General features: G+C 35.9%; 11 protein-coding genes, 2 non-coding genes and 3 pseudogenes across 19 annotated transcripts; 10 read left to right on the top strand and 6 right to left on the bottom strand.

Annotated features, from left to right (window-relative positions):
• Positions 1–874: 874 nt before the first annotated feature.
• On the bottom strand, positions 875–946 carry TRNAP-AGG. The gene has a single exon. It is a non-coding gene; the product is annotated as a tRNA-Pro (tRNA).
• Positions 947–1,062: 116 nt separating this feature from the next.
• LOC106379851 (pectinesterase 31) lies at positions 1,063–3,148 on the bottom strand. The gene is made up of 6 exons (XM_013819711.3): positions 2,566–3,148; positions 2,391–2,495; positions 1,954–2,031; positions 1,655–1,842; positions 1,401–1,574; positions 1,063–1,308 (listed from the first exon to the last, which is right to left on the bottom strand). Exons 1-6 carry the CDS (start codon positions 2,818–2,820, stop codon positions 1,146–1,148), a joined length of 963 nt encoding a protein of 320 aa, XP_013675165.1. The 5' UTR covers positions 2,821–3,148; the 3' UTR covers positions 1,063–1,145.
• A 72-nt stretch (positions 3,149–3,220) lies between these two features.
• Positions 3,221–4,864, top strand: LOC106379852 (uncharacterized protein At5g39570-like). The gene is made up of 2 exons (XM_013819712.3): positions 3,221–3,882; positions 4,153–4,864. Exons 1-2 carry the CDS (start codon positions 3,469–3,471, stop codon positions 4,678–4,680), a joined length of 942 nt encoding a protein of 313 aa, XP_013675166.1. The 5' UTR covers positions 3,221–3,468; the 3' UTR covers positions 4,681–4,864.
• A 203-nt stretch (positions 4,865–5,067) lies between these two features.
• Positions 5,068–6,807, bottom strand: LOC106379853 (transmembrane emp24 domain-containing protein p24delta11-like). Its single transcript, XM_013819713.3, has 4 exons — positions 6,318–6,807; positions 5,953–6,162; positions 5,739–5,815; positions 5,068–5,307 (listed from the first exon to the last, which is right to left on the bottom strand). The coding sequence occupies exons 1-4, from the start codon at positions 6,555–6,557 to the stop codon at positions 5,163–5,165; spliced, it is 672 nt and encodes a 223-aa protein (XP_013675167.2). The 5' UTR covers positions 6,558–6,807; the 3' UTR covers positions 5,068–5,162.
• A 3-nt stretch (positions 6,808–6,810) lies between these two features.
• LOC106379960 (phosphate transporter PHO1 homolog 9) lies at positions 6,811–11,064 on the top strand. The gene is made up of 13 exons (XM_013819803.3): positions 6,811–7,608; positions 8,097–8,355; positions 8,435–8,483; positions 8,556–8,627; positions 8,695–8,824; positions 8,910–9,030; positions 9,109–9,367; positions 9,457–9,561; positions 9,646–9,690; positions 9,776–9,928; positions 10,220–10,498; positions 10,572–10,711; positions 10,788–11,064. The coding sequence occupies exons 1-13, from the start codon at positions 6,954–6,956 to the stop codon at positions 10,882–10,884; spliced, it is 2,364 nt and encodes a 787-aa protein (XP_013675257.2). The 5' UTR covers positions 6,811–6,953; the 3' UTR covers positions 10,885–11,064.
• An 8,528-nt stretch (positions 11,065–19,592) lies between these two features.
• Positions 19,593–20,447, bottom strand: LOC125582480. Its single transcript, XM_048749222.1, has one exon. The coding sequence runs from the start codon at positions 20,445–20,447 to the stop codon at positions 19,593–19,595; it is 855 nt and encodes a 284-aa protein (XP_048605179.1).
• A 4,217-nt stretch (positions 20,448–24,664) lies between these two features.
• LOC125581486 lies at positions 24,665–26,382 on the top strand (annotated as a pseudogene).
• A 157-nt stretch (positions 26,383–26,539) lies between these two features.
• Positions 26,540–26,612, top strand: TRNAK-UUU. Its single transcript has one exon. It is a non-coding gene; the product is annotated as a tRNA-Lys (tRNA).
• Positions 26,613–27,157: 545 nt separating this feature from the next.
• Positions 27,158–29,502, top strand: LOC125582479. The gene is made up of 2 exons (XM_048749221.1): positions 27,158–28,355; positions 28,766–29,502. The coding sequence occupies exons 1-2, from the start codon at positions 27,158–27,160 to the stop codon at positions 29,500–29,502; spliced, it is 1,935 nt and encodes a 644-aa protein (XP_048605178.1).
• Positions 29,503–32,188: 2,686 nt separating this feature from the next.
• Positions 32,189–36,427, bottom strand: LOC106378712 (annotated as a pseudogene).
• A 786-nt stretch (positions 36,428–37,213) lies between these two features.
• Positions 37,214–37,766, top strand: LOC125581487 (uncharacterized protein At1g43920, Chloroplastic-like). Its single transcript, XM_048747003.1, has 2 exons — positions 37,214–37,369; positions 37,479–37,766. The coding sequence occupies exons 1-2, from the start codon at positions 37,214–37,216 to the stop codon at positions 37,764–37,766; spliced, it is 444 nt and encodes a 147-aa protein (XP_048602960.1).
• On the bottom strand, positions 37,736–41,922 carry LOC106412094. Its single transcript, XM_013852987.3, has 3 exons — positions 39,388–41,922; positions 38,345–39,313; positions 37,736–38,269 (listed from the first exon to the last, which is right to left on the bottom strand). Exons 1-3 carry the CDS (start codon positions 41,041–41,043, stop codon positions 38,102–38,104), a joined length of 2,793 nt encoding a protein of 930 aa, XP_013708441.2. The 5' UTR covers positions 41,044–41,922; the 3' UTR covers positions 37,736–38,101.
• A 243-nt stretch (positions 41,923–42,165) lies between these two features.
• LOC106378713 lies at positions 42,166–49,462 on the top strand (annotated as a pseudogene).
• A 1,373-nt stretch (positions 49,463–50,835) lies between these two features.
• Positions 50,836–53,148, top strand: LOC106382157 (amino acid transporter AVT1I-like). Of its 5 annotated transcripts, none has more exons than XM_048747002.1 (5): positions 50,836–50,951; positions 51,460–51,563; positions 51,653–51,967; positions 52,070–52,260; positions 52,509–53,148. In XM_048747002.1, the coding sequence occupies exons 2-5, from the start codon at positions 51,473–51,475 to the stop codon at positions 53,025–53,027; spliced, it is 1,116 nt and encodes a 371-aa protein (XP_048602959.1). In that variant the 5' UTR covers positions 50,836–50,951; positions 51,460–51,472; the 3' UTR covers positions 53,028–53,148. The 5 variants fall into 5 exon arrangements, with proteins under 5 accessions (XP_048602959.1, XP_022552839.2, XP_013677576.2 ...); XM_013822122.3 differs by having other exon boundaries at positions 50,840–50,993; XM_022697118.2 differs by having other exon boundaries at positions 51,653–52,260.
• Positions 53,149–54,849: 1,701 nt separating this feature from the next.
• LOC106379858 (protein yippee-like At3g08990) lies at positions 54,850–56,442 on the top strand. Of its 2 annotated transcripts, none has more exons than XM_022695584.2 (6): positions 54,850–55,282; positions 55,583–55,697; positions 55,765–55,814; positions 55,893–55,983; positions 56,075–56,121; positions 56,198–56,442. In XM_022695584.2, the coding sequence occupies exons 2-6, from the start codon at positions 55,593–55,595 to the stop codon at positions 56,238–56,240; spliced, it is 336 nt and encodes a 111-aa protein (XP_022551305.2). In that variant the 5' UTR covers positions 54,850–55,282; positions 55,583–55,592; the 3' UTR covers positions 56,241–56,442. The 2 variants fall into 2 exon arrangements, with proteins under 2 accessions (XP_022551305.2, XP_022551304.2); XM_022695583.2 differs by having other exon boundaries at positions 55,574–55,697.
• Positions 56,443–61,280: 4,838 nt separating this feature from the next.
• Positions 61,281–62,951, top strand: LOC125581484 (protein AIG2 A-like). Of its 2 annotated transcripts, XM_048746999.1 has the most exons (5): positions 61,281–61,618; positions 61,697–61,769; positions 62,273–62,365; positions 62,446–62,529; positions 62,649–62,951. In XM_048746999.1, exons 1-5 carry the CDS (start codon positions 61,497–61,499, stop codon positions 62,778–62,780), a joined length of 504 nt encoding a protein of 167 aa, XP_048602956.1. In that variant the 5' UTR covers positions 61,281–61,496; the 3' UTR covers positions 62,781–62,951. The 2 variants fall into 2 exon arrangements, with proteins under 2 accessions (XP_048602956.1, XP_048602957.1); XM_048747000.1 differs by lacking the exon at positions 62,446–62,529 and having other exon boundaries at positions 61,286–61,618.
• Positions 62,952–67,923: the final 4,972 nt, after the last annotated feature.

The raw sequence follows: 67,923 nt of genomic DNA, 5'->3' as shown, positions 1-67,923 counted from the left end.
TCTTAGTTTCCATTATTAATTTTGATACTATTTTTTTAATTTCTTTTCTCTTATTAAAAAAACATTGAGACAGAATCCACAACATTATAAAATCTGACATGTGTTTTGTCAGTTACAAGTTCATATTTATATATAATAATGTTATCATCCCTAGTTAAACACAACTCAGAATCTCAAAGTGTATTCTTTACGATAGAGAAGAAAACAAATAAAAAGAGTAGCATCGGAAGTGGATAGAAAGTCACAAGACATGAAGAGTACAACACTAGTAGTATTCATAGCCTTTGTAGTAGTCCTCGTGTCATCTCCGCCTCAGATCGAATCAAGAGTGGTCGTAGAATCTACAAAACCACCATGCACTACGATTGATCTCACAGGATGCTGGCCAGAATTATTTGATAAAACTAAGCCATCTGCACAGTGTTGCGGAACACTGAAAGCACAACAACCATGTTATTGTGATTTCATAAACAATCCAGCTTTAAGAAAGTTCGCTACTTCCCCGGAAGCTCACTTGGCCTTAGGGTTTTGTGGTATTCCTTTTCCTACTTGTTGAAATAACCAATATAATTAATAAAGTAATACTTTGACAAAAAAAATTAATAAAGTAATATATATGTGATGATAAATATAAATGTTATGTAAGAACGATGATGATTAGAAGTTCATTATGTCATGGATCATGTTAATTTTGTACAATGTTTTAATAAATCAAGAAAAATCACTCGGTCCTTTTATATCGTCTGTGATACCTTTTTGCTTTGAATTCATTCACGAATTATAAAATGAATCTGAAACACACAATGAGAAAGAGGAAGATTTCTCCACTCTTCCAGTATAAATCGAGTAGTCAGTGGATAAAAAGAAAAAAGCAGGGGCGTTCCGAGAATTGAACTCGGGACCTCTCGCACCCTAAGCGAGAATCATACCACTAGACCAAACGCCCATTTTGACAAATATCATCGGTGTAGTTTTACTTATACCAAAAATAAACCGGAGACTACGTGTGAGACAATCACGAACTGTTACCAACGCTTAAACAAGAAGAATACAATCAAAAGATAATTTGCAACTTTTTGGTTTTGGTGTGTGCATTTATTCACTTTGACAAAGATAATATTCCAAGTTCAATTACAACAAGTATTCTACGCAGAATATGGTGTTTTCACTCCCATTCTCAGACACAACCAAGGCCGGTCCTGATCTGGATCCACAAAACTATGATGCAGAAAGTGTCCCGCTTCTTCATCCATCAGTTCTCTCGACCACGTAACACGTCCGGACGAACAGCTACCAGGACCAAAGCACCTGAGGTTTTTACATAAAAAAACAGTATTAAATAACCAACCTAATGTTTTTTACTGCAACTTGTTACAGTAAAGAGACCTCAGATGATGTACCTGTACTCATAAAAGCAAACACTTCTCTCATTCTCTGCGTTTCCCCAGTTATGCCAACCATCATTTCTGATACATGCATCCATGTAAGTGTACGCAAGCACCACCCTCCCAAATGGCCCCCATGGCCTTCCCAGATACATATACCCACTCTCACCATTCCCAGTGATCACACATCTACAACAAAGTATGTAGAAACTGAGCTCCCTTGGATGAATATTAGAACACATACCAAATAAACATAAACAAAAACAGACCTTAGGAACACGTAACCAGTAGATTCCTGACACGATTTTCGGCTTTGTGCTGTAATAAAACCCTGAGATTTGCAGTGGATATGGCAGTGTTCCAAGAGCGCGGTGCTATTCCCAAATATGAAATCCACGCTTCCCTCAACGTAGCAGTCTTTCAAATATTGTTTCCCATGATGCAAATATAACGTATCCTGCATTTCACCGTTTGCAATAAAGCACACATCTAAACTTAACAAGTACATAACGTTAAAGAGACCTAAAGAACAATAACATTTTGAAGTTGTCTGAATAAAGAAACGAACCTGCCAGCCAAGAAAGCGACAATTATAAAAGGCACAACGGTCTGCAGTGACTCTAATCGCCACAGCTTGGCCTGATCCCTATGCATAAGAAGTAAAAGCACCATACACAACTGATGAAACAAGTTGTAAACTTTTGTCGGAGTCTCTATGTATTAGCCTCTCTGACTTCATTTCATTTTTAACTCCAGAATGAATTTGTAGTAAAAATTGCTCTATTAATCCTACTCTACTTTTCACTTTATAATGAAATAAAAAGTGAATTTACTTCATTTGTTTATTTTCTGTTCATCATTATATTTTTCTGATTGGAATAAGACTACAACTCCATTACAATATTTTGGAATACATAATTACTCTATTTTAAAAGAAAAAAAAAAGTTTTTACATTACAGTACGGAATTTCACTTATTTTAAACGTACAGACTTTATACATTTACCTCAGGAGCAGCGTTCTCAAAAGTAACGTTCTCTGCAATAAAGTCTTCACCTTCGACAATAACACTCCCGCACCCAAACGTTCCCGTCCCTATGACTCTCGACGCCTGACAAACAAACCAATCAGAGTGATACACGTGCTGCTGCCAAGAATAGAAAGGTTTTCAGAAAAAAAACCTGGTGATGCTCGATCTTTGAAGCGGTGTTGTTCCAAGTGATGACGGTGATCTCCGGGGAGGTTCCGGCGAAAGTGATGAAGTTTTTTCTCTTGGGCACGTACACAGGCTGTCGGTAAACCCCCGGTGAGAGACGGATCACAGTACGACACGTGTTTCCGAGAGGAACCGAGTCGACTGCGTCTTGGACGGAGAGGTAGTCTCCGGAACCGTCCTGCGTAACCCTCACCATTCTAATCGTATCTATTCTCTCCATAACTGAAACTCTTATTCTCTCTTCTCTCTCTAGTGATAGTGTCCGAACAAAATTAGTTGCATTGTATTCGCGGCGGAGCCATGGTGGTGATTTACGATTGGTGAGAAAGGAGACAGCTTTAACTCGGTTTGTATGTGTCGTGTTGTTTGATCACCCATCTGTGTTCTGTTACTTCTTGTTATTTCTAAAAGCCTCTCTAAATTTTCACTTATTTGTAAAATTCACCCCTTAGTTCGTGAACGGTATTCTTTAACCCGGTCCGACGTACTCTACAAAATCAATGTCAGTATGTATGTTTATTTGTTAATTTAAAACTTCTCATCAGAGACCAAATCTATCGTTTTAGTTTAGATATATTTTAGAACTAATAAAATATTTTATACAAGCATTGAAATGTCAAAGTTTTTGTAAATAAAATTCAAGGTTGTTGGTAAGATCAGTACACAACTATACACTAAATAATATGGTTTACGGTCCGACCGGATTTGCCACTTGTTTTTAATTTCTGATACAATAAACGATACGTTGACTTAGTCAACCAAGTAGAAAGCCACGTGGCAGCATTGACTTTCCCGCATAATGGTGGCCAAGTAAACAGACGAAACACAAACTGAGCAACATTGTAATAGTCAGAGAGACGCCTAAACGATGCCGTACTACACCAAAGACGACGATGAAGTTGATGAATTCAACGATTACGATCCGACGCCGTATAGCGGAGGCTATGACATCACCGTGACGTACGGTTGCTCAGTCCCGCCGTCAGACGAGACTTGTTACCCTCTCTCGTCTCGCTCCGGTGACGCCTTCGAATATCAGCGACCCGTGTTTTCTTCCAGCCATGAGCCTGCTGCTTATGGCGACCAGGCTCTCAAAACCGAGTACAGTAGCTATGCCCGACCAAAAACCCGACCCGGAGGTCACGGAGGCGCTCACGTTGAAGGTGAGTACGGAGGATCTGGATCTGGTTTAGGCCGGAAACCTGATTCCGGCTATGGCGGAAGAACGGAGGTTGAGTATGGCCGTACTCCACCTGAGTTGGAGCACAGCCACACAAAATATGTAAGTTCATTTAGTAAAGTAATATAATCTTTTTGCATCTAGATTGTGTTAAAGTTTGAAAATTGGAATATGCATGGAATATAGAATCTCATGGTGAATTATTATTGTTTTATTTGTTGATATCTTGGTCTGAGAGAACATACTTTTGAAGGTTTCTTTAAGTTTCTTGTTTTGCTGAGTGATTGACTTTTTCTAGGAAATTGCAAGTAAAGGTTTTGGATGAATATTAATAGATCCTCTCTGGCTCTAATTGTTATTTAAATGTTGCAGAGTGGGAAGGACCCTGGTGATGAGAAGAACATGAAGAAGGATAAGAAAAAGGATGGTAATGTCTCTGACGATGATGAGAAGAAGAAAAAGAAGAAGGAGAAGGACCAATACAAGCACCACAACGACCATCATGATGATGGTTATGATGAGGAAAAGAAGAAGAAGAAAGAGAAGGACCATCATGCTGATGATGAAAAGAAGAAGAAAAAGGACCATCATGATGATGGTTATGATGAGAAAAAGAAGAAGGACAAGGACAAGGACCATCATCATGATGATGATGAGAAGAAAAAGAAGAAGAAGGACAAGGACCAACATGATGATTATGATGAGAAGAAGAAGAAGAAAAAGGACTATGATGATGATGATGAAAAGAAGAAGAAGAAGGACCATCATGATGATTATGATGAGAAGAAGAAGAAGAAGAAAGACGATCATGATGAGAAAAAGAAGAAGAAGGACCATCATGATAGTGACGATGAGAAGAAGAACAAGAAGAAGGATAAGCACCACAAGGGCCATGACTAAAACCCTTCTTTGTAAGGGATTGCATCTCTCAAGCTTCTATTCACTAATTAAGTAAGTAAACCCACTCACCCTTTTCTCTAGGTTTATGTTTTGTTGTTTTGTTTTGTTTTCTGGTTCCCATTTGTGCTATCTTCTGCGAGACTTAATCGAGTCATGAAATTATGCATTATAAGTTTCCTAGTGATGTGTTTTGGTTTAACCAATTCGGCTATTACTTCCCCCCCCCCCCCCCCCCCCCCCAGCTTAAAGGCCTGACTAGCCGGATCTTAGTTCCATTATGCGACCAGCAGAAGAAGAAAATATTCAATATGTGACACAACAAAACTTCTAATCAGTACGAAATGTGTGATCTTACTTTAGGATAACCAGAAAATGGAATGTTACATTCTGAAAATCCAAGATAAAGAAAGTGATTTATTTAGTAAAAAAGAAGCTAAAATGGATAACACCAAAATCTGATAAAAGAGTAACAACTTGTTTGATTAGAGAAGCTTCTTCCTCTCCAAGAATGACTTGAGATGCCATAGTTGTAAACCGGCTACAAACAACGTAACCACCAACGAGAATAAACTTAGACCCGCCATCCTCGAGTTTGTCGACCGGTTTAGCTCCTGCATTTCCCGCTCCCTGTCCAAAAAAAAAAAAAAACAATAATCAGCCCATTACAAACTCATCATACTGTCCTTTTTTCTCCTTACTAGACCGTGTAAATCCAACTGCTCAACAATCGATCATTGCCTATATAATTCAAAAATGGGCTGCAAGCTGACATTTGAATTTACAAAGGGTTTGAATATTATGTTTCATGCATAGTGGAATTGTAGAATAGCCAAATGTTAAAAAAAACGGTCTTAGAATAAATTTTGAAAAATGTTCATAAAACTTTACTTGACGTTTAAGATTAGTGTGTACTACTTCTTAGGCTTTTTACATTTCGAAAGTACTACCCATCACCAAAGTACACTCTTTTGTCAACCAACGTACACAGGAATCAATCAAATGAAATCATGACTATACCAAACCAGAGATATATTAGTGGGATTGCTTATTAATAGTACCTCTCCCGGAGTAGAAACATTTCGTCGTGTATAGACTCCGTCACGTCGAGTAGTTTCCTCACCTCCACCTCCAGCATCTAAGATTAACCATATCAGTTTACTAAAGTTAGGTTATACATAATACATATAAAGAATTATGGTTTAGATCAAAGAAGAAACTATATGGCTAGGTCTTAAAAAAATATGCTAGGATTAAATATATATAGTTTTGTACGTTGATCTGGCCTCTCTTGGCGATGGTGGCCCAATCTTTAGCCTCCACGCCACTTTTCCATTCGAAATCAACGGCGAATTTGGCCGGAGGTTTTAAAACAGGAGCAATAAAACACGTTGTGTAATCGCCGTCTTCCACCGCCGTGAACACAAATTTCCCAGACTCCACATTTTCTGCTTGGTGTTGAGTGTGCCCTTTAGGTGACGCCACCTATACGTAAACAACGAGTTTTCACTTTTAAAGGTTAAGGTTCATCATGGAGTCGTCTTAGCCGAGATTCACACGTAAAATGTGATTCTCTATCGCTAATGAATCATAGATTATTTCGATTATATACAACCATTAATTTATAATTTAAAACTTACAGTGACAAAGATTTTGTGGGAAGCAGGAAGATGGATAGCTTCGTTGGGATTGACGACGGAATAAGTACCCACAGTCAGATAATTCATTTTGATGTCGTCGGAGATACATTTGGTCGTGCCTGATTCCAGATCCAATCTCATCGAGTCTCCGGTTCTCATCATCAACATTGTCATCGTTATGATGAATATCAATCTTAACGTTGTCATCTGAATCTTGCATGTTGATAATCGCAAATCCATGTTTCAATTACACAGCAAAAATTAGAAAATATATAAAATAAAAATATTTGTTTTGGTTAAGAGATGTAACGAGGAACCGATGAGTTTAAGTATGGTTTGGGACTAACGCATGCACATGCACATGCACGTGTGGTTACAAACACACTAAAAAGACTTGAATTCCAAAAATAGAATAAACATGCATCTCCGAATCTCACCCACGAATTTTGGGTATTTTTGAGATGACTAGAGATTACCAAAAGGGGGGAAAAGATTAACAAATAAAAACAGTTTCTTCTTTTATTTTTCTTTTTGGTAGATTTTCCTCCGGAAAGATTTGTTTTTGGTGGATTTCTTCCCGGAAAAATCCAACATTTTCCGGGGGAAAATATACCAAATCAAGAAAAGAAGAAGATAATGAAGTTCGGAAGAGAATATGAAGTACAAATGATCCAAGAATGGAGAGAAGCCTACATGGATTATCGTTCTCTCAAATCCATCGTCAAACAGGTCCTTCGTTATCACCTACAAAAACAACAACATCCATATCATCCTCCTCCTCCTCCTCCCACCGGAGAGACCGCACCGCTCCACGCCGCCAGCACCGGAGGAACCGGCGCATCCGGTCTATCAAGAAGAGTCTCTCTCTACCGTGCATTCAGCGGCCTAACAAACCGAGCCAAAGGAGGCTCCCCGAAGAAGTCACACAAACACAACAATCCTCTAAGCAGCAAACGCCATTACCACTTATTCGACGATGACGAGGAGCAAGCCATTCTCATCAACGAGGACGAGACGGGTAGCTACAACACGACGTTTCTATGCTCCGCGGAGGAAGGAGGAGAGATGGAGGTTCAGTTTTTCCGGCGGCTTGATGGAGAGTTCAACAAGGTTTTGAGATTTTATAGGCAAAAAGTGGAGAGCGTGATGGAGGAAGCCGATGAGCTTAGTAGACAATTAAACGTTTTGATTGCTCTTAGAGTTAAGGTTGAGAATCCAAACGTTGACTTCCCTGACATTAATAGTCTCTCGAGTGCTCCTACTTCTCCACACACGACCAACAGAACTCCAGGTTTAGCTCCACAATTCCATCATAACTCCTAACGTTACATTTTTGTAGATATATCAAACAAGCCCGGTCCGAGCATAGTCAAAGGAACATGATGCTTAAGGCATCACAATTTTGTGCAATAATTTTAGCTGTATGTAGGACATTATAAAAAATTATGTCAAAAATAAGGACACAAACTTTCTTTAATTATTTTTTATAGATTCAATAGGAGAAGGAGAATATAGATCCGATTATAAGCCTACTCAAACAAAAATTGGGTGTTTTTGTTCAAGGGCTCAAACTTTTGTTTGAGCGTTGGACATTAAGAAATTTGTTAACATTTAATCTTGAAGTTATATTTTAAACACGTACAAATCAAATAATTTGAAGGGTTTCTAGATATTCCAGAACTCAACTTTACCCATTTAATTGATGTTTAATCTGTGGATTAAATGATTATCCTAATGTTAACCTCAGATTTAATTTATGCCAATGTTTTATATTTGTAGCCATTTCACCAATGGAAGTGATCAAGGAAATGGAACAGACAGAAGATAAGAAAGTCTTTAAACCTGCTCCAGTAGAAATGCTGGATCATATAAAGCTGAAGATCGAACCCGAAACTCCGTTGTCAATGCTTAAGTGCATGATCATGGGTCTCTCAAGTGAGCAAACCTTCAGCAAACCTGAGCTTAAGAGAGCCGAGGAGCTTATGGACCGCGCTTTTGTTGAGTTCTACCAGAAACTTAGGTTCCTAAAAAGTTATTGGTAAGAATTGTGTAATTATTTACATCTTTAGTTTCTCTATAAACCTGTTTCTCATAATCTATTTTCACTCTGTTTGCAGCTTCTTGAACCAGTTGGCTTTTTCAAAGATACTAAAGAAGTATGACAAGGTTTGTAATCTTCTCATTAAGCATATGCTTCTTGCTGTGATTTGATACTGATATTTTTGTAATGTTTCACAGACTACTTCGAGGAATGCATCTAAGCCTTATCTACATACAGTGGATCATTCTTATTTAGGCAGCTGCGATGAGGTTAATACAAATAACCAATTTCTTCTTAAATGTTACTTAAAACCATACTTATCTTTACATTTTTCAGGTCTCAAGTCTCATGTCTAGAGTGGAAGCTACATTTATTAAGCATTTCGCCAATGGAAATCACCGTGAAGGAATGAAATGTTTAAGGACTAAAGCTAAAAGGGAGAAACACAGAATCACATACCTCCTCGGTACTTAAACCCAAATTTTCTAACCTATGAAATGACAAAACCTAATGCTCTTTCTAGTAGACTAAAACATCATCTTCATCTACAGGCTTCTTGTCTGGTTGCGCCGTAGCTCTAGCCATTGCGATATCGGTTCTTGTACATATAAGAGGCATAACAAAAAGCGAAGGCAGGCATCAATACATGGAGAACATCTTCCCTCTTTACAGGTTCTTGATAACGTTACATTCATCACTTTTGAACTAAACACAGAAGAATTCAATTATCTAATGCTACTTTTTCCGCAGCATGTTCGGGTTTGTTGCGGTTCATCTGTTTATGTATGCAGGAGACATATATTTCTGGAGTCGATATAGAGTAAACTACCCTTTTATCTTCGGGTTTGAGCAAGGGACTGATCTTGGTTACAGAGAAGTTCTTCTGCTAGCCTCTGCTCTAGCAGTTTTTACATTCGGGGGAGCCATCTCGAATCTCGACATGGAGATGGATCCGAGAACCAAAAGTTTTAGTGTCATCACTGAGCTGGTTCCTTTAGGTCTTCTCATTGTAAGTTATTTAGGTTATTGATATATTGATCTCTAACAATAAATCCTCATTGTTAGTTTTGAAATTAAATTTTTGGTTTATGGTCGCAGTTCTTCATGATTACGCTGTTCTGTCCATTGAATATAATATATCGGTCAAGCCGATATTTCTTCATAGGATGCGTCTTCCGTTGTCTTCTAAGCCCGCTATACAAGGTAACGTGTAATGCAAGTAAGCTTGCTATACAATGTAGCGTTCGGTGCAAGTAATTTATGTAGTTTGTGTTTTTCTATTTCTAGGTTATTCTCCCGGATTTCTTTCTCGCAGATCAACTGACAACCCAGGTAACGGGTTTCTTGGTTTATGATCCGGTTATCAAGCTTGTGTGTGTGTTTCCTCCTCAGAAAGTAATAAGGTTTGGTTTCGCAGGTCCAAACATTCAGAAGCTTATTGTTTTACGTTTGTTATTATGGATGGGGAGGAGATTTCAAGAAACGAACACACACATGCTATGAGAGTGACATTTACAAAGAACTCTACCTTGTCGTTGCGATCATTCCTTACTGGTTCCGCTTCGCTCAGGTACTAAAACAATGTCAATACTTGTAGGCAATGCTTAAAAAAATCGCTAGATGGTAATTAGGTGTTTCATAAGGGTTAGTATCTAGGTGGGCCCCTAGGCTAGACCGATATATTTTTTTTAATAATTATTTTAGAGAGGTCATTTCGCTTATGACTGATTTTTAGTGTCTAGGGTACCTAGTGGTGCCTAAACTGATTTTTAGAAAATTGCTTGCAAGTGAAGTAAGCAAGTTTGCATCCTTTCAAAATGTTTCAAAACTCTTTTTTGTTTGTTTGTTTGTTTGGTTGCAGTGTATAAGGAGGTTGGTTGAGGAGAAAGACAAAATGAATGGCCTAAATGCACTAAAGTATCTCTCGACCATATTAGCGGTGGCGGCTAGAACAATCTTTGAAACAAAGAGAGGGACGTATTGGCTTACTGTGGCTGTAACCACGTCAACCATTGCCACATTGTTCAATACTTACTGGGACATATTCAGGGATTGGGGTCTAATGAACCGCAACTCGAAAAACCCTTGGCTTCGTGACAAACTCTTAATCCCTTACAAAAGCATATACTTCGTTGCCATGGTAAAAGCACGCATATAAGCTTTTCTTTCCGTGGAACATTATTATTTATTAATTGAGAAATTGTAAAATGAAGGTGGTGAATGTGGTGCTGAGGCTGGCTTGGATGCAGACGGTTCTTGGGATTAGAGAAGCTCCATTTTTGCACAGAAGAGCTTTGGTTGCTGTTGTTACCATCTTAGAGATTGTTCGTCGTGGCATTTGGAACTTCTTCAGGTTCAGTTTTTACTTAAAACCACATTCCAGAAGTTTCGGAACTTTTTGTGTTCTGACTTTGTGTGTATGCAATCAGGTTGGAGAATGAGCATTTGAACAATGTGGGGAAATACAGAGCCTTCAAGTCTGTACCTTTGCCTTTTCAAGAAGTTGGAGGAAGCAAGAGCATGTAAATTTATACATATAATGTGGACTAAACGCAACAAAATGTGTGTATTAATTCTTTTATTGTTGTATCGTATGAAAATTAATTCTTCCCAATTTTCCAGCAAATATAAATTTTTTTGGGTCTTTTAACTTGTTAGCATAGCCATTAACGGATGTCTCTTTATGACCCGACCCGATTCTATCCGGGCTCTCTTTTTCTCTGCTGCCAGTAATCTCCTGAAATTCTCTTTGACTTCAAAATTTTAAAATCAAATTTTCTTTTAATCTACATTAGTTTCTTAATCGATTATAGACATATAAATCTATAAATTGATTTTTGAAATGTTCTTAGTTTCTTCTGATTCTCTCCCGAGTTTTGAATCGAGCCGAACTGAATTGATTTATAAATTGGAACATTTCTGACGAGTAGAACTGAAATGAAATTCGGATTGACCACTCTTATTTAAGTAACTAATCAAAATATATTTGTGCTAACTTCTGAGTTGGTTTTGTTACTTTGTATGTTGTAACCAAAAACAGTCTATTTTTTATAGACATGTTACAACAATTTATGACAATCCGGGAACAAAGTACGAGAACAGGAAAGTTTTAAGGATTTTTTGTACTTAAACCCCTCAACTAAAGATGAATCGTAAAATAAACCCTCAACTAAAAATCATGTGAAATAAACCCTCAATTTTATTTCTGTTAACATACATTACCCTCCGTCTAAAAAACCATGACGGAGGGTGACATACGTTAACGGTTTATAAGTTGAGGGTTTATAATGTTGGAAACTTAGTTGAGGGGTTTTTTTACAATTCAAAAACAGTTGAGTGGTTTTATCACTAAAAATCATGTTTTAAAATCTTTATTATCATTTATTCATTGTTTTAGATTGATTTATAAGCCTTTAAAAGTCATTTATAAATTTTAATACATTACTTTATAACCGATTTATAAAGTTTCATAAATATTTTAATACTGTTACATATGATTAATACAGCAGTTTCGCAATGATTTTATAATTTTTTACAATTTAATTTCTGCTATTTGTTAGAATAAAATAATATAACATTATTGACTTCATGGACGAATTATCCTTGACACTACTTAAGACTTAATATAACTTAGAAAATTTAAATTATTAATATTTGACAATGACGATATAAACACACAAATTTTCTTATATCATTATTGTTAAATATCAAATAATTTAATATTTTGAAGTTATATTAAGTTGTAAATAGTGTTGAAAATTATTAATTTAGGTTGTATAAATTAATTTTATAATAAATTAATGTATTAAAATTTATAAATTAGTTTAAAGGTTAATAAATCAATCTAAAATAATGTATAAATGATAATAAATATTTTAAAACATTTAATGACTTTTAGTGATAAAACCCCTCAACTATTTTTAAATCGTAAAAAACCCCTTCAACTAAGTTTTCAACATTATAAACCCTCAATTTATAAATCGTTAACGTATGTCTCCCTCCGTCACGGTTTTTTAGACGGAGGGTAACATATGTTAACGAAATTAAAGTTGATAGTTTATTTCACCTAATTTTTAGCCGAGGGATTTGATTACTGAAAACCCAAGTTCTAAAGGTTAAGTATACGTAAGGCTTTAGAGCATCTTCGGAGTCTTAAAAAAATCATCAAAAAATAGTCTCTCAAGCTTTAGAAAACATACATAATAGATTCTTATTGATAAACACAGAACACTATACTAACTTACCCGTATAAAAAAAACATACCCCATAATTGTTTCCTCCATATATGTATATTTTTTTCTTCTCTGAAACACTTCTCCACATATATACATACATATATCAATATTTTCGATCTGTTTCAGTTTCAATGTTCAGAAATTCCAAATGCAATCGACCTCAACCGTTGTAACCACAATGACAATCATATTATTTTTGGCTTAAAACCAGACAGAATGACAATCATATTATATTTTATTTTAGTAGGTGACAATATATAGTTGTACACACTATACTATATTATAGCTGAAGTTTCAACTATCACCGGCCACTAGTTGTTTTATAACACAATAGTAATTAATACAAGAATCTTGGATCTATACATTTAACATTTAAGAAAAATAATATTATCTGAATAGTCTTTTAAGCTAATGTTGTTACTGATTACTGTATTCATATAAAATGTTGCATGTATTTGTAAAATTTTAAAGTGACTGAATAAGCATAATGAAAATTGTATGAGAAGATAAAATGTATAAAAAGGGGGGGGGGGGGGTGTGAGGAGAATGAACAAGGCGAAGAATGGTGAAAAATCGTCCGTAGACAAATATATAACAAAGGAAAATTAACAAACTAGAGTTGTCCAAAAATATACACATAAACATTGTCTTGATATATTTATAGAGATATACGCTTAAGAAGACAAAAACAAAAAGCAATATCAAATAAATGTGCTACTTTTAGTCATGGTTAATTTTCTTGGCCGAGTACCTGTTAACAAAGAGAAAACAAATCTAGATGTGAAAAATGCAATAAACTAAAGTACGGTATACTTATAATGAATAAAATTTTGAAATAGCATAGCTTACCATCTCCTAAATGACGTTGCCGAGTCCAGTTGACCCGGCTGAAGATGGAGTATGGATTGCACGTGGACTAGATGATGGAGTGGTTGGAACGTATGCAGCTTGATCAGATTGGGGATCATTGCCAGTCAAACTGAAACCTGTACATTGGAACAATTTGATCCTAATCCTCTCTGAGATGAAGTAGAATGGAGTGACAAAGAAGAAGAACCCAAGAAGCGCTGCTCCAACTAAACAATAGCGGCTCTTAAACATCGCCACCGTTGCAGTGCCCAAAGCAATCACCAAGAAAAACGAAGCAACAGACACGCCAACATAGGCGGCCTTCACAAGCCTTCTTAACATCCTCTTGTTAGAGGGAGTCATCACCATGATCACCAACAAGGCAAAGAACGCAAACCAAGCAAACAACCACAGCGACAACTGGAAGGTGAGTTTGAAAAACCGTTTGTTGAGCAGGGACACATGTGGGTTTATGCCTCCGGCAAGGGCAACCGTAACCAGGAGACCGGCCACTGTACCCATAATTGTGCGCGTGTTGGTCAAGTAAGGAGATTCCCATGGTTTAGCCTTCATAGGAAGGACTGCCGACTTCACATTGAGTTCCTTCAACTTTACAAGAATCTGATGAAGCAACACAACAACCATGTCGCATTCATCTGCAGGAGTACTTGCAACTTCAAACTCTCTGCTGAGAGAGCGAACAACATGAGATGATCTTCTTCCTGTGTCTCCTCTGTTAAACAAACATTTTGGCATTCACATATTAAATCAAAATCGAGAGAGAGAGAGAGAGATACAGATACTTACGGTTTCTTATACTCTCCTTTCTCACTTGCAAGCTTCTCTGTGTCTCCTCTGTTAAACAAACATTTCAGCATTCACATATTTAAATCAAAAGCGAGAGAGAGAGAGAGAGAGAGAGAGAGAGAGAGAGAGATACAGATACTTACGGTTTCTTATACTCTCCTTTCTCACTTGCAAGCTTCTCTCCAACACTGTCTCCTCGGTTAAACAAACATTTCAGCATTCACATATTTAAATCAAAAGCGAGAGAGAGAGAGAGAGATACAGATACTTACGGTTTCTTATACTCTCCTTTCTCACTTGCAAGCTTCTCTCCAACACTGTCTCCTCTGTTAAACAAACATTTCAGCATTCACATATTTAAATCAAAAGCGAGAGAGAGAGAGAGAGAGAGAGAGAGAGAGAGAGAGAGAGAGAGAGAGAGAGAGAGAGATACAGATACTTACGGTTTCTTATACTCTCCTTTCTCACTTGCAAGCTTCTCTCCAACACTGTCTCCTCTGTTAAACAAACATTTCAGCATTCACATATTCAAATCCAAAGCGAGAGAGATACATATACTTATGGTTTCTTATACTCTCCTTTCTCACTTGCAAACTTCTCTCCAACACAAGATCTTCTTCCTGTGAGGAGAATGAACAAGGCGAAGAAAGGTGAAAAATCGTCCGTAGACAAATATAACAAAGGAAAATTAACAAACTCGAGTTGTCCAAAAATATACACATAAACATTGTCTTGATATATTTATAGAGATATACGCTTAAGAATACAAAAACAAAAAGCAATATCAAATAAATGTGCTACTCTTAGTCATGGTTTATTTTTTTGGCCGAGTACCTGTTAACAAAGAGAAAACAAATCTAGATGTGAAAAATGCAATAAACTAAAGTACGGTATACTTATAATGAATAAAATTTTGAAATAGCATAGCTTACCATCTCCTAAATGACGTTGCCGAGTCCAGTTGACCCGGCTGAAGATGGAGTATGGATTGCACGTGGACTAGATGATGGAGTGGCTGGAACGTATGCAGCTTGATCAGATTGGGGATCATTACCAGTCAAACTGAAACCTGTACATTGGAACAATTTGATCCTAATCCTCTCTGAGATGAAGTAGAATGGAGTGACAAAGAAGAACAACCCAAGAAGCGCTGCTCCAACTAAACAATAGCGGCTCTTAAACATCGCCACCGTTGCAGTGCCCAAAGCAATCACTAAGAAAAACAAAGCAACAGACACGCCAACATAGGCGGCCTTCGCAAGCCTTCTTAACATCCTCTTGTTAGAGGGAGTCATCACCATGATCACCAACAAGGCAAAGAACGCAAACCAAGCAGACAACCACAGCGACAACTGGAAGGTGAGTTTGAAAAACCGTTTGTTGAGCAGGGACACAGGTGGGTTTATGCCTCCGGCAAGGGCAACCGTAACCAGGAGACCGGCCACTGTACCCATAATTGTGTGCGTGTTGGTCAAGTAAGGAGATTCCCATGGTTTAGCCTTCATAGGAAGGACTGCCGACTTCACATTGAGTTCCTTCAACTCTACAAGAATCTGATGAAGCAACACAACAACCATGTCGCATTCATCTGCAGGAGTACTTGCAACTTCAAACTCTCTGCTGAGAGAGCGAACAACATGAGATGATCTTCTTCCTGTGTCTCGTCTGCTAAACAAATATTTCAGCATTCACATATTTAAATCAAAAGCGAGAGAGAGAGAGAGAGAGAGATATACAGATACTTACAGTTTCTTATACTCTCCTTTCTCACTTGCAAGCTTCTCTCCAACACTGTCTCCTCTGTTAAACAAACATTTCAGCATTCACATATTCAAATCCAAAGCGAGAGAGATACAGATACTTACGGTTTCTTATACTCTCCTTTCTCACTTGCAAGCTTCTCTCCAACACAAGATCTTCTTCATGTGTCTCCTCCTGCAATATATTTGGATTAGATTTTCAAATCCATTAAAATGTAGAAACCAATAACACCCTCTTAATTTTGATAGAAACCAATTCCTATAAATTTCATGAACTTTGAATCTTTATAGGAAAATGTACAAATAAAGAACATAATTTTTATTGACAAAAATAATATAACAAAATTTTGATTGACAAAAGTAATAAAACCATAATCATTTCCATACCATATAGACAGATAAAGTCATTTTAAAAGTGAAATTAAAATCTACTACCAAAAGAATAATAAAAGTCACTTATTTCTATACAATTTTATTATATCAGAATGCAAAAAAAGTTTGTTCCTCTATTATAACGATATTAAATTTCCAAATCTATCACATCAATAAGTTTGACGTACATATCTAATAAAAATGCTATAAAAATTCTCTTCAAATCCTAATGTTAGCATACTGCTAGAATAATGATTTCAAATACATAATCCAATAACACGAGAATTTAAAAGAATTGATGAAATACATAATTGAATACCAGAAGAATTTAATGGAAACTTCAATTTTCTCAAATTCAGTTGATCTTCTAAATTAAATATACCACATTAAGACTTACAAAGACATACTTTTGACATCTACATTGTTGCATAGGTGAGTGACGAGGGTGGTCTTACTGCAACCGGAAGGAGCATACACCATGAGACTAAAGAGACTATCATTGTCAATGAATCTCTTCCTAACATCCATCAATGGCCAATCCAATCAAACGGGAACCTTATAAAGCTTTGCAACATAACAAATTTGCACACTAGTGACTAGTCTCCTCGATCTCGTTTATGATATACGAGGTTTCTGTGTATTAGTTTTTATTTTCATGGATCTTAGTGATCTTGAATATGGGGACTTTGTTTTTGAGTTTTAGTCAACACCTTACAAGTTCTTTCAACTACTTCCAGCTTAAAATAGCAATAGTGAATAAGTACAATACGATATCAAAATCAAATATAATTTTGACAAAGAATATTAAGCTAGAAAATTAATGTGGAATATCATAGTATCTATTTCAAGTGCATCAATCAGATTATACATGGCTGCATCACTATCGCTTCTCCAGCATCCTTCTTTGATAAAAGATGAATCGATTTTGCTATACCAAGCTCTTGGAGCTTGTTTTAGTCCATATAAAGCTTTCCGTAACCTTAAAACCTTGTCTTCAGCTCCCTCTTGAACATATCCTAGAGGTTGTTCATTATAAACCTCTTCAGTAATTTTTCCCATTTAGAAACACTGACTTTACATCTAACTGATGTAGTATCCATTGCTTATGAGCTGCCACTGCAAGAACCATCCAAATGGTATCATGTCTAGACACTGGTGCAAAAGTTTCAGTGTATTCTTCGCCATAAGGTTGTGAATAACCCCTTGCAAATAATTTTGCTTTTAGCTTACGCACTTGGCCATTTTCATTTGTCTTTATCTTATAGATCCATTTGACTCCCACTGCTTCCTTTCCTTGTGGTTTTTCTGTTAGGTACCAAGTTTCATTCTTGATAATCATTCTGATTTCTTCATCCATTGCAAGTCTCCATTCCTTATCTCTTACGGCTTCTTCAAAACAAGTAGGTTCTCCCATAGCTACACAAACAAAACTCTTCAGCCAGATTGTTTTGGTCCCGGTGAATAATCACTTTCTGTCCAAATTGTAGTTTCTGTCTGTGGTGTAGATGCAAACTCGTTTTCTTGTGGCATATGATTTTGCATTCGTTGAAATTGTTTCCATAAGAGGGAAAGAAGGATTAATGGTCATATATGTTTATATGTTGATGATTTAATTCTTACTGGAAGTTCAAAGAAGATGATTCAGACGTTCAAAGGCAAATTGAATTCAAAATTTGAGATGAGTGATATGGGAAGCCTGAAATATTTCTTAGGACTTGAAATCAAACAAGTTCCAGGAGATATTTTTTTATGCAAACACTCTGTTGAAGAAATTCAGTATGCAAGGCAGCAAGCCTATTTCTACTCCTCTTACACCTTACAACAAAGATAATCAAGAAGATGAAGACTTTCGTGATGCAGCTAAATATAGAAGTTTAGTAGGAGGGTTATTGTTGTACTTAGCAACAACACAGCCAGATATATATATCATTATTCGCCGCAGCTTCTTATCTATCAAGGTATATGCAAAACTCCTAAACTAAGTCACTACAAAGAGGCTAAAAGAGTACTTGGCTACATTAGAGGAACAAGTGACTACGGTTTAAGTTTCCAGCAAGTTGCAGAGACAAAATTAGTTGGATTTTCGGATTCAGACCGGGGAGGATGCAAAGAAGATATGAAAAGTACACCAGGCTATTGTTTCAGCCTTGGAAGTGGGGGAAAACTCAAAAACAAGGAACAATAGTATCAAGAAAGTTGTAACAGAATGAAAAAATACTTTCTCAGATTAACAATGTACGTACAAGCAGAGTATTTAAACATACATTGTATACGGTTTAGTAAAAGGAAGCTAAACCGATGACTTAACCAATGATTAAGCAAAAGAAAACTTAACCAAAAGTCTAATTTAAACCGGGTTCTCTATTACACCCCCTCAAACCGAAGCTGTGGAAGAGGCTCCAAAATGTAAAGACCATGCATGAGCAATCCTTTACCAATCGTCAAGTCCCGAATATGGTCATGTATAAACCAAGAATCATAATAAACATGAGTAGACAAATCTCGATTCTGCAATAAGGAACTAACACTCAACAAGTTGAACTTGAAACTATCAACATGTAAGACATTTTGTAAAACAAGGTGTTCTGAAATATGCACTGTTCCCGTGTGACTGATAGGTACACTAGTGCCATTAGGTAGAGAGACTGTCACACCTGAAACAGGGCAAACTTCACTAAACAAACTCAAGTCAGAGCATACGTGGCTTGTAGCACCACTGTCGACAATCCAACATCCATAGGGTAATATTGAATAAAGAGTGGAAAGGCAATGATGTTGAAATGTAAAAATATGGTTTTCAAAACGAAGGTTAGTAGAAGGAAACACAATCGAAACCTCACCAGCAGTAGAAGTAGAGGCCATGAAACCATGTTCAGTAATAGTGCATGTTGGTTGTTGAGATGAAGGCTGCTTGTCATTGATTCTTGTTTGAGCAATCAACTGATTCAACAAACTCTAAACTTGATCCGTTGTGAACTGGTTAAGATTCAGAGAAGGAGCTGCAACAGCATTAGCAGTCTGAGTTTGTTGAAATTGATCTCTGTTGTGGGAACTGAGACTTAGGCGTAGACTGTTATTGCTGGCCACGGGAGTTAGACGGTGAAGACCGCTGATGCAACTTATGTCCTGGAGGATAGCCGTGAATTTTATAACACTTATGAACTGTGTGACCATTACGTCCACAATGAGTACAAACAGGCTTTGGAGGGTATCAATTGCCTTGATAAGCCGCTGCATAAGCTGCATTGTCAGTAAGACCGTTATAGAAGCTAGACTTTGGAAGGTTAATAGCAGCAGAGTCTATAGGACCAGAGTTTTGAAAAGCAATTGTATCCAGTCTTGTAGAAGGCTTGATAGTCTTTTGTCTCTCATCCTGAGCCACCATATTAAAGACATCTTCAATGTCAGGAATGGGCTTCAACATAAGGATGTGACGCCGTGTAGACTCATATGCTTCATTCAATCCCATAAGAAACTTCGTAACGCGGCTCTTCTGATGCATCTTCTCCCATAAAGAAGCGGCATTGCACTCATAACGACCACAAGTACATACCGGAATCTCCACATAGTTCCTATACTCCTCCCACAAAGTAACAAGCTCGGTATAGTATGTATTGATGTCCATTGATCCTTGTTGAATTGAACTCAGACGCTGCTCAATCTCATACACCCGAGGAGCATCATCTTGCTTAAAACGAGCCAACAAGTTCTTCCAAATGGTTTCAGCCGTCGACATGAACAATAAGCTTTGACCAATCTTCTTAGAAACGGAATTCATAAGCCAGGTCGCCACCATATCGTTACATCTCGACCAAGAACCATAATCATGATGAGCAGGAGGAGGCCTCAGAATCGTTCCATCAATGACCCCTAGCTTGTTGCGAACATTCAACGCCATCCTCACAGATCGACGCCAAGAATGAAATTTCGAGCCTGATGATAAACGATCGGTAACCAAAACCAAGCCAGCGTGATCAGACGAATGAAGGTAGTACGGGTTTTCGTATAGATCCGTGAGAGGACGAGCTGGATCCGGAGCTGGTTGTTGCTGACCCGGGGAGCTCATTGAATTAAGATATGTTGAAAGCAGTCGGCAAGATCAACAATCAGAAGCAACAATAACTCGAAACGAAGTGAAATCAGCAAGAAACAACCGCAAAACGCAATCACAAGCTCAGTATGATTCAGCGAACAACAGAATCAAGAAGACGAGAGAGATTCGCGATACCAGTTCAATCAAATCGAGGACAAAACGGAGACATAGGTCAATCGTTAGCTGACGAATCGAAACGCTCATCCTTGAATCGATTTGATGAAGACGAAGATCAATAATCAAATGCGGAGGCTTAGTATGTGCTCTGATACCATATCAAGAAAGTTGTAACAGAATGAAAAAATACTTTCTCAGATTAACAATGTACGTACAAGCAGAGTATTTATACATACATTGTATACGGTTTAGTAAAAGGAAGCTAAACCGATGACTTAACCAATGATTAAGCAAAAGGAAACTTAACCAAAAGTGTAATTTAAACTGTGTTCTCTATTAAATAGCACAATCTACTGCGGAAGCTGAATACATATAGCTTTAAGTGAGGCAACAAATCATATAAGTTTATATATAAATACATGAATATATATGTATGTAAATAAATGGAATTGTTTTACATACAAATGTTTCATAGGGATGCTCTCAAGTCCGGCTCTGACTGCTAGGTATCTGACAATCCTCTGAAAGAGAGGCTTCGGAGTTCCCATGGAAGGCACATGTGATTCAAGTACTATTTCCATAGAAGCTTGTTGGCTTTAATCGAAAGGATATAATCTATATTATTATTTATGAAGTGATTTAGCTTATTTGTCATAATTTCCATGATTTTAAGTAATTTTGCTTATTTGTCATGTTTTACTTATGTTTAAGCTGAGTCATTAATTTATTAATAGTTTTTAGTTGAATCCATAATTTATGAATTTAAATAATATAACTATAAAATATGTAATCTATTTTTACGGTGACACAAGGAGTATTTTTTCTTCTAAACACCTAAATCTGAAATAGGTTATATGTTTTGCCACGTGGACGCTTATGATATGGTTTACTGTCTTCTTCCTATCCACAAAGGTTCTCAATACAAAGAGAGCATACAATTTGTCGGGTGAAAAAAAAAAAAGAACATACAATTTGTGAAGTGATTTAGACTGTTTTTTTTAACATAAGATTTTGGAGCGTTCATATATTTTTAGTCCAATGATTGTTTTTTAATTATAATATCTGCACCTATTCGTAATGAAAATTCACTATGTAATCAATAGTTTTAAAGAAAACTAATCTTTTGGAGTAGATTCCAAGAAAAATCATTTGTTTCATATACATCCAATTTTATACTTTATCTGTTTCATAATAAATATCACTTTAAATTTTTATTTTTTTTTAAGTAAATATCATTCTATAATTTCAATGTAATTTTGTACATTAAATTTATGTTTTACGTTTTTGGATAACCAATAAGTTTTTTTAAATAATTTTTATTTAATGAATCATACATTAAATAAAAATATACTAATCTATTACACAATTTTATTAATCTCAGTAAAAAGGTCAAATTGACAATTAAAATGAAACTAAGAGAGTATACTCTTTTCTGACTTTGTGGAGTAGTTGCTGCGTAACGAAAAACATAAGAAATATTGACATACTGATTTGGTACGTACTTGCACCATCCGAACAAAAGACAACATACAAAAGTTAGAATAGAAGCAAAACTAAAAATATTTAAAATAAAGCAAAAAGGTTAAATGATCAATATTGCCAAAATGAAATCAGAATATCCTTTATTCGGATTATTTCAACAATTATATTAGAAAGTTTAGTCTACAGTAAAGAGACCGGAGATGAATTATTTTTATAGTAAACATGTTTCTAACATAAAGCAATAAAAAAAAATTAAGAAAAACACACAATAATGATACAAATTAATATAAGATATAACTAAAATGTTAAACAAAAATAAATTTATGTGCGCTAAGTGTTTTCATCTTCAAATTTTAACCAGTCATCTTCGTTATAAAATAAATTCTATTACACTACTTAAAAAGAAATATGCCACAAGTAGGTTTAACTGATATATATTCATCTTATCATATCCCATACAATGTTTCTTATTCATAAATACAAATAACACTTTCAATGAATAACACTCCTATGTATTCATCTCATAATATCCATACAATGTTACTTATTCATAAATACAAATAACACTTTCAATAAATAAAATTTGTCTACATCATAATAGATATATGTTTGAAGAAGAGAACATGACTTCACGTAAAACCCAGATGTACCTGACCACATAAATACATCAAGATAGAACATGAAATCTACTTCACCTCTATTCTATTAAACATGGACCTGGAACCAAATTATGTTTTTTTTTTATTTGACTCCAAAACAGAACCAGTGCCGGCCCTGAGGCCAAGCAAATGAAGCAACAGCTTGCGGCCCTAATATTTTTATAAGTAATACCGACCACAAAATTGACAAAACTCTTGCTAGTCTAGTGGTAGAATGTTTTTTAATAGGTGTCAGTTTATGTGTTCGATGCTTCTTCTCCTCACTAATTTTCTTTCCTTTTTTAATACATTAGTTAAGAGCCCAAAATTTTATTTTTGCTTCTGGTCTCAATAACTATAGGACCGACTCTGAACAGAACCACCAGATTTGCAGAGAGAAATCTCACCATTAATATAAATCGCCGGAATACGAATCAAACCAATATATCCATTAAGATCAAATTCTCTACAGCTGCTCTTGGATATCTTATTGATACAACCATAAACATCATGCAATATATGCTCACATACCATGACATAATGATCAATCAAATCCTGCGCGTAGCGCGGACCTCCCCTAATTAGATATATAATTATTTTGATTTTGCTTATTTGTCATGTTTTTCATGATTTTAGTTAATTTTGTTTATTTGTCATGTTTTTATTAGGTTTTAGTTTAGTCATTAATTTATTAATAATTTTTAGCTAAATTACTAATTTATTAATTTTAAAAAAAAACCGTAATGAATTTTATATATAATTAAAAAGGAATTTTGATTTAATAATATTCAAATCTATATGTTATATATTCTCTCTCTTTCTCTTTTAGCTCCAACTTCTCTCTAGAGTTTACAAATCGAACTTGCGATCCGGTGGCCGGCGGCCATATTGCCGTCGGTCGCCATCTCTGTTTTTTGCTTTTGTTATCTCCGGCTTAGTGTCGGTGTCTCTTTTGGCTGTGTCCGATTATCATTTCTGTAAAATCGGATTTATCTTTTCGTTGTTTTCTTTTTGTAAAACCTGTTAATCTCTTTGCTAGGTTTTAAAGCTTATGTCCGAAAGATCGAAGGCGCCCTTTCTTTTTGGCTGCTTGTTCCATCTCTCATGCGTGTGTAAATCCTTTCTTTGTCATAAAGATTTACTTTGAAGCATAGGTTCTCCTTGAGTGAATGGTCGAGATGATGCTGTTGATGGGGGTAGAGTATGGTGATTCGGAGCTTTTCGTCGAGTTTGATGAGGTTTCCGGAGAGTACTTGTTCACCAATCAACGGAGGACTACTATACCGGAGAAAGCTTCCGCCTTTCGGTTTCTTTCGGTTATCAACTGCGAAGAGATTAATTCGGTACATGTTTGGTAGAAGGAATCTCTGGAGCTTCACGGCAAGAGTTAAACTATAATCTGCATCACCGAAAAAGCACTGTAACACGATCTGATTGGAACGGCGAGTTTGAAACAGGTGGAGACTTCTAGAGTCCTTTGCAAGCCACAGTTTTTGCAACACGTGGACTCCACTTATTTTGTCTCAATCTTATCTTTTACGTTGCTTGTGGTTTGTTCCTAACCATCTTGTACCTAAACCAAACTATACCCATTATGGGTCTTAATGAAAATATGTTGACAAAAAAAAAAAAAAATATCTATATGTTATATTAAAATTCTTATTTTTCATATTTTATTAAGTTTTAAGCTTTTATATAAGTCATTGATTTATTATTAGTTCTTAACCGAGTATTTATTAATTTTTACAAAACTCGTAATGAATTTAATATATAATAAAACACGCATTTTATTTTAATAATATTAAATTTATATGTTATATTAAATAATTAATTATAAACTAATATAATAAAATTGTGAAAATATATTTAAAAATTAAGAGAATCCTTATATATATTATGTTGTTATCCGAAAACAATATTTTTTTATTATAAAGTTAAAAAACTAAGATATAAAACAGTTTATAATTAAATATTAGTCAAACAAAAATATTTATATAAAGATATTTTCTAAACTATTTATAAAATATGAGTGTTTTAAAACTTTTAACACAGTAATAAGTACATAGTTTGATGAACGATTTTTGACATATATGAATAATTTGATGTTTTATTTAACTACTTAAAATCATAAATAATAACTTAACTTGTGAATAATAACTTAACTTGTGACTGAGTTCAAAACAAATTTTCTTGCTTTTACTTTAAACCAGTTTAGTCCGTGAAACATTATAGCTTCGTTTGGTGACCACTAGAAGAAGAATAAAAATGAACAAAATAAAAAATAAAATTTCTTTTGAGGAGTTGAGAAAAAATATGATTTTTATTCAATTTGTTCCTTATCAAAATTGCATAGAGAATTTTTTTTATTATAAATTCATTCCTCTATGGGAAATTTAAAAGAAAAAAAGTGGGATCTACCTTTCAATAATTTGACTAAAATTTTAACATAATTGGTATACATTTTGAGGAACAAAAAATTTACTATAAATTCATTTCTTCAACATATTCACCAATTAGAGTTTATAATGACGATTTTTAGATTAATAAGACATAAAATAATAAGTATTCGTAAGATGATTATGTCTGCATGCGCGGACAAAACACCTGGTAGTCAATTAATCATAAAAACTAGAATTAGGCGTTAAAACTTAACACGCACGTAGTGATTAGAGAAAAGGAAAATCACTTTGAAATTTTTCCTTTTTTTTTTCCTTACCCAACTCCAAGGCTCCATTATAAATACAAAGGATCATTAATCACTATCACCGATTATTCATTCATTCGCTCGTTGTTGCTTCCCATAAAAAAAACTAGGTTTATTGTTTTTCTATTTCAGTCTTTCGGTTGTGGTTGATTCAGACACTTACCGTAGTTGTTTTCGTCTTCTCCTTACAACGCCAACAGAAGCTATGGGGTCGTTTATAAAGCAATTATTCTTTAGTTTATTGGATAAAACCAAAGGAAGAAACAAACTCTCGTGTCTCAACAAGGAAGAAAAGAAGAAGAAGAAGAAGAAGAAGATGGAGAAGAAGAAGAAGATGAAATTACACCTAGTGCTTGACTTGGATCAGACGCTTCTCCACTATGTCCCTGTTTCACAGCTTTCTGATAAAGAAAAATATATAATGCAAGAACCTGATTCAAGGGTACGCGCGGTATGTATTGAGTGTTATTGATCCTGGTAAAAGATATTTTGGAAATAGAGTCATAACCAGAGAGAAATCCCCTCATAAGAAGACCCTTGATCGTATCTCTGCTGATCAACGAAGAGTGGTTATTGTTGATGATAATCCTAGTGCTTGGCCTCAACACAAGCCAAACTTGTTGCAGGTCTCACACTACATTTATTTCAGATACCAGATGACGAATAATAATTCGGAAGAAGAATCTTATTCTTACGCAGAGAAGAAGAGCGACGAGTGTCGAAGCAATGGAGCATTGTCTAATGTTCTCAAACTCCTTCAAAAAGCTCACACAAGATTCCAACAAGAAGAGGATTCTAACGACTTGAGGCTTTTGATACGTGACTGATCCTCCCTCCTTGCGTGTTGTTGATTTTGACTTTCACTTCAGAAAACTGCTATTTTTGTTTGCAATTTCTCAAAATACACACACAATAACAATTAAAAATGCTTGTTTGTTTTACTCTAGATTTGGAGGGTAAAGCTTCATCTGAATCTTCTGCATTGCACCTTGAATCAATTCCCCCGTTATCTGAAAATACTGGTAAAATGATCAAAGATGACTATGAAGAATTAAGAGTGAGAAACCAAATCTGATTCTTCTTTCATTCATTCATCTTGTCTATATCTTGAAGTAAAAAAAGATGCCGTCTTAGCTCAGTGGTAGAGCGCGTGACTTTTAATCCCGTGGCCGTGGGTTCGTTGCCCAACAGACGGCGATCGATCTTATTTAATAAACTGTGGCTCAATGGTAAAAAAATGCACTTATGAATCCACAGATATTAGGTTCGGTACAACCCAGTGACACTTTAAAATATATATTTATGATGCTGCAAAACTTGAAGTGACGGTGAAAGTTTAAGGTGATAATGCTTTTGTCTACTCCTACTTGTTCTTAGTAATGGGTTAGTATCATAAGTCAAAGATCAAGAGAAAAAAATCCACAACTAGCCAAGTGAGCTTGCTGCGGAGAATCTCTCTCTCTCACTCTCTAACCAAGTACCAAGTGAGAATATGTTTTGGAGATGGAGAAATATAATCGAATCGAAAGTTTCTCTCCTTCCACAACTACTATACGTACAGTAAAATTTCATTTCATTTTATTCATATAGAGTATATATACGACATAATGAAACAACACCTTAACAAATAGATCACTAGTTGAAACTTGAAAGATGTATATGATGCAGCAACTCCGGTTCATTAAAATTACCTCTTTCGACGAGAATCGAAGGCGAAACGCGATCTACGATCTCTGTCGTCCATGGCGGAAGCTGAGATGGATCCGAAGGAGGTTCCGGCAGATCCTCCTCCTGTGATTCGTCTAGGGGGGAAATCCTGGGTATCGGTAGCACAAGAGAAACAAGTTTTGAAGAAATATGAAATAGACATTTCGGTGAAGGAAGGGAAGCACTCGGTTGAGGTCCCTGCGGAGATTATGGAGCAGCCTAATCCACTCTGGGAGGATTTTGTGATTGCGAGGTTCCTGGACACAGCGCCTCACATCGCGAAAGTCCACATGATTGTCAATAAAATCTGGGCTTATGGGGAGAAATCGCAGAAGTTGGATGTGATTGAAATGGATGAGAGAACAATGAGGATTAGAATCACAAATGGGAGGATAAAGGAGAAGGTCTTGCGGAGAGGAATGTGGAATGTAGCGGGAGTGCAGATGGTTGTTGCGAGATGGTCACCTGATGTTGCTGATCCAAATGAAAGCTTGATTCCATTATGGGTTCATCTGACGAATGTGCCACTCAACATGTACTCTTGGAAGGGTTTGAGTTTCATGACAAGTGCAGTGGGAATCCCTGATCACTTGCATCCAGAAACGCTTGCCTGTACTAACTTTGAGGTTGCAAAGATATTAGTTAAGGCAGACTTGTTAAAGGAGTTGCCTAAAAGGATTGATTTCATAATTCAAGGTGAGAAGGTAGAGGTTGATTTTGCGTATCCAGGGCTGCCTCCTCGGTGTATAAACTGCGGCAAATGGGGTCATTATGAGACTTTTTGCAAAGTAAAGAAGATGGTAATGGGTGAGGAGCTAAAAAGTCCAAAAACTCCAGTTGCTGCTACTGTGATGAAGGGGAATGTTGATACAGAGATAGTACAGATTGCTTTGGAGAAAGATAAGAGAGGACATGATGAGGTGATGAGTTTGAGTGGTGGTAGTAAAGAGAGGACGAGCTTGGTGGAAGGAACGAGTAAAGAATCTATTCTAGAAGATGGGGAGATTAATGAATGGAAAAAAGTTTCTGGAGAGGTTAGGAGGACTCCAAAACCGCAGAGTCTAAAATATGATCAAGAGAGTATTGCTACACCTTTTCGATTTGCGGCGTTGAGTAATACGAATGAGAAGGGTGAAGCAATAGCAACAGAGGATATAGAGGAAAGTGAAGAAGTAGGAACTGAAGAAGAGGAGGATATATTTCAAAGTAGGATTGAGGATAGTGTGGAGGCAAGTAAGAAGGGCAGAGCAAGACAGATCTTACCGAGACTGTCGAAGACAAATCATAGGGTGGTAATTCCAGAGGCTTCAGATCATATGAAAGATATGAGAAGGGGTTCTCGGAAAAACCATATATGACAGGTTTTTTCTGGAATATAAGGGGTTTCAATAAGCCAACTAAGCAAGAGGTGGTGAAAAGCTGGTTAAGGGAGTACTCATTTCTTTTTGGTTGTCTTATTGAAACAAGAGTGAGGGAGAGCAAGGCGGGAAGGATTGTGGAGAATGTTTTTAAAGATTGGAATTTTATGGCAAACTATGAGTTTAACAGATTGGGGAGACTGTGGGTTGTGTGGAAGCAAGAGGTTCGAATGACTCCGGTGTTTAAAAGTGCACAGATTATTACTTTTTCTGTGTTATTACCAGGGGAGAAGGGTGAGTTTTTCTGTTCTTTTATCTATGCTCTCAACAGTATGGAGGAAAGAAAAGATTTATGGAATGATTTAAGGAGTCATGGAGAGGCACAAATGTTCAGAAACAGGAAGTGGATTCTGATGGGAGATTATAATGAGATTTTAGAGGGGGAAGAGCATTCGGGATTTGCAGACTCGCCAAGAATACCATTGGGTATGAGGGATTTTCAAGAGGTAGTAAATATGTGTCAGCTTACGGATATGGGGTATCAAGGGCCAAGATATACTTGGTGTAATAAAAGGGAAGAGGGTGTGATATGCAAGAAGCTGGATAGAGTTCTTGTGAATGAGGATTGGATTAACAACTCGGGAGCTTACTGTGTTTTTGAATCGGGGGGTTGCTCGGATCACTTGCGCTGTCGCATTCATCTAAAGAGGGTAGAAGCTCCAAAGCGTAAACCTTTCAAGTTCACAAATGCAATAGCGCGTATGCCAGAATTCATTCCACTTATGGAGGATAATTGGAAGGAATATGAAGATTTATATGTTTCTACATCAGCTATGTTCATGTTAACTAAAAGACTGAAGGCGTTAAAGCAACCATTACGGGAGCTAAGTAAAAGAAAGTTGGGGGATTTGCCAAGACGAACGAAGGAAGCTTTCAAGGAGCTTTGTATGAAACAGCAGATAACAATGGAGAACCCCAGTGCGGAGAATATCAGAGTTGAAGGAGTTGCGGAGGAGAAATGACAGAGATTGGCTGATATTGAAGAGGATTTTCTGAAGCAAAGATCAAAGGTTCATTGGTTGGATGTGGGAGATGGTAATAATAAGTTCTTCCATAGCTCAGTCATGATTAGAGAAGTACAAAATGCCATTCATGAAATTCTTCGTGCTGATGGAACTATCGCTATGACTGATGAGGAGATCAAGACTGAAACTGAAAAGTTTTTTGCTGAGTTTATGACGATGAAGCTAATGGATTTTGACGGTGCGTCGGTTGATTTTTTGAAGGAGCTACTGGTTTTCCAGTGTAGTGAGGCAGATTGTGTGAAGCTGCAGAGGGAAGTTACAAGAGAGGAGGTTAAGGATGTTCTGTTTGGTATGCCTGGTTATAAATCACCAGGGCCGGATGGTTTCACTATGGAATTCTTTAGAGAATCAATGGCAGTGATTGGAGAGGATGTTACTAAGGCAGTTCAGTCATTTTTTGTGAAGGGTTTTTTACCTAAGGGTTTAAACTCCACAATATTGGCTCTCATACCCAAGAAAGAAGAGGCGAGAATGATGAAAGACTACAGGCCTATCTCTTGCTGCAACGTATTATATAAGGTAATTTCGAAGATCATTGCTAACCGATTGAAGAGTATACTGCCTAAATGCATTTCTCTTAACCAGTCTGCATTCATAAAAGAGCGTTTACTGATGGAGAATGTCCTTCTTGCCACGGAATTGGTAAAGGATTATCACAAAGAGGATGTTTCTGCTAGATGCGCTATGCAGATAGATATATCCAAGGCTTTTGACTCTGTCCAGTGGCCGTTTTTGATCAATACTTTGAAAGCTATGGGTCTTCCTGAAAAGTTTATAAGCTGGATAACTTTATGCATCACTTCGGCTTCCTTCTCAGTACAAGTTAATGGTGAACTTGCGGGATATTTTCAGAGTAGTAGGGGATTGAGGCAAGGATGTTCCCTGTCGCCTTATCTGTTTGTGATATGCATGAATGTGCTGTCAAAGTTACTGGATGAAGCAGCTCGAAACGGAAGCATAGGCTATCACCCGAAGTGCAAAAATCTTGAGCTTACTCATCTATGTTTTGCTGATGATTTAATGATCTTTGCTGATGGTACTCGAAGTTCAGTTGAAGGAATCCTTACGGTGTTTGAGAGGTTTGACAGGATGAGTGGTTTGAAAATCAGCAAAGAGAAATCTGTGTTGTTCATGGCTGGAGCAGATCAGAGAAGAGATGATATTTCCAGGCAATTCAGCTTTGCTACTGGAAGACTCCCTGTTCGATATCTTGGTTTGCCGCTTCTAACTAAGCATATGACTGTCTCTGACTTTCTGCCTCTGATCGAGAAGATAAAAAAGAAGATAGGTACTTGGAGGAATCGATTTCTTTCTTTCGCTGGCCGCCTACAGCTTATAAATTCAGTCATCATGAGTCTGGCAAACTTCTGGATGGCTGCTTTCAGATTGCCTAGCGGGTGTATTAAGGAAGTGGAAAGGATATGTTCTGCTTTCTTGTGGTCTGGTCCTGAGCTAAATGGTAGAAAGGCTAAAGTTTCTTGGGAGGATGTATGTAAGATGAAGCGGGAGGGTGGATTGGGGATAAGACCTTTGAAAGAAGTCAATCAAGTATGTTGTCTTAAGCTGGTATGGAGAGTTCTGTCTGCTCATTCGCTTTGGGTGAATTGGGTAAAAATTTATTTCATTCGAAAAGGGTCTATATGGACGATAAAGGATAGCACGCAGAATGGCTCTTGGATGTGGAGGAAAATTTTGAAAAGCAGAGAGCAAGCAAAACAATTCTACAGGGTTGAAGTGGGTAATGGCAGGAGAACTTCTTTTTGGCATGAAACTTGGAGCTCGCTGGGGTGTATGAAGGATATTGTGCGTGATGGAAGCTATATTGACATGGGTATATCCATTAATGCAACAGTGGAGGAATGTAGAAATCATAGAAGAAGGCATCACAGAGTGTCTATGCTCAATAGGATTGAGCTGGAGATAGAGAAGTTTAAAGGAACTTGGACTCAAGCTGATGATGTCTCAATGTGGAAAAATGGGAAAGGTAAATTCAAGAGTAGTTTCTCTACAAAGGAAACTTGGATTAACATTAGAGAAAATCATATCTTGTGTGACTGGTATAAAGCTGTTTGGTTCAAGCATGCGACACCTAAATATGCTTTTGTCACTTGGATTGCTATGCGTGGAAGATTGGCAACAGGGGAGAGAATGAAATGCTGGAATACTAATGGCGATGTATCCTGCAGTTTCTGCAATGAGCCCTTGGAGACTCTAACGCACCTGTTCTTTGAATGCTCATACTCTTCACAGGTATGGGAAGCTCTCATGAAGGGGGTTATGTATGATCATTACACAGACTGCTGGGGAAGGATTACTCGACTTATAACTGACTCGGGTTGGGGTAAAGCTAAACTCTTCACTGTGAGATATGCCCTTCAGTTAACAGTTCATACACTTTGGAGGGAGAGGAATAAGAGGAGACATGGGGAATCTGCTGTTACCGCACCAATTTTGATCAAGAGATTGGATAAGGCTATGAGGAATCAGTTTACTGTTATCCGTAGGAGGGGTGATAGAGACTATGAAGATGGTATGATCATGTGGTTTGAGTCAAGAGAGTTGGGATAGAAGCTTATTTTTTATCCTTAGTATTTTTATATTTTCAAAAACATGATATGAAAAGTTGTAAAAGGTATTTTTTCTTTTGAATTAAATTTAACATTCAATTCAAAAAAAAAAAAAAGTAAAAAAGCTTCTGAGAAATCAAGAAAACAATATAACATGTTGGAAAGTAGATGATAAATTACTAGTGACTGAGAAGATTTTGATCTCTACAACTTTGTTTACCGGTCATCATCATCATCATCTTCACATTCCCCTTGAGCTTGCGACTCGTCCCCAATATCCTCCAAAAGCTTATCAACATCAACTCCTAACTCTACCAGCTTCGCCGTTAGCTTCTCCACTTTACTCTCCTCTTGTCCCAAACACACTAACAAGTCGTTCAACTCGTCTTCGCTCTCTTTCTGAGCTTCCTTTCTCACTTCTTCCTTAACAAGGATCTCACCTCTTTCTCGAGATGGTAGTTCGCTTGTTCTAGACTGTTGTATGCGTCCGACAGGCCCTTTAGGTCTGATTCGAGTTTCGCAGCTATGTTCTTGTATTCTGATGCATCAGACTCCATCTTGGCTTTTTCTGTTTATTGTCTCTAAACGCTGAGATGTTTCTTGGAGTTCTCGCTTGATGCTATCTATCTGAACTTTCTCCATTACTGTACTTGCTCTTTGCTATGATCCTTGAGATTGCTCACTCCTCCTAGAGCTCGCTACGTCTTCTGCCAAAGCAGCATTCCGAGCAAGAAGGTTCTGGTAAACACAGTGGTCAACAATAAGTTCTTCAAGGAACAACTGATGTTAACATACTTAACCATATATAGCATAGACGAGTTGAGCAATAAGCATGTACCTGAATCTCCGAGCACTGTTTCTCTATAAAAGCTTTCAAGCGGTTGATGTAGTCTTTCTCACTTTCGCCACTCCTCTGCTCCAAATCCGCCGGTACTACAGCCACCTCACTTTTTGGCCGACTATACACGTCCACGATTCTCTCTCTAAGAACTATTATCCTTATGACCAAACAAGGACCAGCGTTGATGGACGTGATTTCTCCGACTCAGGAGCGGGATTCTCTAAAAAGCCAAGGTCGATCGATATTTGCGGAGTTGATCATCCCTCCCGAAGATAGAGTCCCCCCAGGGCCGCCTTTCTTGAGTGCTACCTTCAAGGCTCTTCACTAAGCCTGTGAAGCTAGGATCAAACAACGATATGAGCATCGGGTGATCCTCGTTCCCCTTATCCATCGCACCTGCCACGTCAACATCCTCAATCTCGGCTTCGCTAGGCGTGGCTGTTCTCGTCAACGGTTCATGATCCTCTCGAGGCCCCTCGGAGGAAGAAGAGAAGATGAAGCTGACAATCCTCTGAAAGAGAGGCTCTGGAGTTCCCATGGAAGGCACATGTGATTCGAGTACTATTTTCAAAGCCTGTTGAGTTTCTGAAACAGTCAGCCAATGCAGAACCTAATGTATAAAGTTATGGTGGCATTAAAGTCATTACCTTTTTCTTGCACTGAATGTTGTCCTTCACAACATGAGAAAGAATGCTCGCAGCTCTGCAACATGTCTGTTTGAAATAAATGGATTAAGATCTGAAGACGTACAAATTACATTCAACAGAGAGGCAAAAAAAATTTTACCTCAAGATAACCATCAGTTTCACCAGAGCAAATGCCTCGTAATAACATACTGACACAAATTTAAACTCCAGTAAGATTTGATACAAGAGCATTAAGTCAAAAGCGCAATGATAATGAAACAGAAACAAAACTGTGGAAAGCTGCAGGAGAAAGGAAAAGAAGACAACACCTTCCAAATGACATGTTAACATCATCTTCTAGAGGATCTCGGGTACTAAAGTTGAAGCTAACATTGCTTGACCGTCCCGATTTTTGTGAAAACGTTTTTAGAGAATGTAAGTAACACTTCTGAGCGTCACATACTTAGACTATGCAATTATAATAACAATAAGCTGCAAGCTTACATTACACTATCAAAATAATAACATATAACATAAAAGTTCCAAACCTCACAGAAGGTCTTGAAGACATAATCCGCAGCAACAAACTCTTGACTACTAGATGTCTGTAAGATGATCCGGAGAATAGAATTGAGTGCAGGTTCTGCTTGTCGATCTTCACCAAGAACTTTGCTAGCCAAGATATCACGGTTCTTGGGATGACCATCAACCAGATCTCCAATGCATTTAAATGTCTAGTAGCAAAGAATCACAAAGTAGAAGACTCATTAGATACTTAAGCTTACTGTGACTAGAAAAGAATCATCTATAGAAAACTTGGACTTCAGCCAACTGCTCAGCAGTTGCCTTGATGATACATAAATCTCTAGATAAAAAACCATAAACACACTAGTTCCACGATAAACTTGGAAACAAGGTTCAACAAAAGAATTCTAGAAGTTAAATGGAATTATTCGAATTATTGTAGTTTGCACAAATCAGAAAAGAAATTAGAATAATAACAAGAAAGGGGAGGACTAAGGGACCGAGAATTTGACTAAAGGAGATTTGCTTACCATGCACCGAACAGCAACAGGCGACCATTGGCTTTCAACGCCCAACATCAGGAGGTGGTCTAACAGTTTTTTCTGTTGATTAGACCAAATATGATATAATAAGTAACATATTTGATTCGGTCAACAATGGGGAGCCACAACATTTTTACATCGTAACACAAACCTGAACTAAAACCGTTCTATTTGCCAGCTTGTTTGAATCTTTTCCAGGGTCCGTAACTGCACCTCCCATGTCAGCATATTGATTGTCTCCAGTGCACAAAGTAGATTAACAGTCTACAAGGATTTTGTTCATTCAGAAGGACAATTATTAACAAAGTTGCACCAGCTAGTAGAATCAATCCAAAATGAGAGAAGCACTCGATGATCTAGAACTGAAATGATTGGTTCAAAACCCATGGTCTCCCTTAGTAGTATCTGTACAATTTCAAATATCAGCCTATGTGCAGAGTAAATGAAACAGAAAAATACAGAACATAAACAAAGCTTTTGAAACCTGGTTTGATGAACTGTTGCGAAGAAGATTTTTCAACAACTCCAGACAGTCCTGCACAACCACATCGCCATCTGAACCCCCTTCCTCCTTGATGACGCTAAAATCTTTTCAAATGCACCTTCAAAGACAACAATTTTTTGGATCTCCTACAAGTAATTAATCATTAAGCGAGATCTATCAGATTCGATGGCTACTTCAGCTAAAGGCAGCAGAAAACGAACAGTTAGAGATATAAGCAGGTTATCTCACCTCTGCTTCACGGGTCAAGTGCGTAAGAAGCAAAAAAGCCTCGTTCCGGATTACCTGCAAGGCAAGCACCAAAAAAAGAAGTTTATGAAACATAATATTCATCCCTTCCCAAGTTCACTATCAAACTCTTATTTGAGGTTAACTGAAGGCTAAAAGATACCAGACTCTTAAACAAACTAATAGCAACGTTGAAAATATCCAAGATATAGTTAACCGTTACCTCCCTATCCATCAGCATATCCATGAGCCGAGTTATGCCGCGAGGAGTAGTCAAAATAGCTTCCTGCAATCTGAAGAGACCGTCAACAAAAGACTACAGCATAAAGATCGAAAGATGGCACAGAATTAATACTCTGTAAGAATATATACCTGTTTTGAGAGTTCATCAGAAGAGCTGTCAAAATCTGGAGAGTGTAATATCGAACATAAAAATCTTCTTCCGCCTGCCATACCACGAGGAGATCAAACCATATGATATGATGCACGCATACAAATTTACCAAGACTCAGAATATAGAGTAAACTCTAACCAGCAAACTCAAAAGAGGAGTGATATTTTCAGCTCCGCGGGAGAGCAAATCGGAATTCATGAGAGCCGCATGGACTTCAGTCTTCTGTGCCCTTGCATGATCGATTGGCGTTAGAGCGCCAAGAAGAGTTTCTAAGGCACCTCGAACCTGGACAGAACAATACAATAAGTTAACACATAGCAAAAGTGCACAACACAGTCAGATCAACAAGAAACTCAATAACAAAATCTCACGGTACCAGAAGATGCACCGGCTAATTATATTTCGAGCAGCGATGAGGAGGAAGATGAAAACAGGGTAGTATCTGCATCTCAACAACAAAGATTCAGTAACAATAATAGTTCAAGAGATGGAAAGACAAATAGTGGAAAACAAAAGGATGCGGATTGGGAATTTGGGCTTGTATTCTTCAAAGGCAGAATACATATGCCATTCTTGTATTGCCAAATCGATATTAACCAGTAGACCAAATGATGGTTCAAAAGATCATTACCTCCATGTTTTCTTTTCTTTTCTTTTACAGCTATATGATATGGCTACCAAAAATAAAGTTTTATACTTTGTAAGTTTTTAAAAGGGAAATCGGCCAAAAAAACACTGAACTTTGCGGGAATTGCCAAAAGAAACCTGGACATATGGGCTAGCCAATAAAATCCTGAACTTTTGTTGACTTTTCGGGTTTATTAAGAAACTTACGATTGACTGACCAGATAAACACACCGTTAACCGAGTTAACTGATAATTAAGCGGACGTTAATTTTGGGTGTTAAAGTATACGACGTCGTTTCATCACTTTGTCTGATTAAAGACAAACGACGTCGTTTATATAGCTGTGTTATTAAAAATATGTGTTTCCTACGGCTCGAACTCGTGTACTCGGGTTTAATGGTAGGGGTTTTTGCCACTGAGCTAGTGGACTTTGCAATGGCTATACGAACACAATATCTTTTATTCTTCGAATCCGAGTTAAAGACAAATTAATGAAACGAGGCGTTTTACATTAACTTTTTTATTAAAAAGATGGGGTTCCATCGACTCGAACTCGTGCACTCGGGTATAATGGTAGGGGTTTTTGCCACTGAGCTAGTGGACTTTGCAATGGATATACGAACACAGTTTCTTTTATTCTCTTTGAATCCGAGTTAAATGAATCAAAAAGAGACGACGGTTTTCTCCTCCGATTGGTATAAACCCTAAATGGGCGAAATCATGAATCCAGTTCGCGATTCTCTTCGATCTCGTCCTTAAGAATCTCGATTCTCATCTCTCCTTCTTCGAGTATCGCATGATGAGTTCGGGTTGTGAGGATTCGTCTGTGAATACGATGGGAATTCGTGGTATCCCGGAGCAATGCGGTTGTGGTCGAAGAACTGGGATATACACATCAAAAACGAAGGTCAATCCAGGAAGAACTTTCTTTAGATGCCCAACGTTTCAAAATGTAAGTGTTTAATTTGATTGTGTTTAAGATAAGAACATAAGATTCAATGGCTAGGTAGTAAGTGAGAAATTGTTTGAATATAAAGATTGTGTTCATGATTTGTGTCTAGGATCACTTGTATAAATGGGTAGATGAAGCTGTCTACGAAGAGGTTCAAGATGCATTGCCAAAAGTTGAATGCTTTGCATCAGATGTTATGAAAATTAAAATGGAGATCGAAAGCATGAAAACCGTGGAGGAAGACTTGAAAGAAGATGTCAGGAAGGCGAGCAATGAACTTAAGAAGCTGAATGTGATCATGAAAGTGGGTTTTTCGGTGGTTTGTTTAGGCGTTGTGATATGTCTTGTGTTGATCATGTTTGACAAAGCAGATGGGTTGTCTATGAATAGCTACTAAGAGACTGTTTATGTAAGGCTATGTTTATGTAAGAATCATGGTTCATGTAAGGCTATGTTTTAAGACAATGTTTCAGTAATGTTTATGTTTTACTTCTTGATTGTTTATAGAAGGACAAATGCACCATTGAACAGACCATCAAGATAAACAACATGATGAAAACACAAAGATAATAACCAAGACTATCTTCATTGAGAGTTTCAAATTAAAACAGCAGGAAAAGAAGAAAGAAAAAAGTAGTTCTTGTTCCAAAAGCATTCAGACAGAGACACCATCATAAACAACAGACAACGAAAGCATTCAGACAGAGACCATCATAAACAACACACAAGCATCTAAAAAAACCATCTTCCCCACGATGCTGTCTGTGATGCTTCAGCTTGTGAGGATTGACCTTCTGAAGATTGAGGAACTTCCCATGGTGATGCTTGAGCTTGTGAGGATTGATTTTGTGAGGTTTGAGCTTCTGAGGATTGAGCTTGTGACTCGCCAAAGTGTAGTCCCTGCAACATATAAATGAATTGTTAGACACATTACCGAGAGCTAAAAAACAATGAGATAGAAACTAAGACCCTAACCTGATATTTCCTTGGTCTGCCTCTTGGTTTCTTAGGTGGGCTCTCAACAAAAGCCTTCCGACATGTATTCTTGTAGTGCCCTTCTTCTTTGCAATTAGAGCATGTCATTACCCTGTTCGCACGACTCAGCTTGGTAGTAGACACTGTCTCATTGGTTCCCTTCTTTCGATCATGGTTTTTAGGCCTACCAAGCTTGCCATTTCGATTAGGTGGTGGAATCACACCTAATCTATTGGTCCGAGGCCACTCTATCATCCCATTTACAGGTCTGATCCCAAAACTGTAGGTTTCACGCCACTTAGAGGTTGTGTAGAAAGGAGCAACAAATTCAGAGAGTTTTCTTCCCACGCCAAGGATGACCTTAGCAGCATGGATGCATGGAATACCATTCATTTGCCAGCTTCGACATGCACAAGTCTCATTCTCCAAATTCACCACATATGACTGGTCTCTATCTTCCACCTCAGTCTCTGGCCCAATTGCCCAACGCATACTACATTCTTTTGACTTCTTCTCAACCCTGTCTAACTCTTTATGTGTCTTCGGGGTGAACCTAGTCTTCCTGTCCTTAGCCATCTTAGACCTATTGTAGTTCCTAGTCATACATTGACGCCTTATCTCCTCTAACATGTCTAGCAGAGGTTTCTTCCTAGGCTCCCTGATGGTCTTGTTGAAGGACTCACACAAGTTGTTCAGATTATCATTGCAGTAGGAGCCTATCTTGAAGAAAGCTCTAGACCAAGTCTCTGGCTTTGTCTTTATCAGAGATGCATGTGCGCCAGGATCATAGTTCTTAAGCTCGTCCATGTTGTAGTTGAACATACCAGGAGTGTAGCTCCTTGCAATGAACCAGAAGAACCTCTGTAACCTTAGATCTTTTCCACATTTCCTCCAGTTCTCGTAGATATGGCGACAACACTGTCTATGCTCAGCTTCTGGAAGGAGGGTATGAACTGATTTCACTAATCCCTACAAGATCAGAAAAAAAAAATCAGAAACAAGAATCAAACATTCATTGAGTATCATGAAAGCAAAGTGTTTACCTTTTGTTTGTCAGACATTATAACAAAGCCGTTCCCATTTTCCAATCCCAAATCCAAGGCCAAACGCTTCACAAACCAATCCCAGTTTGTATCATTCTCTATCTCCACTACAGCCCAAGCAATAGGGACAATCCTATTGTCTCCATCTCTTCCAACCGCAGCCAACAACTGTCCCTTGATGTCCCATTTCAAAAATGCTCCATCTAAGCCAATAACAGGCCTACAAGTCTTCTTCCATGCTTCCTTTTGTGCTTGGAAACACATGTAGAGTCTGTAGAACCGCTGCTTGGTTCCAACCGTGGCTCCTGGTATGGTCTCAATTTCCATGGTTGATCCAGGATTGCTCCTCAATATCTCTGCTTGGTAATCCCAGATTTTATCAAAATGCTCCTCATGGGTCTTCCTCCTTTCTTTCATCACCTTCGTCTTGGCCTTAATGCATGAGTTTTCTAAAACTTCCATCTTATACTCCCTCAATATCTCAGATTGTATCTCCTTTGCCGTGAGCTTAGGATTCAGCCTTAACCTCTCAGCAAATAGACTTGCAATTGCTGACCTCTTAAGTATCTTCGAATACCCTGTCCTCTCACACTTATGGTCATTGACGTATGTCTTTACCATCAACTTCTGTTTCCTCCTATCATACGAACAGTAGACCATCCAGGGACAAGGAGCCTCATCATCTCTCATCTCAGCGGCACATTTTGCACCCATCTTCAAGCTACTGGATCTGTAGTACTTGATGTTGTATCTGGTTTTCAGGGTATACCTCAGACAAGCATGTTTGAAGTCCTCAGCATCTGAAAATGTCTTGCCTAGCTGAAGGAGCTCCTCTGGATCAGTGTCTTCTCTGTAAGCTTGCGCAGGTCTCATCTCCTCTTCATTCTCATCATCTGATGACAGAGGATCAGGGATTTTATCATCATCCCATGCATCATCATCGCCTTCGTCTTCATCAACCTCACAGTCATCATTTTTTGCTTTATCACCAAAATAAAGACTCAAATCTGTACAACCAACTTCCTCAATGCCAGCAATACCGTTCTCATCTTCCCTACCATCATCACCTATATCCCCAAATTCCTCAATCTGGAGAAATTCTTCTCTGTCATCACCATCATCACCTAGACTCCTCTCCGAGTTTACCTTCTGCTTCTTCGATTGTCTAGGAGACACAGGCGACCCGCCAGATGAAGTTCCCCGCCTTGTCTTCTTCGCAACTGTTGATGCCAACATCTCAGTCTCTGGCCATTCTTCTCTGTCATCACCAGAAGGAGCCACATTTACCTTCTGCTTCTTCGAAACTCTAGGAGACAGAGTTGAACCACGCCTCGTGGCCTTCACCGGAGATGACGCAGGCGACCCATATGAAGTTCCCCTCCTCGTGGTCTTCTCCGGAGATGACGCAGGCGACCCATATGAAGTTCCCCGCCTAGTCTTCGACGCCTTCGACACCTCTGTAGATGCCAACATCGATATCCCTTCAACGCTTTTACGAATCCTCGATCTCTCCAGCGATGGCAAACTCACAGAAGCATCGCGTTCTCCACCCTTCTTCGACTCTTGAACCGCTTCGTCACTCCCGTAATCGAAATTCCTCATCGCTCCGAAAATCATTACCTCCTTTCCATTCCTTGTGAACTTCGTCTTTACCATCTCTACAAGAGAAATCCCCAAATCGATTTGAGAAATTAGGGTTACGTTCAAACACGGGTTTCATTTTGTTTGATTGCAATCAAACACATCTTTTGATCAATAAAAATAAACATGTGTGATAACCTTCCGAAAAGTCCACTAGCTCAGTGGCAATACCCCCTTACGACCACGAGTGCACGGGTTCGAGTCCAGGCAGCAACAACAATTTTAATTAAGCAAAACGACGTCGTCTTGAGATTTTGTGTTTAACAAAACAACTGAATGAAACGACGTAGTTTCACTAAACGGCAATAATTAACGGTGAGTTAACACTGTCTTAACTGTCGGTTAACGGTGTGTTAATTTGGTTAGTCAACCGTAAGTTTTTGAATTAACTAAAAACGTCAACAAAAAATCGGGGTTTTATTGGTCAGGTTCGAGTACAGGTTTCTTTTGGCAATTCCCGCAAAGTTCAGTGTTTTTTTGGCAGATTTCTCGTTTTTAAAATGTAAAATGGATTAGCTCTGTGTCTTATAAAATGTAAAACGGATAATGCGTTTAAAATGTAAAATATGAAATTACATATTTTAAGTATTTATCAGGTTTAGAATACTCATTTTAGCGTGTTTTAATTCAAATTTTTGGATTCATTTTTTACAAATAGGATCAGATACAGGGGTCTTAGTTCAGGTTCAATTCGGATATCAGATTCGGTTACAAATGCCCAAACCTATCCATAACAGCCAGCTACAAAACTCCATTAACAGAGAAACATAAACGCATTATCAGCAGAACGATTGAAAACGCCTTTCATAACCACCACCATCATATCTATAATCCAAAAAACCCTCAAAATCTTGACTATCTACCAGTTTCTAAATCAATCAGTTGTATCTAACAACCAAATCCGAATCAGTTATTTCAACTAGCTGAAAAAAAATCGATAAACTCACTTGTATCTGATCATATCCGGGAAAACCAACACATCTCCATCCGATTCACCACACACCGTCAGCTTCGTCTACAACCAACAACAGAAAATCTCAACATCATAAGCGATTGATTGTTCACAGAATCTAAACGGTTTCGGTGTACCTCAACAGCGAAATCAGCTCTCCGATCCTTGAACGATTTAGCGAAACGATGCGGAAGACCTTCGGATTCGACGCGAGGAAGCCACTTGTAGCAAAGGAACACGTGGCGACCGTACGGAGCCGGCGAGAGTGCCGCTGTACATCTCCTGACGCTTAAATCCGCAGAGCTCGTCTTCCGAGACCGGAGCAGCGTTGATGTTCTCCACTACTTCAGTCTACGTGCGCGCAAGGTGTTCGATTGAATGCCGTGCCGTTTCATTTTTGGTCGGTTCAGTTTCGGTTGATTCAGTTTGTTCACAATTCCACCGAATTGAACGGGAATTTTTAGTCCGGTTTAGTTTTCAGTTAGTTTCAATTTATAAAATTTTACCAAGAGCTGTTTTTTCGGTTAGATATAAATTTGAATTTAAAAAAAAAACTTGGTTATTTTCAATTAATTTTGGTTAGCTGGGTTATTTTTATCTTAAAATTTTAAACTAAACGAACCAAGAACCGAAATTAAACTGAACTAAAGCCAAAATGTTCAAAACTTTTAGAACTAAACCAAATCAAAAAATTTGGTTCGATTCAGAGCTACCACGGAGAGATGTGATTGTTTGATGTATTATCTATATTATTAAAATTAAAGTGCATCATATATTTGTTTAGAAAAGAATAGCACTACACGTCAATATTGTTTGGAAACATAGATAGCATTTTAAAGAAAAAAATATATGGCCTTTTAGCAATATAAAGAAAATAGATTTGAAATCATTATCTCATCAAATATATTTAGTTACCTTAACTTAAATACACGTAATAAATCCCAGAGAAAAGATTTTACTTTTAAATACGGAAACAATAACTAATAAATAAATTATGATAAATATATGATACATCTGCAATGTAAATTTATAAAAAAAAAATATAGAACACTTAAACGGAAAACAAATGTAAATTTATAAAACAAAAAAAATTAATACCGCGATACAATCGCACTACAAAATGGTGAGGTATCTAAAATATATAATATTCACATAAAGACTATAAAATATTATACTGTTCTTACTTGTGTAATAGGTTAGACATGAAATATTATAACATCTCGGGTCCACCTCTTATTGCAATTAGGTGACGTACAAACATATTCATGTTGTATATGATTAAGTGTTTTTTTTTAACATAAAAGTACTATGATTTCTTTCTTTAAGTGTTTCAGAAATGAATTCTAAAAACAATTTCACAGGTTTGTTAAATATTCTTATGATCAGAAAATTATTATCTAAAATTACATTGTTATTAAATTTCGAATACTTTACATAAGTAGATTAATATTAAAAGTTTCAACAAAGATATAGCTAGGACCCACTATATTTTGAAAAAAATCACATTTTAAAAATTTGTATATCATTTCAATCATAGAAACCACCATATTTGAAATCTATATTTATCAAAAAAATAATATATTTAAAGGTTCGATTTTGATTTTTCGGTTTTAATAGATAGGAACCGTTTAGTTATTTGTGAATATCAATTTAGTTTTGAGTTTTTTTTTGCTTCGGTTCTGATTCAGTGTTGGTTCTCTGTTTATAGTTTCATGTCTAACCAGGATGCTGAAATGTTTTTTTTTTTTTGTTATAATTTTTACAATATCACGTCATAAAACTGGTTATAACCTATAATGTAAATAAAGCTTTGCAGTATATATTTCAAATATTTCCACAAGCACTACGGTAAATATATCAGATCTGGACATATCAGTTCGGGTATTTATGATCCAAAAAGATTCGAGATATCCAAAAATATGAAAAATACCCAAAACAAGAAAAATACTTTAAACTCCAAACAAAAATCCAAAAAAATTTAATTACCAAAGAAATTTTTTATTCGAAATCCGATGAACAAAAAAATACCCAAAATTTTATCCGACTACCAATTTTTTTTACAAAATCAAATTTTACCAGACACCGAAAACTATTGTAAACTCAAACTCAAAACTTAAAAAATATAGGTAATACCGAAAACATATTTGAAATACCTTAATATACCTAATATACACAAAATATTTCTGGTTAGGTGTCAGGTAGGACCCAAACTCAAACAAACACATGCGGGTCCAAAAGAAATACCAAATAGATAATTTGTTTTGGACCCGGACCAAAACCAAACCTATGTTTTGGATCGGTTTCGATTTGGTCTCTGGTCTGGATTAAATATCCAGGTTCAAGAGAAAGTTATATAAAAAATACATATAAAATCTTAAATAAACTATTTATAGAAGGGAAATTGCCAAAAATAACATTTTTAAAGTACCACTTTTCATGTTTACACTAACCATTTTGACCATCATCTTTAATGAAGGGTAAAAGACATTTATAACCTTTTAATAAATTTTGACAAAAAAAAACATATGATTAACTAATATAAACTTAAAACATCAATTCTAAACCCTAAACCCTAAACCTTCAAATCTAAACCCTAAAATATCAACTCTAAACCCTAAACGTAAACCCTAAACCCTAAATCTAAACTTAAAATATCAACTTTAAACCCTAAATCATCAACTCTAAACCCTAAACCATGAAATATCAATTCTAAACCCTAAACCCCGAAACATCAACTCTAAACCCTAAACTCTAAACCTTCAAATCTAAACCATAAAACATCAACTCTAAACCCTAAACGTAAACCCTAAACCCTATTTTTCCGAAATTCGAACCCTAAAACCCTAAACCTTCAAATCTAAACCCTAAACGTAAACCCTAAACCGTAAAACCCTAAACTTTCAAATCAAAACCCTAAAACATCAACTCTAGGGTTTTAGGGTTTAGCGTTTAGGATTTAGGGTTTAGGGTTTAGAGTTGATGTTTTAGGGTTTAGGGTTAATTTTTTAGGGTTTAGGGTTTAGAGTTTATTTTTTGGGGTCTAGGGTTTAGTGTTGATAGTTTAGGGTTTAGTGTTGATGGTTTAAGGTTTAGAGTTGAATTTTAGGGTTTAGGGTTTAGAGTTGATGTTTTAGGGTTTAGAGTTGAAGGTTTAGGGTTTAGGGTTTAGGGTTTAGAGTTGATGTTTCGGGGTTTAGGGTTTAGAGTTGATGTTTCAGGGTTTAGGGTTCGTATTTCAAAAAAAAATGGGTTTAGATTGATGATTTAGGGTTCGTATTTAAAAAAAAAGGTTTAGGATTGATGGTTTAGGGTTTAGAGTTGAGTTTTAGGGTTTAGGGTTTGAATTTCGAAATAGTATAATTCAAAAAAATATTTAAAAAAATATTTTTTATTTTTTTAGATTTTTATTTATTTAAATATTTATTTATTATATTTACAAGTACCTTTTGGGTCTAAATTTTTTTACCCGAAAGACCCGGAACCGAAAAGGAACCGACCCGAATAGACCCGGACCCGAAAAAAAACCGACCCGAATAGACCCGACCCGATAAGAACCGATTTGTACCCGACTTAAAAACATGTATATCTAAAACTATGATTGTTTTGTGTTCTATTTTATACATATTATTTTATGATTTAGTTGAAATATCTTTCGTTAACAACATTTGTTATTATTTTTTAACATTTTTAAAGTAATATAAAGCTTTAAAATGTAAAATTTAGAGTTTTAAAATGTTTTATTTTAATTATTAATAGCTTCATTTAAGTTGTTTTATAAAATTTTAGATATATATGACAAATATTCAACTAAAGTTGATGGAATTGGGTATATCATGTCCTTTTCAGATCCTAAATATCCGAACCCAACCCGGACCCGATATGTATCCAAAAAATTACGGGTATTTTATGGGTATTTTAATTATAGACCCGAACCGATTCGGACCCGAGAAGAACCGATTCGGACCCGAGAAGAACCGACCCCAACCCGAACCGAAAATTTCTAAGTACCTATTGGATCTAAATATTTAGGACCCGAAAAGACCCGGACCCGAAAGAAACCGGCCCGAACCCGACCCGAAGACCCGAACGCCCAAGCCTACTTAATGAATAAGGTATTTTTGAAAATGTCCCTTTAGTGGTGGTAAAAATGAAAAGTGGTAGTATGAAAATGGTAAACATGTAATTTCTCCTTTATAGAATATATAAATTTCAAAAATTCTCTTTTTCAATATAAGACTAGAAATTGATTCGCGTCCCTGCGCATGTGTTTGATTTAACTTATGTTGACCGTAACTATAAAACCAGCGGTTTATGAAGTTACGTTCAACATAAGTTAAATCAAACACCTGCGCGGAGACGCGGATCAATTTCTAGTTTTATATTGAAAAAGAGAATTTTTAGGGTTTAGGGTTTAGGGATTATGATTTAGGGTTTAATGTTTTACTGACGACGTTAATTTTTTTTTGTAATTACTACTATTTTTTATTTATTTCTGTTTACCTTTTAATTTTAAAAACATATTATAATTTGATAATATTTTGTTTTCTTTTTTAAAAGATATCGAATATGAAATAACACAATCATATTGGTTGGTGACCCTATTGAACCCAAAAATAAGTCTTTTTTTTTTGTGCAACAGATTTGTAGCTTCTTTAAACTCCAACACTGAGTATGAGTTTCACAAGATGTCTTCAACTTCTACTAAAGAAACTAGAACTCGCGCGGGTGTTTGATTTAACTTGTGTTCATCGTAAATTCATAAAATATTGGTTTTATATAAAAATCTCAAGTATATTCTTTATATTTTGTTATTTACATATAGAGTAGAATATATTATTTTATAATTTAGATGTTTGATTATAATTTTTTTATTTGTACATAATATTATATTGAATTTTTATAACTTGATGCAATTGTACTATTCATATATTAACATGTTGTCTTTTTTTTAAAATGAAATAATATACTAAAAATTTTAATTTTTTGCATTAGTTTTTTTTTATAAATTATTATTACTTTTATGATGTTTTGTTTTCTTGAAAATTGAACTCTTGAAATATTTATATTTGACTAAACTAAATAAGGTAATACTATAATTGTTTTATATAATATACACTATATATTTAAGTTTGTGTTTTTAATCTTCACCACAAAGAAACAATACCCATTGCAAATAATTAGTTTAAATTAATTTTAAATGCAGTGATAGAACATGTAAATAAAATGAAAATATTTAATTTATTGTAAATATAATGGCTAATGGTATAAATAAAAGAAAGTATTTAATCTGTAATCCATGTTTCCAAACAATTTTCATTAATGTGTTATCCTTTGTGTTCAAACAACTCCAAAAAGTATGTTAGATTACATTGATTTGACTTTTAATAGGCCTTGAATTTGGGCTCAATTTAACTTTTAATGGGCTTTGAGTTTGCGTCCGTTTGACTTTTAATGGGACTCTTGGCAATATATCTTATATATTAAAACAGAAGTCACAAAATTGATTCATGTGTGATTTTTTTTAAATAAATGGACCTAATGAACATCTTTCTTAGAAGGTCATGTTACATTTAATCTATAATCTTATCATTTAAATTTTGGGCATACCAGAAATTTTTATTGGGCTATCAATAATTGAATTTAAACAATAGATGATCCGTTGGATTTATAGATAGTATAAATTAAATAGATATAATTTAATGTTGTAATACTATACCTCCATATGTTAATAATATAAATATTTGTCGATGTTAACTTTTAAAATTATAAAGATTTTTTTAAATAACAAAAATCATATTATTTAACAATGATTAATCTTTACTACCTTAAACCAATGAAAACAAATTTTAAATTATATAGTTTATTTTAAAAATTAAATAAAAACTAAATGTTTAATTATTTACTCGATAATATAAATCTACGAAGCGAAAAGTTTAATTTTTTATAAACTTTCTAAATTTGTGAAATGTTAAAATATTTTTGAATATGACAATAAAACAATATATTTACTAATCTTTATATATATAGTTACGATTTTAGTAATAAAATAATAATCCGAAAATATATATATATAGAAGAAGATACAAATACATGTAGAAGTTTAAAACAATCTATTCAATGAAAAAATATACCGTAAACTTATTATGTTTTAAAAATTGATAGACACATATATATTATAATATATATAAATTTAGAATTGAAAACAAAATATTTATATAAAAATAAATAAAAACAAAAATCCGCATGATTGCGCGGATCGAGAGCTAATTAATGATTTAAATCCTTTTCGAATTTCGATCGCTCGAGATATATCGCAGCTTCTGTGGTAAAGTCCCTTACCTTTTTTTTATCTCTATAATAACTGGTTTTGTCTGTGAATCCTAAATTGTTGTTTCTTTTGGTTTTACTATGAGAAATTGGATTCTTTTGAGCTCAAATGGTTTTGACTTTTGATTATTTCATTACACATTTTGTTTTTCAGTATAAAGTTTCTTGCTTTTGGTTATTGAAAGCTGCAATTGTGTAAAGTTTCTATCTTTGCCTCATGGGTTTCTTTAAGTTTGCAGAGATGCGATCAAGTTAAGGTCTATGTAATATTTATAATAAACCGTACGAGGAATCATAAAGAGCTAACTATCTTAAAGAAGCATTGACTCAGCTCTTAACTCTAGTCGAGAACAAGTTTCAAGCAAGGTGGGTTTCATCATTTACTATCTACTTGTCGTGTGCAGTGTGCTGCTAATCCTCCTTGCGTCCCTATGGCAGAAAAAGTTGATGTCACGGCTGGACTTAATGGCAAGTTTTCTTTTTGTCTCCTACAACAATTGAACCTCTGTGATCTATAACCTTTTGATGTATGAATCCTCTTTTTAGGTTGGCTTCTCAGAGTTTACACGATTTTATGATTTTGTTTTCTTCATGTGCCGTGAGAATGGACAGAAGAGTATAAGTAAGAGAACCTTTTGTTTCTCTTCAGTCATTGTATTTACTCTATATTGAATATTGTGTAGCTGTAGGCAGAGCTATTACCGCATGGGAATTGGTTTTGGCTGGGAGATTTTGGTTACTTAACTACTGGTGTGACTATATTGAGGTACTTTAACGTTATGTTTACTCGAGTGTTTGTCTGTCTAACGAGAATAAGATGATGTTTTGAACTTGTTAGAAAAACCAACGGCACAATATCACAGAGGATAATACTTGGCAACAAGTCTTGGCGTTTAGTGGTTGTGTACATGAGAATCTAGAAGGATATGACTCTGACGAAGGTACAAAATCTATTTTAGATTTCTCACTAAAACAAGTGTGTTTATGTTTTGGCTTATTTTATTATGGTCTTGTGTTTGACTCTCAGGTGCTTGGCCCTGTCTTAATCGATGAGTTTGTTGAGCATGTGTACAGGTTTGGAACCAAAACCTAGTCATTTAGTCAATTCAAAGCATTTTAGGACCGAGAAAGAACACTACCTTGTCATGTACGTGACACAGAATCTGAGCTTCCGGGAGAATCTAGTCATTTAGTCAATTCATAATCCAAAGTTGGATTGGATTTCACTCGACTGTCGACGGCTCTTAAGTCCGCCGTCAAAGGGCTCTTGTAGGATTTCCAAAGATTCTTCGCTTCAGATGTCATGTCTTTATGAAAATTCTCTTTCACGTATGTTTTTTTTATTAAATAATCTGAGAGCTTTTGAGATTTTTAGTTATAGTTTTATTATCATCACCATCTTCTGCTGCTGCTGGTGTTTTTAGATGAGCATTACAAAGATTATCGTCCATGCTACACGGGTCTAAAGAATGTTCCAGGCTTAAAGAAAAAACATCTAAAAACTACGATGATGATGAAGTACAAGGAACAGGAAGTCAATACGCTTATTTTTCTTCATACATGAAACGAATCAGATCCGGTGACAGTCCGAGATGTTCATCCACGACTCATTGCGCGAGAGAAGTCTATCACAAGGGTGTGCAAAAGTCTTTTATCGACTGGAAATAAGCCTTGAAACACAAAACACTATCTCACATAAGCACAGGTTATATACAAAAAATAAAGAGAGGTCTCAAGTTGACGGTGAGTCTTATTTTGTAAGCTTATAGTATTAACATTTGCTACCTAATCAAAATTTAGCAAAAAAAAAAAAACATTTGCTACCCAATCGCTTCATTAATTGATCTTTTTAAAAAAGTTGATTTGCGATTCTACTACTCAGATTAATTTTATTGTGAAATCAACACAAATCTTAAGATTACTTCGTGATTTAGTATATGAATTAATGGCCTTGTTCCCATATAATTAATTAGCGAATTAATGGCCTAAGTTAATAAGACAGTAGGAGGAGACATGCCACAAAGTCTATCATGACTTGGACTGCACTTTTCTTTTTTTTAGAGAGCATAACCTATAGTACACAATATAAACCCTTGAACCAAAACTAGCAATCAGTTAAGCAAAATCAAAATAATCACATAAATATTTGTGCAGATTTTACTTACAATCAAGTGTAATATACATTTGAACTTATAAAACGCAAGTTATAGAACATTGTCGATATAATTTTGTAATTTGAATATAAGTTAAAGAATAGTTTAGCCGTTAATTAGTAGCATGATTCATAAAATGACCACCATTTTTGATATTTTGAAATGTGGATTCCAAAGTTTTGTAATTTTGCAATTAATGATTGGACCGTATTATAGGTTAAAAATAGACTGCATAGATTAGAAATTTAAACGTCAATAATTTAGAATGTTGTTTCCATTTGAGAAAGAAAAAAAGAAGCTAAAATCTAGTGGTTAGTTGGCATCGAATCCCTATCGTGTAGAACTTTAAATCCTAATCACCTAAAAAAGTTTTGTCTTCACTTTCATATGCGTGAGACTCCACTCATTCCTTTTTCGTGATCACAAAACTTAAATAGGACTACCTGATCCTGTGTCATTCTTCACGTTCAACGATTCACTCGGGAGATTAAGTAATCTCCGAGTTACAGAAACTCTTCCCATTTATTTTCCAGGTAAATTTTAGGGTTTTTTTGATTAAAAAGTACGGTTTTTGAATCCTTTATGTAATCTCTTAAACTTCGTTAGAGATGACAAAACTTTATATGTTTTTTGTGTGTAAACAAGCCTTGAAAATTTTGAGATTATAATTGTATATCTATTCATGTGCATAGCCCAAAAAAGTTGCAAAGAAAAAACTGTTTCTCAAGTAATTTGAGTGTTGTATATCGCACACGTAACTCCAAATTAATCACTATGAGTAATCACGTTTCTCTTGTTTTCGCTCGAGATGAACTCATCCATATAACCTCTTATCATTTTTTTACAAAAAAATAAATATCTGTATTTTTTATTTTTTTTTTGTAACAAAATATCTGTATTTATAATACTTTCTTTCTATAGAAGTTCAAACTGTACACGTTATGAGTACTTTTTGCATTAGTTTGCAAAAATAAAATTACATTCTCTACTTTTCTACAGGAAGGTGTCAGCAATGGAAGAAGATAACCACGAAAAACAACTTGACGATGGAGGATCTTCATCTCTCTTTAAGACATGTTTCAACGCACTAAATGCTTTTTCAGGTTAACTTTTATTAGTCGATGCACTTCTATATTTACTCGTCTTTCTATAACAATTTGAATGCTAGTGACGACAACGTGACTTGTATTAGGCATTGGAATATTATCGGTACCATATTCACTAGCTCGTGGAGGATGGATGAGTCTTTCACTTCTGTTACTCCTAGCCGCAGCCGCTTTCTACACATCTTTACTCATTACAAAATGCATGAACGCGGACCGCAGCGTCAAAACGTATCCAGACATTGGAGAACGCGCGTTTGGTAGACCAGGGAGAATCATTGTGTCAGTCTTCATGCACCTAGAACTATACCTAGTCACCACTGGTTTCTTGATCCTAGAAGGAGACAATCTTCACAATCTTTTCCCGGGGTTTAACATCAAAATGATCGGGTTGAGATTGAACGGTAAACAATCGTTCATGGCCTCAGTGGCCCTTGTCATCATGCCAACTCTTTGGTGGGATAATCTAAGCGTCTTGTCTTATGTTTCTATGAGTGGTGTTTTAGCTACGGTCTTGACTCTTGGATCAATATCTTGGGTTGGAGCTGTTGATGGAATCGGGTTTCGTCAAAGTGGAAAGCTGATTAACTGGAGTGGCATCCCTACAGCTTTGAGCTTGTATGCTTTTTGCTATGGCGCACATCCCGTGTTGCCCACTTTGTATAATTCCATGAAAAGTAAACATCAGTTCAACAATGTAAGTCATCATTTCTACACATAGATTTTTTTTTCTGCTAAAATACACATATATATTGTTAAATTTGGATTATGTATATTTTTAGATCACGAATAGATATAAATCAATCACTATCATTAACCAACAAACTCGTGACCACTGGCATGAATTTATATTTTGTCTCGTGACCACTGGCATGAATTTATATTTTGTTTTGTATATATGAAAACTAAAACTAAAATAATGTTACTTTTACCTCTTTTTTGCAGGTCCTACTTATAAGTTTTATATTATGCACCATAGGCTACACATCAATGGCGGTATTGGGCTATTTAATGTACGGATCAAATACTCTATCGCAAATAACACTGAATCTTCCGACTCATAAGACGAGCTCAAAGGTGGCAATATACACAACCCTCGTAAACCCCATAGCCAAATACGCATTGATGATCACACCAACAGTGAACACCATAAAAGATTGGTTTCCTTCGCGTTACGCCAAGAAAACATATTTGCATCTCTTAATAAGTACATTATGTATAGCAAGCAGTGTGGTCATCGCTGAGACATTTCCGTTCTTCGGTTATATGATGTCTTTGGTTGGAGCGTTACTGAGTGTAACGGTCTCTATTATTCTCCCTTGCTTATGTTACTTGAAGATCTCAGGAAGTTTCAAGAAGTTTGGGTTTGAGACTATCATGTTGTTTGGTATGGTGGCTATGTGTGTTCCTATTGGAGTCTTGGGTACTTACATTGCAATTCGAGAGTTAGTTATTAGTGTTTGAAAGTTTGATATTATGAGGCTAGTGTTTGTAGCAAATAAAGATGTTAAATCAATTCACATGTTTGTATTTCTATTATCGCTTTCTCTAAAGTTACTTTATAGTGGATGTTGTTTCATTAATATTTCTACATGGGTACATATTAGTGACATACTTTATACTTTCTGTGGATATTAACATCCACTTATACATACGTGATTATAAATGATGTCGCTATATACAATAGGACAGGAACCAGAAAAAAGAGTTAGTGAAATTTAGAGTAGATACACACAATTGCTAAAGTTTAATCATCGATTACATTCATTATTGTCACTTTTGTCAAATCAAATTGAGTCATAGGAAGAAGATGAGTGGATCTGATGCTCCTTCTCATAACGTCTTTGTTTGCGGTAGCAATCTTGAACCTGCCGTGATCCTTCTCCATGGCTAGCATGTTGTCTTTCTTCATTTGCTTTTAATTTGTATGCTTTTTGCTATGGTGCGTATCCAGTTTTGCCCACTTTGTATTCTGCTATAAAAAGAAAATATCAGTTCAACAAAGTAAGTTTTCATTTCTACATAAATCAATCACTATCCTCAAGGACCTCAACCACCAAATTTATGACTCCATTTGCATAGTTTACACGTTTATTATGTTTGTTTTATAATTTGAATAATTTCATAACTGTGTTTTTTTTTTGCTGGTCCTATACTTATAAGTTTTATTTTAAACACCATAGATTACACAACAATGGCGGTTTTGTGCTACTTAATGCATGTGGCACATATCGAAAATGACATCGAGTCTTCCAATTCATAAGACAAGCTCAAAGACGGCAATATAGACAACCCTCCTATCTAAACGACTAAACCCTTATCCAAATACGCATTGATGAACACACCAACGGTAAACACCATTAAAAACATATTTACGTATCTTGATATACTCATTATTCATAAAAAGCCACACAAGAACAAATCAGAACCTCTGAACATTCATCTTTTATTAAAAAAGTGGTGAAATATACCAAAAAATCGCTATTAGAATCAGTCTTGCCTCGAAAATTGTTGACTTTTTCTATTTAAAGACTACGTCTGTTTCAAAAAGATACATATTTAGACTTTTCACATATATTAAGAAAACACATAAAATTTGATTGTAAATGTATTGTTTTTTGTGAATAACAATTTTCTATAACTTTTAGCCAATAGAAATTCAATAAACACCATTAAATTTTTTTGAAATTTACACTTTTTCATTAATAATACATTGAAAAAGTAAAAAATGTATTTTTTTGACACAAATTTTTTTTCTATAATATGAATCTTTCTTAGATGGAGGGAGATTAAATAATTTAGCTATGTCTATTTTTCATCTAACGGTAAATTTATCTTCTTCATCTTTTACTAAAAATTCAAGAAAAAGTAGAAAGTAAAAATGATAATCATATATAAATAATAGGGTAAATCTCCAAAATAGCACATTTCTAAGTTTATATCACAAAAATAGCACTCAAAAATTAAAATGACCAAAATAGCATTTTATCTTTTGAAAATTTTAATTTTTTTATTTTTTAAAATTTGAAATCTTATCCCCAAAACCTCATTTCTCAACTCTAAACCCTAAACCCTAAACTCTAAACCCTAAACCCTAAACCCTAAACTCTAAACCCTAAACCCTAAACTCTAAACCCTAAACCCTAAAATTTAAACCCTAAACCCTAAACTCTAAACCCTAAACCCTAAACCCTAAATCCTAAACTCCACCCTTTAACTTTAAACCCTAAGTTTGTGACTTTTGATAAAACATTAAGTGCTATTTTTGTGATTTTTGACCTTGAGTGCTAGTTTGGGAACAAAAACACTATTTAGTGCTATTTTTGTCTTTTTCTCTAAATAATAATTGGCTTTTGCATTTGATTTCAGTTCGAAAGATAAGAGTGATAAAGAATTAAGTCGTACAGCCCAATTAATACACTAGTCCAAAGGCCCATCTAAAAGCCGAAACGTTGCTTCACTACTTCTTTCATTTTACGAATATGCCTTTATACTTTATAAAGTTAATGATAAGACCCTAACAATGTAGATTCAATTGTTCTCAAGTAAATTATACCAGGCATAAAGCGAATTATGATATATTTGTTTAAAACGTAATATAAAAGGCTGTCCCTCCCTCTCTCGGACTCTCACGTCTCCGAAGCAAAAGGCTCCAAGAATCTCTCTGACTTCTCTTCTCCCGCCGTGCCACCGTCCCTGCGTCACCATCTCCGGCCACCGTGAGTTCGTTCTCTCTCTCTCCCTTAATCTCTCACTCTTTTGCGGTTAATCGATCGTTGCATTTTTCCTCTGTTAAACTCGTTGAAAAGAATCGCATAGTCACTGAGAATCCATGGATTCTTCTTCCACGAAACATTTTCTCGTCGTCTAGGGTTTTGCTTTGCATCGTAGAATCATTGTCTTCAACATTTGTAGCTTTTATCTCTTTTCTTGGAGATCACGCACTGATTCTTGGTACAGTTTTTGATTTAACCTTCTCTAGACTCTCATTCACGATCTCGTGGGACTAGGATCTCCAGGTTGGTGAAAATGGGAAGGGTGTTCGTGATAGAACTCGAGGGACCCGCCTATACATGCATAGAGTGCCACACACACATCGGAGTCCCCAGTGATATCATCTCTAAAGAGATCGAGGTTTTATAAACTTACATTCATCTTTAACTTGACACTGCATTTTGACATGATGATGTTTTCTTTTCAGGAAGTTTTTGACATCCATGACAATGACATCATATATGACTTCAGTAGACTGTAAGTGAATATATGCTTCCCAGTTGTTTCGTGTTCTTGAGAATTTTAACCAATATAAATCCTTGATTTTGGTGGCAGCTTCAATACGTTTCTGGCTGAAAACACGTTCTATTCTGCTTTGCACAGTATCTTTTGTGTCGGTTGTGCTAATATCATTGGCATTTATAACGTAAGAAAGGACCCTCAAGACTCGATTCCACCAAAACAAAGTTCTAAGAAGACTTGTGTGTGTTCATGTTTTTGTGGTTTCTTTCTCACAGATAAGCCAAGTTGATGAGGGTGGTCCAACTACTTACTGGGCTATGAGGTAATGTGATATTTTTCTTTGTTAAATCATGGTTTCATTAATATATACAAACAACAAACAAGCAAACAAAATGTAGGAAGAGACTCCATGGACCAGAAGGAAGCGATGATGAGGTTTAGGAGTTGGTATGTGTTCACAAAAAGACAATTTGAAGTAGAAAGTATATGTTTTTGAATTTCATATTACTTTGTATAGTGTGTGAGTAGTCTCAAGAACAAATCACATATTCCTTTTGGGGTTTTGATGACATTTGAAATTAATGAGTTCATCTGCATAGTTTACATGTTTATTATGTTTTCTTATAATTGAATAATTTGATAACTTTTTTTGCTGGTTCTAGCTACTAGTAAGTTTTATATTTGACACTATAGATTACACATCAATGGCAGTTTTGTGCTACTTAATGCATGTGTCATAACTATATCGCAAATAACATTGAATCTTCAAATTCATAAGACGAGCCCAAAGACGACAAATACGCATTGATAAACACCATAAAAGATTAGTTCCCTCACGGTACGCCATAAAAGCATATTTACATCTCTTGAAAAGTACATTATTCATTAAAAACACCAAAAAAAAAAGGGAAATCTGTTTTTTTAGAACAAAAAAATGGTAACTATGTCCATTTAGACTAATTTATACTACTTTATGTCCTATTAGACTATTTTTTTTTCAAAATGGCAGTAATGCCCTTAAAATTGTATTTTTTTTAAAAAAATATATATTGAGTTCGACAAGGGGGATCGATCGATCTCACTTTACAAGTTATAGTGGATCGATCGATCCCGATCATTATTCAGAACAAAAAAAAACGCGAAATATATACTGATCGACCTGGTCAATTTCACTCGATCGGCGAAGGTCGATTTACACAGATCGACCGATCTGTAAGAATAGATCGATCGATCCCGTGCCGAGGAAAGAATCTCAAATCGATTTTTTTTTGGTTTTGTATGATTATATCCGGATTGATTCCCACTTGATTTGAACCGACCAAGCATGATTTCAACTCTTTAAACTCGATTTCTCTGGGATGAAAGTGAATATTTTCAAATATTCTCAAATATTTGAATTTCTAAAAATAGGAATTTGAATTTCTAAAAATAGGACACGCCTCTTCAAGAATGTTCCATCGACAACAACCAGTAGCACCCTTTTGAATTTGAATTTCTAAAAATAGGATATTTTTCTCTGGGATGAAAGTGAATATTCTCAAATCGATTTGTCGTTTTTTTTTGTTCCTTTTTCGTTTTTTTTTTTAAAATCGATTTTTTTTAAAAAATATAAAAGTGAATATTCTCAAATATTTTGTTTCCATATTTTTAGGAACTGATTTCTTATTCGTAGAATACAACTAATATATAGAAATCAGTTTCTACAGTTTTTTAGAATTATAGTAATGTTTAGAATTTGATTTCTACATGTTTTAGATTTATAGTAAATCTGTAGAAGTCGGTTTCTACATGTTTTAGAATTAGATTAATGTGTAGATTTTGATTTCTAAGAATTTTAGAATGGTAGGTTAAGCGCGGAATGTGTATTCTACATATTTGTAGAATACTCCTATTTACGTAGATCACGTATTCTAAATATTGTAGATTCAATGAAAAAAGTAGATTTCGTTTTCTACTTCGTAGAATGTCATTTCTACTTTTTTTAGAACATAATCTGAAATTTATAATTTTAACTTTTTTATAACTGGAAAATATACCATTAAGTTCATATAGGTATTTTAACAAATGTTACTATTTTTCCAAATTTTTTTTGTTTGTAAAACTATTTATTAAAATTATTTTCATAAATATTAAAGGGTATTATAGAAAAATATGACACAAAATATAGATTAGTCTAAAGGGACATAGTTACTATTTTTTTGCTCTAAAAAAAACAGTTTTCCCAAAAAAAAATCGGTACCTCTGAATATTCATCTTTTACTGAAAAGTGGTAATTTACCACAAAAAGTCGCTATTAGTATCTCTGTCTTATCTCGAAATGGTTGAATTTTTCTACCTAAATACAAGTTGATAAAACAGAAAATTTAGCTATGTCTATTTTCCCTCTTATGGTGAATTTATATTCTTCATCTATAATTAAAATCCCAAGAAAAAGATTTCAAACTTCAAAGAAAAATGAAATAATTTTATAAATAAATCGGCTTTTGCACTTGATTTCACTTTGAAAAATAATTGATGAAGAAGTAAATTGTACAACCCAATTGATAAGTTGGATATTACATAAACCGGTCCAAACCCCACCCAAAGGCCGAAACGTTGACTTAGTCTTAAATACTTTTTATCTCTCTCGAAAATGGCTCAATACTTTATGAAATTCATGTAACGCCCCCTCAATGTGGATCCAATCGATCTCAAACAAACTATTTCCGTCATAAACCGAATTATTGCTCTCCTTTTTTTTTTTTTTTTTTTTTTTTTGAATTGAACTCTCCTTTTTCTTCTTCTTGATATTTGGTTAAAGCGTAATATAGAACCCTCTCCCTCCCGCTCTCCTCCCGACTCCAAAACAAGATCATCTTTTGGTTCCTAGACACTCTCTCTCTCTGACTTCTCATCCCGCCTCTGAGTCACCATCTCCGGCCACTGTGAGTTCTCTCGCTCTCTCGTAGTCTCTCATTTAGCAACTTCCCTCTCTTAAACTCGTTGAATAGAATCCGCATAATCAGTGAGAATCCATGGATTCTTCTTCCGCAAACATTCTAGGGTTTCCTTTATAGCGCGCGTTGTAAATTCTATCTCTTTTCTCGGACTCGCGAACTGATTCTTGGTATCGTTTCCAGTTTCTTGAATTCCTCGTTGATCGTTCTTGATGATGATTGTCGTTGTCTTGCATATCTCTTCGTTTTGGCCTTCTCTAGAGTCAATCACGATCTTGTGGGACTCTAGTCTCCAGGTTGGTGGAAGATGGGAAGAGTGTTCGTGATAGAACTCGAGGGACCAGTCTATACATGCAAAAAGTGCCACACACATCTCGCACTCCCCAGTGATATCATCTCTAAGGTGATCGACGTTTTCTCACAGTACTTACATCTCATCTTTAACTTGACACTACATTTTGACATGCCTCTCATGTTTTCTTTTCAGAATGGTCGTCACGAATATGAGTTCTCTAGACTGTAAGTATATATGCGCTTTGTTTCATGTTGCTTGAGAATTTTAACCAAATATATATAACCTTAATTTTGGTGGCAGCTTCAATACATTTCTGGCTGAAAGAACGGTCAAAGATATCTTTTGTGTCGTTTGTTTCAATGAGATCGGCATTTAATTATGGCGTAAGAAAAGAGCCCCCAAGACTCAGATTCCACCAAAGCAAACTCAATTCTTCAACTTTATTATGTGTTTCATTGATTTTGTGGTTTCTTTCTCACAGGTAACTGATCCAAATAGTTACTGGGTTATGAGGTAATGTGATATTTTTACTTTGTTTATATCCCTCTATATATATAGAAATGGTTTCACTAATATAACAACAAACTAACAGTATGTAGGGGCGAACTCCATGGACCGGAAGGAAGTGATGATGAGATTTAGGAGTTGGTATGTGTTCAACAAATAGACAATTTGATGTAGAAGTATTCGGTTTTGAATTTCATATTACTTTGTATAGTGTGTGAATAGTCCCAAGAAAAAATCACCATGTTCTTCCTTTTGAGATTTTGATGACATTTGAAAGTTTTTACTTTTACACTTCTTTTATGTGTACAATGTAATTAGCTATCACTAGTGACATGTGAACTGAGTCATCTATTTGACTTTGTCTTGCGTTATTATTTTGTCTGGCACATTCTGTTTTCTTTTTCTTCTGAGATCGTCAGGTTCATTGATAGCAAAGGAAGAGACTGACTGAATATATAGAGGTGTCAAGTTTATTAGTTAATTGTTACCAATTTTAGTATTTCTATTTGAGATTTTCAGCGTTTAAAAGTGTATCAACTATTCTATAGTCTACCAGTTTTATAAATGAACATGGACACAACAAATACATTAACAAATACACTCATTCCACAACAATCTGTCAATCATACACCATGGGGACTTTTTGGTTTTGCATTGTAGTGTACGGCCTATGTTTAATTGTAATTTAAGATGTGACGACAAATGTCAACAACTCATACACACCGTGCGATCAGGGCCGGTCCTGAGATTTAGGGGTTGTAAACAGGTTTTTAAAAATTCCAGCTAAAAATTATTTTTGGTAAATTTGGAGGCCTAAAAAAAAAAAATTTGGGGGTTTTTTTCTATGTAATTTTTTCCAAAAATTTTGAGAGCCTAAGACCAATGTTTCGTTAGGATTTGCCCAAGATCGGCCCTGCGTGCGATGCATATGCTCTTACGGAACTCTACCAAGAAACCCTCACCTCGCCAATATAAAAAAAAACAGAAGATAAAAGACAGAGGTATTAGATCATCATTATCCCAACAACTATGAAATATTGCTTAAATTTTTTTTTTTTGGTCTGATTAAAAAAATAAAAAATAAAATTAAAAAATGCATCAATCGCAGACCGCCACATGTTGGTAGAGTCCGCGAACCGTACAAGTAACAAAGAAAACTCGATACTTATTTTATATGCGGAAAAAATGATGCTTGTGTTTTTGGTGGGATCCAACCCATAAATAACTCTTTTCTTAGAGCGACGAAGATGCTCTTAGCTACCTCCAATAATATAGGCAACACAATGTCAAAGATACTATAAATATTACATTAAACCAATAAATCGACAGCCATACATCTGTTGATTTTGTATTAAATACAGAAAGAAAGAAAGCTACGTTACGTGATGATGTGCATAAATAAAGGAAGATATTACTAACTCTCTGACGTGGATTTCATTTCAAAACTAAACCTACCAGTTTCAGAGGAAGACAATGACTAGTTCTGATCAATCTCTGTCGCACAGTGTCTTTGTCTACGGCAGTTTTATAGATGAATTTTATAGATGAACTTGGACACAGACACAGCAAATACAACAATCTTACAATCATACACCATGGGGACTTTTTGGTTTTGCATTGTAGTGTACGGCCTATGTTTAATTGTAATTTAAGATGTGACGACAAATATCAACAACTCATACACACCGTACAAGATCAAATGTTCAAAACAAAAATGATGTTAATAACCAAGAAAAGTATGCATTTGTTAATGATAGAAACAGAGTATGACTGTTGACAAAGAACAAGAAAAAGATGATCTCCTACCATTTTACCAAATAAACCAAGAAAATAAGGAAGAAGAAGGAAGAAGAAGTCAAGTAAAGTAGGCTACGATACGAGGCTATAAACAGAGCACTACTTACTCATCTCTCTCACACACATTTTTTCAAACAGAGCACTATCAGAAAGAAGAAGAAGATGAGTAGTTCTGTATCTCCGTCGCACAATGTCTTCGTCTATGGCAGTTTCCAGGAACCAGCAGTCGTGGGTTTCATCCTCGAATGCACTCCCGTCATCGTATCCGCTCAACTCCACGGCTTGTACTGCACCTTACTTCACATCTCCGACCTTCCTTTTGGCTTAGATTGATTGTAGACGTGTTATTGTGGATGTTGCAGTCACAGGTACAGACTCAAAGGGCGTTTGCATCCTTGTATTGCTCCTTTTGAGACCGGAGTTATCAACGGCAAGGTTGATTTCTCTTTCTTTATTTTTTGGGAAAATAGTATAACCTAAGAAAGAAAGAAACAAAACCTAATCTTCAAAAACTTCTTGCGCACGTAACTACTTCTTTTACAAAGAAGTGCGCCTCAAGTAAGAGCGGTTAGGTTAGAAGACTAATCATAAACAAGATAACCTTCTTGGTTACCCCTCAAAAAATAAGAATTCGAATTTCTTCTATAATCTATGACTCTGCAATTGGGATATTTGGATTTTAATCAACCAGTATTAGTAGAGGATATCTTGTTTTGTTTGGGTTTATTCATTTCATGAGTTTTCTGAAGCTATGAACATTGTTTCTGGTTTATCTCCGGTTTACTCTATGATATTTTTAATGCACGTAAACTAAATTTTGGTTCATTTGAACATTCACATGTGAATGAATGAAAATTTAACCATTTATTCTTAAACTTGTTTTCTTTTTTTTTCTTTCTTGTTCAGAAAACTGAAGAAATGGTTGATGGTTTGTGCAGGTACTAACCGGATTAACAGATGCTCAGCTAGAGAACTTAGATATGATTGAAGGAGATGAATACGAGAGAAAAACTGTTGAGGTTGTATTGACCGTAAGTTTCACTTCATAATCTCTAATGATCTTTTATTATAATATTACTTAGAGCTTGAAGCTTGATCTCCTTTTATGCAGGATACCTTGGAGAAAATGGAAGTGGAAGCCTTTATATGGGCCAACAAGGATGATCCTGATATGTATGGAGAATGGGATTTTGAGGTTGAACTCATACGCTCACAAGTTTCCAGAGCATCATAACTAATCACAAGTGTTTATTAAGTTTATGTTGCTTAATGGTTTTGGCGCAAACATTTTGTGTGGATATTTTATTTTGGTAGGAGTGGAAGCGGCTTCACATGGAGAAGTTCATAGAGGCATCGAAGAAGTTCATCGAATGGAAGAAGAATCCAAATGGCAAAACAAGGGAAGAGTTTGCCAAATTTGTAAACGAAGATCCTCCCGTGGCTTGAAGGATGTGTTATCTAATATTTATCTATCTTTTACTCAAAAATAAAAGGGTCTGATCAGTGATCAATGCCATAAGATTATAATAAACTTTGTGAGTTCGAAAACAAAAAGATGTTGTACTGTATCTATAGAAGTATCTATATCTATATACGAACAAGAGGTATATGTGTTAAGTTTGGTGTCTTAATCTGAACCCAAAAAGTCATTTTGATTTGAAAAATACAAGAAGTTGCAAATGGTTTGGCTTCGACAGGTAGTGATTAAGCCCTCGGCCATATAACCAAATACTGATAAACATTATATTAATCTTTCATAATGGAGTAACAAATCGACAAATATTCGTAGGTAGTGTTAAGTTAAAAGCTAAGACGGTTCTATGCTCAATCCCGTATATTGGTTAATTCTTTTTATTTTTAAATTTTTCTATAGATGTTTATTCCAAATGTCGGACAAAACAAATGTTGAACAAAAGAAAACACCATAATTATAAAATATTATAAAAATAATGAATATGAAAAGACCAACGGAATATCTTAAGATTATAGAATGTTAAAAATATTAAGTAAATTGGGGATTCCTTTTAAGGGTGTTATAGAATGTCTTGTTTATTGCTATTTTAGCGGCCTTATAATTTAGTTTCTGAAGTTATGAACATTGTTAATGGCTCATATCTTTGGTTTAATACATTCTTAACCAATCGTGTACCTTTGATATTTCAATTCTTGATCTCAAAATCATAAACCATCTTTCAGAAAAATTCTCGATCTCAAAATATGAAAGAGGTGAGTTTTAAAAAGAACAAATCTGAAAAATGTGGGATTCGGAGGTTTAAAACCATTATGGATTAGCTGACAAGTTTCCACTAATCATTAAAAATTAAAGTGTTTCCATGTTATTATGTTGTCAAGAAAAAAAAGATCTCACTTCAAAGTTCAAAGCTGATAAGATTATAAGCAACCCCTAGTTTATTATCATAGAATTCAAAAGCTATATATTAGTGTATGTAAATAAGAGTATATTAAAAATTTGGAAATCCAACTAATAATATCTCATTTAACATATTATTGGTTGAATTTCCAAAAAATTTAGTATATTTTTAATTAATTATATATGCATATACTAATACATAATTTAAGAAAAAGGTATGTGAGTTGAGAACACAAACAAAATGTTTTATCTACATGAACACCTGTATGAAAGTATATTATTTTATCATTTATGTTGTTTTTATGTCAGAGAAGAATAATTTTTGCCCAAAAAAGAAGAACAGGGTGTTTCATCAAAATCAAAATGCTGTATGTGGTCCAAATCCAAAAGAAATTTTCTTACTGATTTGGAAATGAGATTTGACTTTGGCTAACATATATTGGTCTACAAGCAGGTCCACATAGTTATTAAACAGAGAATCCAAAGTATCATGCCTAGCCACTAACAGTCTAACGCCTCAGAGCATTCTGCATCGCTAAAGTTTTTTATTTTTTTTATTTTATTTTTTTTTATTTTCTGATTTTAAAAAAAAAAAAAAAAACGCAATAATCGCGGATCGCTACGTGTTGGTGGGATCTGCAAACAGTGCAAAAAACACATTGCATACGTTTTTTATTGTGCACACTTTGTATACGGTTTATTCCAAAATCATGGACCCTCCCTTTAGAGACGCGCAGAGACACGCGATGCATATGCTCTCATAGAACTCTACCAAGAAACCCTAACCTCGCCGATATAAAAAAAAACATAAGATAAAGCCAGAGGTATTAGATCATCATTATCCCAACAACCATGAAAGATTGCTTAATTTTTTTTTTTTGGTCTGAATAAGAAAATAAAAAATAAAACTAAAAAGTGCACCAATCGTGGACCGCCACGTATTGGTGGGGTCCGCGAACAGTACAAGCAACAAAAAAAACTCGATAATTATTTTGCATGCGGAAAAGATGATGCTTGTGTTTTTGGTGGGATCCAACCCATAAACAACTCTTTTCTTAGAGCGATGAAGATGTTCTTAGCTACCTCCAATAATATAGGCAACACAATGTCAAAGATACTATAAATATTACATTAAACCAATAAATCGACAGCCATACATCTGTTGATTTTGTATTAAATACAGAAAGAAAGAAAGAAAGCTACGTTACGTGATGAGGCCATCAGCATTAAGAGTTCTAATGGGGTTCATGGGCTCGGGTTCATATGCCTGGAAGCCTTAAATAGATCAAAAATTGGGTTTATTTCCGCGACCCGCCTCTTAGTAATGACCCCGTATGAGCCCGGTTCATGCCAGGTGTCACCCACCCATTGGAGAAGCATTCGCGAGTTCACGAGGAGGAATGCGGAGAGAAAGCATTTTCTCTCATTTCTTAAAAAAGCTAGGGTTTCTCTCCGAAAGGGGATTTTGGTGCGACGCAGACCGTTCTTCACTTTTCTCTATCTAATCGACGACGGAGTGTCTCCTCTAAGAGCCCAGGTGAGTATCGAGTGGATTCACGGTTAAATCAAGCGTTTTTGTTGTCGAAATCGATGTGGGGGAGTCGAAATAGATTTTCTTGTTTCGAGTTTGGGTTCGATATCGGAAAAAGGGGTTTCGATTGATGGTTGTAAAACCTCATGCGGGGTTCGATTTATCGATTTTTAGGGTTTGTTTATCCGGGATCTGAAATCGACTTGGGGGTTTGGAGTTATGGTTTTAAATCTGCATGTGGGTTCGATTTATGGTTCGTTTCATCATAATTTTTCGTGATTATGTCGTAATCTGTTTTATCTTTGTTGTTTAGATGGATCCCGGGGAAGATAGAAGAAATACAAAGAGGCAAGAGGAGTACTACAACAGGTTGGGAAGCGTGGCCGATTCAGAATATGGGATTCCCAGAAGGTGTCCCTGTGGTGGGAGAATCCGAGACGAGGTTCGCGTGAAGGAGGAGTACGACACTCTGCCTGGGAAATGCTTCTTCACGTGCATCAACTACGAGGTAAGAGATACAATGCAGATGGGTTTGAAGAAGTATAAATTATGTTTTAGTGACGCGAGTCTAATGTGTTTATGTTGTCAACAAGGCTGATGGGTGTCATTACCGCCAGCCTTGGGTTATAGGTGTGCAGGAGGAGATCGAAAGTCTGCGTAGGCGGGTGGAGAAGGCTGAGCAGGTGATCAAGTTGGTGCCCAATCTCAATAAACATATCGACACAGTTGAGGTTAGTGAATTTTTTAAGAGTATCGAATAGGTAGTATAAAGATTTGTAAAGTTTGGTTCTTTTTAAGTCAGTAACACGGTTTGTTTGTTTCCATCTGCAGGCAGAGGTTAACCGCCTCAGTTTGGCGGTTGATAACCTCACTGCTGAGATTTATTCCCTCACTGTGCAGGTCGCAAATCTGGAGAAGGTCTGCTTCGAATAAAAACCTTAAGGTAAACACTCAAGCTTAACTAAGCTTAACTGAACTGAAGTATTTAGGTTGCTCTGCTGAATGTTGTGATGAATGCTGAACTAGAGGTGAACTGAACTAGGTAGAGTAGGTACCTGAACTAGAAATGAAGTGAACTAGGTAGTCTAGGAACTGAAAAACATTAATTATCAGTTGGTTGGTTGCTCTGATGAATGTTGTGTTGAATGCTCTCTGTCTACTTCTTGTACTAGTTTTTTAAAACAGATTTGATGTGTAATGAATGCCGTTAGAGAACAACTTGTTGTGTAATTAACTTTAATGAATTTTGGTAGTTAGACTTACTTTAATTGCTGTCTCTTATCAAAGCACAATGGTAGTTTAAAAACATAGTTAGAAGTAAAAAAATCTGAAAACCAAAACTACTTTAAAACACCACCCCAAACCAAAATGGAACCGTTTTCTCTAGATTCTCCCGGGTTTATGAACCTTTTATCTTCCCAGACCAGTCAACCCATAGACGTAGGGTCCATAGGTGTAGGGTCTTCTACTGTTCCAAAACCGTTGGAAAGGAAAAAGTGGACAACATAAGAAGACATTGTTCTGATCAGTGCTTGGTTGAACACCAGCAAGGATCCGATAGTTAGTAACCAGCAGAAGTTAGGGTCGTTTTGGAATATAATAGCAGAGTACTTCAATTCAAGCCCTCAGCTGAGTGGCTTCGCTCCTAGAGAGTGGAGTCAGTGTAAGCAGAGGTGGGGAAGAGTTAATGAGCAGGTCTGTAAGTTTGTGGGAAGTTATGAGGCCGCATTGAAGGAACAAGCTAGTGGTCAAAATGAGAACGATGTCATGAAGTCTGCCTATGACATCTTCTTTAACGACTACCAGCTCAAGTTCACACTCGAGCATGCGTGGAGGGAACTGAGGTTTGATCAAAAATGGAGATCAAACTCTGTTTCCAGAGATGGTCCAAAGGAGAAAAGGAAGGAAGCTGCGGAAACAGAGCCTGAGTTGGAAGAGGTTAGGCCTCCTGGTATTAAGGCTTCCAAAGCTGCGAAACGAAAGAAGCACGAGCATGAAGCAGCTCTTGATCAGATAGAGAGCATACTAGCTAAGAAAACTATCATATCAAACCAGAAAATCCTTGATCGTCTCTTAGGCCAAAATGCAGATACACTTTCTGATCAAGAAAAGACACTCAAGAATAAACTGATATCTGAAATGCTTTGAGTTGGTCAGTCGGTTATTTTTTGTGGTTTACAATGTGTTGTGTAGAGTATTGTCTAGAGTGATATGTGATTTCTTGAGTGTTGTCTAGACTTTTTGTTTAAGTTTATTGATTCGGTTCTGTTTTGTGTTGCAGGTCACGGGTTGCAGGAGGTGGAGGTGGATGCTTGACTTGTGGAGGTGGATGCTTGTACTTGTGTTGCAGGTCACGAGTTCACGCTTTCTCTGTTTCTTTTATGTACCTGTCTTTTAGCTTTATGTACCTGTCTTTTAGCTCTATGTATGTTGGTTTCAATCACGGGAAAGTGTAGAATGTTGGATCTACCCCTGATAACTTCATTCACGGGTGTAAACATTGTCTCCCTATATATATTATGTTTGTCACTTCTCTTTGGCTATCATTTATAAAATCTCCAATGCAACTTTTCTTTCTTTCTCACTTGACTTTGTGAAACACAAAGTATTTGTGTATCTACCCACTCCTTTCCTCATCCTCCTCTACAACAACTCTCTCTCCTTGTATTCAGGTTTGTATGACACAT

Source organism: Brassica napus, chromosome C2 (genome assembly GCF_020379485.1).
Source record: "Brassica napus cultivar Da-Ae chromosome C2, Da-Ae, whole genome shotgun sequence".
NCBI classification, from domain to species: domain Eukaryota; kingdom Viridiplantae; phylum Streptophyta; class Magnoliopsida; order Brassicales; family Brassicaceae; genus Brassica; species Brassica napus.
Note: the sequence above shows the minus strand (reverse complement) of the source record. Positions and strands in the feature narration are given on the sequence as shown.

Excerpts from the sequence above, each read along its gene's own strand:
- LOC106379852 (XM_013819712.3), top strand. The coding sequence starts at position 3,469 with ATGCCGTACTACACCAAAGACGACGATGAAGTTGATGAATTCAACGAT. Across the intron at positions 3,883-4,152 it reads AGCACAGCCACACAAAATAT|AGTGGGAAGGACCCTGGTGA; the intron begins GTAAGTTCATTT and ends TAAATGTTGCAG.
- LOC125581484 (XM_048746999.1), top strand. The coding sequence starts at position 61,497 with ATGAGTAGTTCTGTATCTCCGTCGCACAATGTCTTCGTCTATGGCAGT. Across the intron at positions 61,770-62,272 it reads CCGGAGTTATCAACGGCAAG|GTACTAACCGGATTAACAGA; the intron begins GTTGATTTCTCT and ends TGGTTTGTGCAG. Across the intron at positions 62,366-62,445 it reads CTGTTGAGGTTGTATTGACC|GATACCTTGGAGAAAATGGA; the intron begins GTAAGTTTCACT and ends CCTTTTATGCAG.
- LOC106379858 (XM_022695584.2), top strand. The coding sequence starts at position 55,593 with ATGGGAAGGGTGTTCGTGATAGAACTCGAGGGACCCGCCTATACATGC. Across the intron at positions 55,815-55,892 it reads ATATATGACTTCAGTAGACT|CTTCAATACGTTTCTGGCTG; the intron begins GTAAGTGAATAT and ends TTTTGGTGGCAG. Across the intron at positions 56,122-56,197 it reads ACTACTTACTGGGCTATGAG|GAAGAGACTCCATGGACCAG; the intron begins GTAATGTGATAT and ends AACAAAATGTAG.
- LOC125582480 (XM_048749222.1), bottom strand. The coding sequence starts at position 20,447 with ATGAGCTCCCCGGGTCAGCAACAACCAGCTCCGGATCCAGCTCGTCCT.
- LOC106379851 (XM_013819711.3), bottom strand. The coding sequence starts at position 2,820 with ATGGAGAGAATAGATACGATTAGAATGGTGAGGGTTACGCAGGACGGT. Across the intron at positions 2,032-2,390 it reads TTGAGAACGCTGCTCCTGAG|GGATCAGGCCAAGCTGTGGC; the intron begins GTAAATGTATAA and ends TCTTATGCATAG. Across the intron at positions 1,843-1,953 it reads GTCGCTTTCTTGGCTGGCAG|GATACGTTATATTTGCATCA; the intron begins GTTCGTTTCTTT and ends GGTGAAATGCAG.
- LOC106379853 (XM_013819713.3), bottom strand. The coding sequence starts at position 6,557 with ATGGATTTGCGATTATCAACATGCAAGATTCAGATGACAACGTTAAGA. Across the intron at positions 5,816-5,952 it reads CCAAGAGAGGCCAGATCAAC|ATGCTGGAGGTGGAGGTGAG; the intron begins GTACAAAACTAT and ends GGTTAATCTTAG. Across the intron at positions 5,308-5,738 it reads ATGTTTCTACTCCGGGAGAG|GGAGCGGGAAATGCAGGAGC; the intron begins GTACTATTAATA and ends TTTTTTGGACAG.
- LOC125581487 (XM_048747003.1), top strand. The coding sequence starts at position 37,214 with ATGATGAGTTCGGGTTGTGAGGATTCGTCTGTGAATACGATGGGAATT. Across the intron at positions 37,370-37,478 it reads GATGCCCAACGTTTCAAAAT|GATCACTTGTATAAATGGGT; the intron begins GTAAGTGTTTAA and ends ATTTGTGTCTAG.
- LOC125582479 (XM_048749221.1), top strand. The coding sequence starts at position 27,158 with ATGGCGGAAGCTGAGATGGATCCGAAGGAGGTTCCGGCAGATCCTCCT. Across the intron at positions 28,356-28,765 it reads TGAGGATAGTGTGGAGGCAA|GGGAGAAGGGTGAGTTTTTC; the intron begins GTAAGAAGGGCA and ends TGTTATTACCAG.
- LOC106412094 (XM_013852987.3), bottom strand. The coding sequence starts at position 41,043 with ATGGTAAAGACGAAGTTCACAAGGAATGGAAAGGAGGTAATGATTTTC. Across the intron at positions 39,314-39,387 it reads TAATGTCTGACAAACAAAAG|GGATTAGTGAAATCAGTTCA; the intron begins GTAAACACTTTG and ends CTGATCTTGTAG. Across the intron at positions 38,270-38,344 it reads GCAGACCAAGGAAATATCAG|GGACTACACTTTGGCGAGTC; the intron begins GTTAGGGTCTTA and ends TATATGTTGCAG.
- LOC106379960 (XM_013819803.3), top strand. The coding sequence starts at position 6,954 with ATGAAGTTCGGAAGAGAATATGAAGTACAAATGATCCAAGAATGGAGA. Across the intron at positions 8,825-8,909 it reads CAGAATCACATACCTCCTCG|GCTTCTTGTCTGGTTGCGCC; the intron begins GTACTTAAACCC and ends CTTCATCTACAG. Across the intron at positions 9,929-10,219 it reads ACTGGTTCCGCTTCGCTCAG|TGTATAAGGAGGTTGGTTGA; the intron begins GTACTAAAACAA and ends GTTTGGTTGCAG.
- LOC106382157 (XM_022697118.2), top strand. The coding sequence starts at position 51,473 with ATGGAAGAAGATAACCACGAAAAACAACTTGACGATGGAGGATCTTCA. Across the intron at positions 51,564-51,652 it reads CGCACTAAATGCTTTTTCAG|GCATTGGAATATTATCGGTA; the intron begins GTTAACTTTTAT and ends GACTTGTATTAG. Across the intron at positions 52,261-52,508 it reads GTAAACATCAGTTCAACAAT|GTCCTACTTATAAGTTTTAT; the intron begins GTAAGTCATCAT and ends TCTTTTTTGCAG.